This window comes from Solanum dulcamara, chromosome 6, assembly GCF_947179165.1.
Source record: "Solanum dulcamara chromosome 6, daSolDulc1.2, whole genome shotgun sequence".
Classification (NCBI taxonomy): Eukaryota; Viridiplantae; Streptophyta; class Magnoliopsida; order Solanales; family Solanaceae; genus Solanum; species Solanum dulcamara.
Window position 1 is genome coordinate 61,725,916 of NC_077242.1, and position 72,089 is coordinate 61,798,004.

The 72,089-nt window shown below is 36.4% G+C and overlaps 2 protein-coding genes across 3 annotated transcripts; one reads left to right on the forward strand and one right to left on the reverse strand.

Annotated features, from left to right (window-relative positions):
- Positions 1-15,133: 15,133 nt before the first annotated feature.
- Positions 15,134-50,669, forward strand: LOC129891242 (probable sodium/metabolite cotransporter BASS4, chloroplastic). 2 transcript variants are annotated; one of them, XM_055966534.1, is made up of 14 exons: positions 15,142-15,477; positions 25,480-25,579; positions 29,211-29,318; positions 29,386-29,453; positions 30,730-30,808; positions 34,273-34,331; positions 34,432-34,500; positions 35,401-35,514; positions 37,852-37,873; positions 41,951-42,018; positions 49,184-49,269; positions 49,802-49,931; positions 50,095-50,196; positions 50,273-50,669. In XM_055966534.1, the coding sequence occupies exons 1-14, from the start codon at positions 15,283-15,285 to the stop codon at positions 50,336-50,338; spliced, it is 1,266 nt and encodes a 421-aa protein (XP_055822509.1). In that variant the 5' UTR covers positions 15,142-15,282; the 3' UTR covers positions 50,339-50,669. The 2 variants fall into 2 exon arrangements, with proteins under 2 accessions (XP_055822510.1, XP_055822509.1); XM_055966535.1 differs by lacking the exons at positions 49,184-49,269; positions 49,802-49,931; positions 50,095-50,196; positions 50,273-50,669 and adding an exon at positions 48,279-49,177 and having other exon boundaries at positions 15,134-15,477.
- Positions 50,670-67,509: 16,840 nt separating this feature from the next.
- LOC129891243 (phospholipase A2-alpha) lies at positions 67,510-71,124 on the reverse strand. The gene is made up of 4 exons (XM_055966536.1): positions 70,811-71,124; positions 70,015-70,057; positions 69,793-69,918; positions 67,510-67,891 (listed from the first exon to the last, which is right to left on the reverse strand). The coding sequence occupies exons 1-4, from the start codon at positions 70,955-70,957 to the stop codon at positions 67,716-67,718; spliced, it is 492 nt and encodes a 163-aa protein (XP_055822511.1). The 5' UTR covers positions 70,958-71,124; the 3' UTR covers positions 67,510-67,715.
- Between the last annotated feature and the right edge of the window lie 965 nt (positions 71,125-72,089).

Sequence of the window (72,089 nt, forward strand, 5' to 3'; positions counted from 1 at the left end):
GGAGAAAAAATGATTCATTTCCCTTGCCTACATCTCAATTAGAGAGATTTTTCTCCTATCTTTCTTTATTCAAACCACCAAAATGAATAATAGGTTCCAATGTTTTCTTAAATTATATTCTTTAAGTTTGTTATCTCTTGTATCAATTTTAGCAAACCAAAACCAATAAAGATGAAAAGAAAAAAACTATTTGAGTCCACAGAACCTATTGTGTGTCCTTAAGGAATTTAATTCCATCAATGTATGCAAGGCTATGGATTATTTTATCCCAAGATAAAATAGATAAACTATTATAGAAATAGCGATACTTCAAACTTTTGTAACTTCAGCAAACTCAAACTTCAGCAATGAGATCACACACTAAGTCGATCAATTTGTTTGTAAGAAAAGTATGCAAGAGAAGGGAAAATTTTGATGCAGAAAAGGAGAGAAAGCCTCTCTATTTATAGCCATCTACAAGTGCAAAAATACCTGTTCATAAAGACTTGTCTTTTTAGAACAGCCATGCTGTCCTTTAGGAAGAGAAATGTTTGTTGGAAGGATCAGGTCCTTTTCGAATGAATTTCATATTTCGTTGCACGAATTAATTTTGTTAGTTCAATTCCAAAAAATTAATTAATTCAAATTAATTAATCAACAATTCCAAATAATGTTGAATTAATATTCAAAAAAGGAAATTAATTAATGAGCCTAATAAATAAATTTTGTCTAAAAAATTATCAATCAATCACTTGTCGAAGCCGAAGCCAAGTGAGAGACGACGATGCGAGAGGACACCCTCTACTTAACCTTTTAAGATCTAAAGGAAGTGTTTCCTTATATATGGACAAAACTTTTCCTTCTTCTACCAAGCGGGAGAAATGACTTTTCATTTTTTCTTCACTTGGTTCCTCCATATTTTCCAATTCTCATTTTCTCATTTCCCAATTCACACCTTGCTTAAACACAATAATCCCCCACACGAATGGAGAATGGCTATGTTAAAATATATGCATGAAAAACTGTGTGATTAATAAGTAAAGATTAATTGCATCTGGATAACTAGGTTTTTCTTTGAACTTTCCATAGTAAAATCTATCAGATATGCTTGGTCAATCAGTATATTTGATATCTTTGAACCATCGAGATTTGGTGTATACCTAGATAGCATAAGTCACACAATCAACCCTTTAACTATTTTTTATTCTCATTATTTTGTTCGTTTCAGCCATAAACACTTCTTAGTTAATAAGTGCGTAGAGAATCGGCCTTATCGGATTCTCCTTAAAGTAGATTACACATCACACTTACATAGGTTAATTCTAAATGTGTATCCCATAGATACATTATTTGATATACCATGTATCAAACATAGAAATCATTAAAAAGTCTTAATGTATTTATCCTTGTTACTGAACATTATCTCATAATGAGAATGGACCATTAGAAATTATTTTGACAGTATTGAACCATGATCAATGACTTTTTTTGATCTCCTTGAACCTAGATCTTGGGATCTCTAGTCTTCTAGGTAGAGTTATTGCCACAATAATTTTTCCTCAGCGATAGTCCCATTCCCATTAATGACCTCTCAACTCCCTCTGTAGTTAGGCCTTTTATAAGTGGATCCAACACATTATCTTTGACTTTACATAGTCAATTGTGATAATCTCACTAGAGAGTAGTTGTCTAATGGTATTATGTCTTTGTCGTATATGACGAGACTTACCATTATACATAATGCTCCATCTCTTCCTATTGGAGCTTGACTGTCACAATGTATGCATATAGGAACCACTGGTTTGGGAAAAATGCAATATATTTTAAGAAATTTCGGAGCTATTCAGCTTCTTCACCGACCTTATCTAAGTCTATGAACTCAGACTCCATCATAAAGAGAGATATACATATTTGTTTGGATGATTTCCAAGATATTACTTCTCCATCAATAGTGAAAACATATCCATTTGTAGACTTAGTCTTTGTTGACCAAGTGATCCACTTTGTATCACTATATCCTTCAACAACTAGTGGATACTTGCTGTGATGCAACGCAAAGTTTTAAGTGCATTCTAAATATCCCAAAACTCTTTTCATTTCCATCTAATGATTTTGATTGGGATTACTTGTGTATCGACTCAATTTACATATCGTACAAGTTATATCTGGTCTTGTACAATTCATGATATACATCAAATTTCCCAACACTCTGCATAATCCAATTGAGACTAACTTTCACGTTTATTCTTAGCAAGATCAAGGTTAACATCAATTAGTGTTTTTGCACTTTTGAAGTTTAAGTACTTATATTTTTCAAGTACCTTTTGGATATAGTGATATTGAGACAATGCTAGACCTTGAGGAGTTTTGTGAATTTTAATTCTCAATATCAAATCGGCAACTCATAGTTCTTTCATATCAATCTTACTAGCAAGCATACGTTTAGTAGGATTTATGTTTGTAGTATATCATCTACATATAAGCAAACAATGACAATTTGTTTGGAGTGTCTTTAATGTAAAAACATTTATCACACTCAATAATCTTAAATTCATTTGCCAACATGGTTTGATCAAACTTTGCATATAATTGTTTGGGTGGTTGTTTTAGTCCATAAAATGACTTAACAAGTTTGCACACTTTCTTTTCTTTCCCAAGAACCACAGAACCCTCGGTTTGTTCCATGTAAATTTCTTCCTCGAATTCTCCATTTAAGAAAGCTATTTTTACATCCATATGATAGATTTCAAGGCCATATACCACAGCTAGTGCAATGAACATCCAAATGGATGTAATCCTAGTTACAAGTGAGTATGTGTCAAAATAGTCAAGACCTTCTTTCTATCTAAAGTCTTTGACGATAAGTCTTGCTTTGTATTTGTCAATAGTTCCATCAGCTTTAATTTTCCTTTTAAATATCCACTTCGAACCCAAAGGTTTTTTTCTTGGAGGAAGATCAACTAATTCCCAAGTATGTTTGCTAAAGATTGAATCAATCTCACTATTGACAACCTCTTTCCAAAAGAATGTATCCGTAAAGGACATAGACTCTTTGAATGTTTGAGGATCATGTTTCAGAAGAAATGTTATGAAATCAGATCAAATGGAAGTAGATATCCTTTGATATAAACTACACCTTGGAATCTCTTTATTTGGTACATTCTCATTTGGTTCTTCTCGAGGTCGTTTAGACCTTTCGCTAGATAATTCAAGTTTAGTTTTATATTGATAAATATGTTCAAAGAACTCAGGTTATCTGATTCAAATACCGTATTATCATGAATTTCTGGATGTTCAACTATTCGTAGCATATCCAATGAAAAGATAGTACATGATCTTAGGTCCTATTGTGACCCTCTTAGGTTTAGGAACTTTTACTTTGGCTAGACACCCCCACACTTTGAAATATTTCAAGTTGGATTTTATTCCTTTTCTTTTCTCATACAAAATAGACTGTGTTTTGTTGTGGGGCACTCTATTGAGTATTCGATTTTCTATAAGAATGATTTTCCCCATAAGTTTTGTGGTAAACCTGAAATTATAATTAAGACATTTATCATTTCCTTTAAAGTTCGGTTCTTTCTTGCTACAATATTAGTAGATTGAGGTGAGTAAAGGACAGTAGTTTGATGGATGATTTCATTTTCCAAATATATTTCTGCAAAAGGAGATTCATACTCTCCACCTCTATTACTTCTTATCATTTTTATCTTTTTATCCAACTAATTTTCAACTTCAATTTTGTAATGCTTAAATGCTTCTATTGCTTCATCCTTACTATTCAACAAATAAACATAACATTATTAGGTGCAACCATCAATAAAAGTTATAAAATATTTTTCCACCATGAGTTGTTGTTGACTTCATATCACAAATGTCAGTATGAATTAATTCTAAAGGATTGAAATTTCTTTCAACAGATTAATAAGGATGCTTAGATACTTAGAGTCAACACACTTGACATTCTAATTTGTTGCACTCAAAGTTAGGCAGTACATTTAAGTTGATCATTTTTGGCAAGGTTTTACAATTGACATGTCCTAAGCTTGAATGACATAAATTATTTGACTTAAGTAAGTAAGAAGAAGCTTGAACTTTATTATTATCAACAATCATTACATTCAGTTTGAAAAGGTCCTCAGTGAAGCATATTTTCCTAAATACATTTTATTCTTACTAATTACAACTTTTTTAGAAACAAGAACACACTTAAATCATTTCTTGATTAGAAGACCAGCAGAAACAAAGTTTTTCCTCATTTTGGAACCCTACAAATATTGTTTAGAGTCACAACCTTGCCAGAGGTCATCTTTAGAAATACTTTTCGATAGCCTTTAACCTTTGTTGTTGCAGAATTTTTCATGTAAATAGTCTCATCGAATGCAACAGGGGCATAATTTGCAAAGGCTTCTCGAACAGCACAAACATGTGAGGTGGCTCCATAATTAAGCCACCACTCCTTGGAATCTCATACTAGGTTGCATTCAGTCAACATAGCACATAAGTTTTCAACGTTCCTATTTTTGTCAACCATGTTGGCTTGACCTTTCTTCTTCCCCTTTTGGAGCATGACAATTAATAGACATATGTCCAGCCTTGCAACAGTTGTAACAATTTCCCTTAAAATTCTTCTTAGTTGGGAGATTTTTTGGTGGGAAGCCTTCTTTCTCTTTTTAGAATTTGTTGGAGCAATTTCAACTATATTGGCTCCCATAATTACCGAATTACCATTTTCCTTCTTTTCAGTGGATCTATTGTCCTCTTTAATTTTGAGATGAACAATAATATGTTCTAGAGTCATCTCTTTCTGTTTGTGTTTCAAATAAATTTTGAAGTCCCTTCACTGTTGAGGCAATTTTTCAATGAAGACTGCTACTTGAAAAGTTTCAGTGATGACCATCCCTTCAATAATAATAAAATAATTTTTAATACCACAATCAATAATTTTAAGTAAAATATTGACATGGGTCATACCTTCGGCGAGGAGATCATGCACAATGATTTGCAACTCCTGCACTTGAGACATTACTGTCTTACTGTCTACCATTTTGAACTCTAGAAATTTGGGTACCACAAATTTCTTAAGTCCTGCATCCTCTGTCATATATTTCTTCTCGAATGCATCCCACAACTCTTTTGAAGTTTTACACACACGGTAGACATTATATAGACAGTCTTCTAGACCACTCAGAATATAATTCTTGCATAGGAAGTCAAAATACTTCCATGCTTCTGTTACAAGAACGCGTCTTTATCTGGTGTTTCATCTAATAAACTAGAACATCTTTTGTGATAAACCTCTGAAGGCTCAAAGTGGTTAGGTAGAAAATCAATTTTTGTTGCCACCTTTTAAAATCTACACCAAAGAATTTTCCTGGCTTTTCTACAGCAGTCAAAGTAGGCACATATGTTGGTCGACTAAATGAAGCCATTGTATTTGCTCCAGAACTAGACACATTGATATATTCCATTTTGTTTGATGAAATAAAAAAAATATTAAACAACAAAATGACCAAATAAGAATTCTTTTTCAACTCGATGAAGTTTTTATATTCTTCAAATTGAGAAAAACAAAACCTTAATTAACTTGATGAAGATTTTATTTCTTTGAACCAAATTAATAAATGAAGTAGAAAATCTTTCGATTTAGAGTCCAACCCTCAAATAGAATACAAGATGAAGCACAATATACAAATAAAAGTAGTTTGATCAATTAGTATTTCAGAAATACTAAAAATAATGATTTGATCTTTATACGACTTGTTTCTAGTTTAATGATAAAGCTTTTATAATCTTTCAATCATTAAACAAATAAACCTTGAATACTAATGAAGTTTTTATATTCTTTGAACTAGTATCAGATTTAGACAAAGTAGAAAACCAAAAAGGTTTTAATCTCCAGAAGTCTCAAATACAGGAAAACAATATCAAATTCTTTAAGTTTGTTATCTCTTGTATCAATGTTAGCAAACCAGAAACAATAATGATGAAAAGAAAAGAACTATCTGAGTCCACAGAACCTATTGTGTGTCCTTAAGGAATTTAATCCCATCAATGTATGCAAGGCTATAGATTATTTTCTCCCAAGATAAAATGGATAAACTATTATAGAAATAGCGATACCTCAAACTTCTGTAACTTCAAAAAACTCAAACTTCAGCAATAAGACCACACACTGACTCGATCAATTTGTTTGTAAGAAAAGTATGCAAGAGAAGGGAAATATTTGTGTCACGACCCAAGCCTAGATCCTAGACGTGACACGACGAATAAGAAACTCAGAGGTACCTCACCCAAGCTTCTTAGCATTTATTTAGCCTTTCATCAGTAATGACAATAAATATCAAGCGAAAGGAAAAGGAGAAAATGGGACTAAGGGAGAACATCATAAAATAAGATTCATCATCACCCTTTGATCATCATATATTTATGTCCAAACATACCTCTACTAATAGAGTTGGCGGGGGCTAAGACATGTCCCTAGCTCACCCTCAAATAAACTAACAGTGAACTACCAAAATAGGTGTCTTAATGCCTCAACATAACATATGCTAGAAAGGGGAGGAGTATTGTCCCTGAAATAATGGGAACTCACCAAAAGTGGCCTTCAAGCAATACAAACTAACCACGTGGAGGAGGAGAAACACCGGTCCCTACATGGTGATATCAGGTAGGCAAAAAGTATGCATTAGTACGTTGAATGTACTAAGTATGTGAGATATGCATAAACAAGTAAGAGAACATTATCAATATGTCATAATATGCATGACCAATCATAATGAGCATGAGTATAGCTTAAAATAAATGTTTAAACATAAGAAATTCTTGGTCGATGCATATCATAAAACTTCAAAGTCAAACTTACTTCATATAATATAACTTGTGAGATAGAACCTTTAACCTTAGAAGAGATCATGGACATATGAAAGATATTAATAGTCATAGTAAGAAATACCTTAAACATCGAGAGAATGACCTTGTAACTTAGTGAGAGCGATCGTTAACCGACATAAACCAAGTGAGCCATAACATGGAGTCCCAATGTTTACCCATACATCGGAGGAAAGGGGGAGACTACTTGCCAAGATAAAATCATATATGCCTAAGTGGATCCCCTAAGCTACATGAAGTATCGAGCCTCAACTACGAGTGATCCTTTAAGGAATCAAGTGTCTTCTACGGGTGATCCTCTAAGGAATCAAGCTTCTTCTACGGGTGATCCTTTAACCTACGGTGTCATATAGTTATGGGACAATAGGATCTTTCTACGGGTCTCTTGCCTTTTCTATGGGAGAGAATGCCTATCCCATGGTCCACTCAGTGCTAGATAAACTCTCAAAGGATGAGACAAACCATAAAACATAAACTCAATCATTGTGTGGGAGGGGTCATATCTACTACCCGTCCACTCTTCATGAGAACAAAATCATAGAATAGCTCCTTAACTTTGTCTCATGTGATATGAGTGTAGACCTTTCATCATCACATATCTTTATTCATAAAATATCTTTAGGGACTTAACTCACACTATTATTAACTTGCTTGAACATTATAGAATCATCATTCACAAAACTTATTTGCAAAGAGCACCTTTAAACTCATTTGTAGATATTGTCAAACATTCATTTGGAGTCAAACTTCATTTCAACTTTTCTTTATCATAAGAAACTAGGTGGGTTCATTTCATAAAAACCTTCAAATACATTTAAAGAATACTTGTATGCATGAGAGTGATATAAATGCATCAAATCAAACATCTTAGGAACAGCCCACCGTATGCACTTTAAAACTACCTTTCAAACCTTCATATAAGAACCTTGATAAATTATCCATTTCATGTAAATAAGAATCAACATAAGTCAATATAGACAAATAAACTTCTAATATTCAAGAATCTATACATTTGGAATCGTAGTATGAAAACCCATTAAAAAAACTCATCACTTGGAATTGAGAGTCAATATATATACACATAATCTATGCATTTGGAACCATAATGTAAAAGCCCATAAGATTTTATCATTTTGAATTGAAATGCTAGGTTGAGAAAAATATTTGGGCTCCATGGTTGGAAGATCCCATGGATGAAAAACCACTTACCTTAGAGAGGAACTTGAAGATGAAGTGGAGGAGTCTTGATGTTAGGTCTTCAATGGAAAGCTTGAATCATTTGAGTTTGAGAGGATTTTGTTGGAGATGATATGAGAGAGAAGAGGATAAAGTTTGCGGTTTTGAGGAGGCTAAAGACTACAAAAATGCCCTAAAAACACGTCTAAGAACGTATATATATAATAGAGAATGGTCCAAGTTGCCCAAATCTGGAAAAACCTAGCCAAGTCCGCACCAGGTCTGCATAGCAGACTTATCGAGCATCTCTCTGGTCACAACAAATCGAGAAACACTATCTAAGTCTGCGCCAGGTCCACATCGTGGACTTGTCACTGACCTCTCTGATCCACAGGGCATAACCTTTTACTCCAAACTCCAAAAATTACAATCTTTATGGAGTTGGAAAGAAGACTCAAAGACCTTTAATTTGATAGGTCATGGGATACTAATTTGTTATATACTAGGAGATATGGGCGTTTAAAGTTGACCCTATTTTGGACTCAAATGAAAACTTAGCTGATGGAAATTCTTTGGACTTGACTTGGTGTTAGAGATCCCTTATGACCCTAAAATACATCTAATACACTTCAAATACTTAGGAATTTATCCTAACTCATATATATAATAAGAAGACATCGAGTTCGATCCTATACACATATGAAGAATGGTTCGGGTCTTGGTGTTGAAATATTTGGGGTGTTACAATTTGATGAAGTAAAATGAGAGAAAGCCTCTTTATTTATAGCCATCTACAGGTGAGACAATACCTATTTAGAAAGACTTGTCTTTTCAGAATAGTCATGGTGTCTTTTAGGAAGAGAAATGTTTGTTTGAAAGGAACATCCTTTATCAACGAAATTAGTTCAAATTAATTCATTAATCAACAATTCCAAATTAATTTTGAATTAATATTAAAAAAATAAATTAATGAGATTAATAAATAAATTTTATTTAAAAAAGTATCAGTCAATCACACCATTTACCAAAGTCAAAGCCAAAGTCAAAGCCAAGCCAAGCCGAACGATGACGACAACAACGCAAGAGGGGATCCTTTACTTAACCCTTTAAGAGCTAAAAGAAGTATTTTCTTATATAAGGACAAAAACTTTTTATTTCTTCTACTAATGAGGGAGAAATGACTTTTCATTTTTCCTTCACTAGTTTTCCTATATTTCCCAATTCTCATTTTCTCATTTTTCAATTCACACCTTACTTAAACCCAACATGTTTACTATATTTGATAACTTAGAGTCAAAAACCAAAGTATCCAAGAGCAATTCCACGGGATCAAACTCTCTTCAAACATACTTAGCAAAATACTATGTGTCACAATAACAAAGGCCAACAGAAAGATACGACCAACAAAGTCCAGAACAACCACAATGAGAATCAAAGGTTGAAGTCTCAAGCTATGCAAATCCAGGAAAGCTCTGATTCTGAGACACCTGATTTAAATTCTTTTTTAAAATAACTCAGATCTCTAGAAAGAAGACTACTAGAACATCAGTTAATACCAATAAGTTGCTGACAAAGATAAACCCTCAAAGCCTTCTGATTAGTGCAGATGAAGAGGATGAAACCAACGACAGTGAAGAAGCATATGAAAGTTTGGAAAAAAGATCAAACCATTTAAGAACTGACCTAGACCTTTTTCTCCCTCAAATATCAGGAGTTCTTTGAGTTTACCTGGTTATTACAGACAATTTGTGAAAGGATTTTCCTTTATTGCTTCTCTTTTGTCTAGATTGACTCAGAACAAAGTCAAGTTTCAGTCCAATATTTGTAAGAAGAGTTTTTAGAAGTTGAAGACTCAACTTACTTCAGCCCCAATTTTGACTCAACCAAAGGTTAAGATGATCTCGTGGTGTATTGTGATGCTTTCAGAATTGGCCTTGGATGTGTGGATGAAATATGGTAGGGTCATAAACTATACTTCTAGGAAACTCAAAGTTCATGAGAAGAACTACCCAACTCATAATGTTGAGTTGGTGGAAGTAGTGTTTGCCTTGAAGATTTGGAGGCACTATCTCTATGGTGTTCATGTGGATCTTTGCCAAAGGAGATGGCTTGCGTTATTGAAAGTCTATGAGATAAGCATTTTGTACCATCCGGGTAAAGCTAATGTAGTGGAAAATTCTCTTAGTAGGATATCCATGGGAAGTGTTGCTCACATTGAGGATGAGAAAAAGGAATGAGTTCATGATGTTCATAGACTTGATCATTTGGGAGTTTGTTTGGTGGATTCAGAAGATAGTGGAGTTGTTATTCATAATGGTTCAGAATCTTCTCTTGTGATAGATTTTAAGGCAAAGTAGAACTATGATCCAACCTTGGTTTAGCTGAAGGAAGCAGCTCTTAAAAAGACTATAGAAGCTTTCTTCCAAGAGGGAGATGGTGTGCTTTGTTACTAGGTTAGTTGTGTATTCCAGATGTTGATGATTTGAGGCATCAGATATTAGCAGAAGCCCATAGTTCTTGGTATTTTATTTACCCGGGATCTACTAAGATGTACCATGATTTGTGTGAAGTCTATTGATGGAATGACATTAAGAAGGATATTGCAGAATTTGTGGCTAAGTGTCCAAATTTCCAACAAGTTAAGGTAGAGCATCAGAAACCAGACGATATAATTAGAATATTAGTAGTCCTACTTGGAAGTGGGAAGATTTTAATATGAACTTCATCACAGGTTTGCCTCGTAGGGGTTGATCGTATGATTCTATAAGGGTGGTTGTAGATGGAATTACTAAGGCAACATATTTCCTCCTAGTTAAGACTTTCTATTCAACCAAGAACTATGCTAGAGTATGCATTTGGGAGTTGGTTAGATTGTAGGGAGTTCCATTGTCCATTATCTTAGATAGGGGTACTCAGTTTACCTATAAATTTTAGAGACCATTTTTGAAAGATCTTAGTACTTAAGTTAAGCTTAGCATTTCATCCATAGATAGATAGCTAGGCCAAACGGACTATTCAGACCTTAGAAGACATATTAAGAGCTTGTGTGATTGACTTTAAAGGTAATTGAGATGATCATTTGCCTTTGATGGAGTTTGCATATAATAAAAGTTATTACTCTAGTATTCAGACAACTCCATTTGAGGTGCTCTATCGTAGGGGGTGTAGGTCTCCTATAGGGTGGTTTTAGATTGGTAAAGTGACTTTGATAGAGCTCGTGTCAATGCATGAAGCTATGGAGAAAATTCGACTAATTAGACAAAGGTTGAAAATAGCCTAGAGTAGGAAGGAAATCCTATGCCGATGTGAGGAGAAGAAAGCTTGAGTTAGATGTTGATGATTAGGTTAATCTGGAAATCTCACCTATGAAGGGGGTGATAAGATTTGGTAAGAAAGAAAAGCTTAGTCCTAGATATGTTGTCCCTTACAAAATTATGAGGCGTTTTGATAAGGTGACCTATGAATTGGATTTTCCCAAAGAATTAGAATTAGTGCACCAAGTGTTTCATGTATCCTTGTTGAAGAAGTCCACTGGTGACCCGACTTAAGTTATTCCTTTAGAGAGTGTTGGTGTAAGGGAAAGTCTTTCTTACAAAGAGGTCCTAGTTGAGATTCTTAACCATTAAGTTCTTAAGCTGTGAAATGAAGAATTCGCTTCAGTGAAAGTTTTTTGGAGGAATCAGTTAGTTGAGGGAGCTACTTGGAAAGCCGAAGCAGATATGACGACCAAGTACCCCCCCACCTCTTTCCTCCTAGTTCAGTCCTAGAGTGAGGTAATAGCACCTCCATAGTATTCAATTCAGATTCATGTTATTAAATTATTCTCATATTTCAGTATACAACATGTTCATGAAATCAGTTCAGTCTTCATGTTTTAGTTCGGAGTCAGTCACTCCATCAATTTTAGGTCTAGCTTTTCAATATTAAGTTGCAAATCTTTTCCTCTACTCTTTTCAGCCTAGTTAGACTCCCTTCAAAGACGAATGTTCCCAAGGAGAAAATATTGTAACACCCCAAAATTTCTAACTCAGATTAGACCAGACTAGACGAAGTACAAAAAACTCTATAGTCTGCAGATTTTTGGAAACTATAGGCCGTAATTATGGATCATAAATGGTAGTATGGCTGGTGGCATAGGTCTTATATGAGACTTCTGAAACAAAATTAAGTGTAACTTCTACGGGGAAGGTTTGTGGGTCGTAAATTCTTTTACGGGTCGTACATCAGGGTCATATATTCAACTTCAAAAACTTGGAATTTGACTTGAACAGGACGAGAAGGTTTTACGGATTGTGAATGATTCTATGGATCGTAGTTGGGACTCATAAATCAAACTTCAGAACTCAGAATTTCCTGATCCTTATGAGCACTTTCTACGATTCATAGCTTGAACTATTGTCCGTAGAAAGAGTCGCGTAGATCAATCTTTAGAGACTACATATTTCAGCATAATGTTTCTATGAACAGACAGGACAGGTCGTAAGTCGAACTACGGTCCGTAGGATGATCTCGTGGATTGGAAGTTCAGAAATTTAGAATTTCCCTCTGGCTTTTACGGGAAGGAGCCTATGGTCTGTAGATGGAACCACGAACCGTAGATGACATCCATAAATATCCTCCGACAGATTTTAATAAGAGGTCTTTTAGTTTTTTTATCATTCTTTTAATTGTTATACTACATCATTGTGTGCTATATTGAGTGGGATTAAGTTATTCTTATCAGCCTAAACCTTGCCATTCACTCATAACCTCTCAAATTAGATTTCTTCTCTCTCAAGTTTTCTCTCAAGTAAGAGTTAGGGTTCCAAGTTTCAAGTCATTCAAGCTAGTGATTCTACTCTAGGTATGTGGGATTTCATCAATGGGTATCCCTTCACCCATTGAGTCCCAAGAAAACCCCAATTCTCCACAAGAACAATCTTGACTTTCTTTATACTCTATAATATAAGGCCTTTTAAACGATCGTAAATGGACTGAAATGTAACGACCTCTCTTTCTTCATCCGTTCATACGTATTTCATACATTCCAGATATGGGATTGGCTAAATCGATTGTAACTTCAAGTTCTATGATTCTCTAAACCTAGGGTTTCTGTGATTTTTATGTGTTCTTATTGAAATTCATTTATTCTTCAAGTATGATCTTTAATTGTATGAGTTCAATTATAGTTCTATGTTATCAATGGTATTTTCATAAACTCTCATTATACATGTATTTTTCATGGCTTAGAATTATAATTTCTCAAGAGCATGTGTTCAAATTATCAGGTTTCATGATTTAGATAATTTCAAATAAAGTATCTTTCAATTATTATCAGTTTTAAATCTCGATTCATTAGCTACTCAGTATATTATCAGTTTATAAGAATTACAATATTATTAGATTATTACTATATTAGTTATATGCATGTTTTTCATGAGAGTAATACTTAACATCGAGTGAATTTAGGGATGAAGGATCCTGATCAGTGTTCGTGAACCTTTAGTAGCAATTCCCAAGTCCCAGAACTATGTGCCACTATAGGATTTGTCTCAGATAGACACTAGCTTAGTGGATCCAAATTTGCTCTAATTCAACCTTTATAGCTTGGCAAGTATATTGGGCCCTTTTGGTGGGGTAATACACCAGACACCATGTAGTAGCTCACATGGTTATATGTCGATTTTAATATTTTCCACATTCAGCTTTCAGTTATTGCATGACTATGTATTTATTTATTTCAATTTAGAAAATCTCACTTTCATGTTATGTTACTTGGTCAATACATCAACATGTTTTACATATTCATCATGTTCAGTCATCATGTTTATTATGCATATTCCATAGTCAATACATTCAAAGTATTGACGCATACTTTCCGCCTATATTATTTGATAATATAGGTTAAGATATTCAGCATTCAGTCTGCAGTTAGTACTACTTCCGATCAACATTGTAGCCAGCTTGGTGAGTCCTCATCTATTCGAGGACAACCCTTATGCTTTCTTTCGGTATTTCTATTTCAGTTTCAGATAATTGGAGTTAGCTAAGGGCTTGTCCTAGCGACTCGTATGTCGTAGAGGCTTTTCAGACAAACAATTAGATTCCGCTTATGTTGTTCAGATATTGTATTTCGATATGTTAGACTCTTACTAGACTATTCATATTGTCTTCCGCATTTCAGTTATCTTTTTTTGTTGATTTTGTGAATCTTAGTGTCGTGTCATGCCATTCCATAAGGTTAGATTGGAGCCACTTGAGGCTCTAAACACCATGTCGCGATTAGGGGATAGTGTCGGATCGTGACAGGTTCAAACCTTAGTATGAACATGGGAGGTGTTACATCATGCAAAAATAACAATGATCGTGAAATAATGAGACAATATTTTGTCTCATTGTATGTTTTAATATTAATATTTTTGTAACTTGGTTTTATAATACTTTTGACTTATAAATAATTTTGATATTTACTAAATGTATAACTAAAAAAATACTTATAAATCAATTTAACCAACTTGTAAGTAACACTTGGGATCCATTTGACTATAGATATCCCAAATAACTTCTGGGAAAATTATTGCCAAAATTTATTTGACCATAAAATTTGTCAATTTTTGCCAAAAAAATTCAAGATCCCAAAAACCAGCAAAAAAGTGATTTTAGACCAAAATCTAATTTTTGGATTCTTTTAAAAGTTTAAAACTTAACCCAAAAATTTGTATTTTATAAAAAAGAACTCACTACTCTTACTCCAACTGTAGTCTACTTATCCAACTAACTCCTCATTAAACCATTCCTATCCATAAAGAACATAACTTGGTGAAGTTTAACAGGCTGCATTCTTGTGATTTTGTTTATTCTCCAAAAAGAATTCACTATTGTAGTACTAGGGTTAGTGATGGTTGTTATTTTTTGATTGGTCATTGAGTAATGTCATTTTGTTATTGGTAGTTTTATTAAAATATCTATTATAATTTTTGAATAACGTATTAATTAGTTTATTATAAAATGAAAATTTTATATTAAATTTATAAATATTTTAAATAATTTTTGAAACTTTAAGATATGTTTTTCAAAAACAATAATACACACAACTTCACCCCAAAACTCATTTGCCACAAATATTTAAAAATCTATTTACAAACTTAACTTGGTGGATCAAAAATTCTGAGACATGGCTAGTTTATCATTCATAAACTTTACCTCAACCATACTCCCAATCACCAATTGAGTGTACCGTTTTTGTGTTCACTCACAATGGCGGGGACTCTCCAAATGCTATTCGTCAATCCTCCGGCCACCGGAAATTCACTGTACCTCTGCCGGCGTTTACATCTTCCGACGACCCACTTCCCATTTTCTGGCAACTTCCCTTCAAAAATTAGCTACAGGTCGCATCTTGGTTCGAAACTCGGTTCATCCGTTAGAGCCAATCTACAACATTCAAATAAGGTGAATTTTCTTTCCTTCATTGTCATATGTTTTCTTTTTCAATGTGGGCTATATTCAGCTTTCGCAACTATACTTGTTACTCCCCTGCTACAATTTATAGGACATACTTTCATGGAGTTTGGGAATGAGTCCGAAGGCTATATCTCGTTCTAGGAGTTTGGGAATGAGATGAAACTTCATGGAGTTTGGGAATGAGTCCGAAGGCTATATCTCGTTCTAGGAGTTTGGGAATGAGATGAAACTTCATGGAGGTGTGAAGGAAGTCAAGAGAAGTAACTACAACCAAGCGGCACCTCATTTGGAGGTCGGCAAAAGCCCATGGCTCAGCAGTAGGCATGTTTCTGCCAGAGAATCATAATGAGCCATAGAATGCTTTGCCGACCTCCAAATGAGGTGCCACTTGGTTGTAGTTACTTCTCTTGACTTCCTTCACACCTCCATGAAGTTTCATCTCTTTCTTTTAGTTAATCCAAAAAAGAATTTCAATATTTATTAACAATTTAACTTTAAAATATTCATTTTATTCTTAATGAAATGATTTATATTCCCACAAACATATATGACTTATTTTAGGCCATAAGTTTCAAAAGTATTTTTTTCAACTCCATGCTCAGTCAAACTACATCATTTAAATTGAAATGAAGAGAGTACGATGCGTTAGTTTGATTTTAGTTGTCGACTTTTAGTAGTTTGATTTACCAATTTTACAAGTAATAATTGACCGAAATTCTCAAACTTGAGAAAATGATAATGCACCAATTAAACTGGGATAAAAGTATTGTCCCCTAACTGCTATGCTGTATGGGAGTGAATGTTGGGCCACTAAAATGGAGGTGTTGTCATACAAGATTAGACAAATTTGTAAATGATTACATTTGCGAGAAGGTTCAAGTAGCACATATCGAGAAATAAGAGAGATGATTTGGTCATGTCTTGCATTGACCTCCATATGCACCGATTTATAGGTGTGAAACCATGGTGACTAATGATGTTAGTTGTATCGAAAGACCTTCAATCTGTGGGGATTTGTGAAGATTTAGCAAAAGACAGGACACAATGGAAGAAAAGTATCTTTATAGACGACACATATTACTTGAGAATATATGTTTGACATATTAGCTATTTTACTGTAAGTCCTATGCTTTTGAGGAGTGTGTTAGCCTTTTATAGATTTATAGGTTTGGGAGTGAAGGTGTTAGTTGTATCGAAAAACCTATTTGCTGGGATCCATGCAGATTTAGTGAAAATAGGACACAATGAAAGAAAAAGATCTGTATAGTCGATATCTATTAGTTGAGAATATATAGTTTAGACATATTAGCTATTTTACTATAAGGAGTCATTTGGTTGGGAACAAGTTATCCCGGGATAAGTTATCCTGGGATAAGTTATTCCACCATGTATATGGGATAACTTATCCCATACTAAAGTATAAATGGTGGGATAAATAATCCAAGACTGCCTAATACCTCCAACCAAACTCAGGATAAATAGTCCTGCATTTTATCCCTTGGATTATATACCTTATACTTCACACCAAACGACTCCTAAGTCCTATGCTTTTTAAGAGTGTTTTAGCCTTTTATAGATTTAGCGAACGATAGGACACAATGGAATGAAAAGATCTCTATAGTCGATATTGTTAGACAGTTGCCATTTTTTACTTCTAGATTATTGTTTTTACTGTTCTTTTTTACTTATTTCAGTTTATTGCTTCCCTAATTTCTAGGAAAAGACTTAAATTTAGTTGCTTAATTTTCTGAAGTTAGTAGCCTTTCATGGCTGTTAGTGGCACATTTTCTTATCAGTTTTCCATCCACTTTGTAAGTGGCTATTAATGACACATGTATGATGGAGCCAAGACTCGGGTTAGAACGATGCGAGGAGACTTTGAGCACTTCCTAGTTGAGATGGGGTTGCACTAGGGATCAGTTCTTAGCTCGTTCCTATTTGCCTTGGTCATGGATGAATTGACGCAGTGTATTCATGATGAGGTTCCATGATGTATGCTATTTGCAGATGACATAAAATTGATTGATGAGACATGCTTTGAAGTTAATGCTAGGTTGGAGGTGTGGAGACAAACTCTAGAGTCTAAAGGGTTCAGGTTGAGTAGGACCAAAACAAAATATTTGGAGTGCAAGTTCAGTGATACAATGCATGAGGCTGGTGTGAAAGTGAGGCTTGGCACTCAGGCAATCCCTAAGAGATAATTTCAAGTATCTTGGGTCAGTAACCCAATGAAGTGGGGACATCGATGATGATGTCACTCATCATATTGGTGTTGCGTGAATGAAGTGGAGGGTTGCCTCCAAAGTCTTCTTTGATAAGAAGGTACTACCTCAACTTAAATCTAAGTTCTACAAACTAGTGGTTGGACCGGAATTGTTGTATGGGGCGGAGTATGGCCAGTCAAGAACGCTCATGTATAGAAGATGCAAGTCACAAAAATAAGGATGTTGAGATGGATGTGTGGGCACACTAGGAGAGATAAAATTAGGAATGAGGATATTCAGAACAAGGTGAAAGTGACCTCTATGGTGGATAAGATGAGGGAAGCAAGATTAAGGTGATTTAGACACGTGAAGATGAGATGCACAGATGCCCCACTGAGGAGGTGTGAGAGACTGGATATAGTGGTTACGAGGAGAGATAGAGGTAGACCGAAAAAGTATTGGAGAAAAGTGATTAAACAAGACATGGTGCAACTCTAGTTTACCGAGGACATGACCTTAGATAGAAGGGTCTGGAGGTCGCGTATTAGTATAGAAGGTTAGTAGGTATGTAGTGTTGTCTTGATTTTCGAGGGGTTTAGCCATTTCTTGCTTTTGATTCCACCACACTTGTTGTTGATTGTGTTTAGGTTATCACATTATTTTCTTGTTACTGTTTCCTTGTTAGTTGCTTTGTTTCTCCACTGTCGTTTCCCCTTTTTCTTTATTTTGATATGTTTTACTCAAGCCGAGGGTCCTCCGAAAACAGTCTCCTTACCTCCACAAGATAGGGGCCTGGTCTGGGTACACTCTATTCTCTCCTGACCTCACTTGTGGGATTTCACTGGGTATGTTGTTGTTGTTGTATAAATCCAGATGTTCTCCATGTTAATTGTATGTTGAAGTCTTAATGAGTTCTTTGCACTCTTATACTTCAATTAAGTTTTAGGAAAGTTTATGTTTGAACAGTGGCATCAGAGCTCTAGTTGATCTTATAGGACCAAAATGTTTTAACCTACAACACCAATGACATCCAACAGCCTACCTTTAAATCCACCTTTCACTTTCACCGGTGAAAATTATCAAATTTGCTCTGTGAATATGCAAGCTTTTCTGGAAGTCTATGAACTCTGGTAAACTGTGCTGAAAGATAAACCAGTACCTGTTCTACCGACAAATCCTACTTTGGCTCAAATCAAATCCAACAGTGAAGAGAAGGCAAAGAAATCTAAAGCCAATTCGCTTATGCAGAATTTTGTGGCAGATAACGTGTTCTATAGCATCATTGCTTGTGAGACAACAAAAGAGGCTCGGGATATATATTGAAAAAAGAATATCAAGGCAGCGTTAGAACACGTCAAATACAAGTGTTGAACCTGAAAAGAGAGTTTGAGTCCTTGAATTTGCAGGAGGATGAAATAATCAGTAAGTATGCTGATTGAATCTCCTTAATTGTTAATACCATTAGACTTCTTGGTGAAGAATTTACAGAATATACAGACAAATTGATTGTGGAGAAAGTTCTTGTAACTCTTCCTATGAGGTTTGAATCTAAGATTTCCTCTCTTGAAGAATCCATGGACCTAAGCAAGCTCTCATTGGTGAACTAATGTGTGCTCTTCGAGCACAACAACAAAGAAGGACTATGAGACGGGACAAGTTCACTGAAGGAACTTTCTTTGTGCAAAAGCAATATTCTAGTAAAGGAAAGTATCAGTTCAACCAAAAGAACAAGGGCAATCATTATGGTGGAAACAACATTGGAGATGTAAAGCTGAAGTTTCCTCTGTGCAAACATTGTAAAAACAACATATCTAGAAAAGTACTGTTATCGCTGGTGGAGAGTCGATGCTATGTGCGACAACTGTAAGAAGACGGGGCACATATGCAAGGTTTGCAAATTAAAAATAAAGGCCTCTAGAGCTTTGCAAATACAACTAGCAGAAGTTGCTGGTGCACATGAGGAGTAACTCTATGCAGTTTCATACTTTTCAACAAATGAATCCTCCAATTCTTGGCTTCTGGATAGTGGTTGCACACATCACTTGTGCAATGATGCTGCAATGTTCAGGTTCCTTGATGATATTTACAAATCCTAAGTAAAAGTGGGAAATGGTGAGGTTGTAGAAGTCAAAGGTCTCTATGACTATCTCAACAATCTCAGATATCAAAATTATTCCTAATGTTTTGTACACAGCTAATATGAGTCAAAATTTGTTGAGTGTTGCACAAATGTTTGAAAAGAATTATTCACTGCATTTTAAGAATCGCGAATGTGTTGTTTTGACCCTTCTGGAGTAGAATTATTGTGTCAAGATGAGCAACAAAATGTTTTAGTTGATTGGGAGAAAATAGCTGAGCAAGCTTATACTAGTACTTCACAAACATGTACAAATCTATGGCACAAAAGGTTTGGTCACTTCAATCAGAGAAGCATCACGGAGATGAAAAAGGAGTTGGTGAAAACTATGAATGAATTTCTTTCTAATGATCAAGTTTGTGAAACTTGTCAGCAGGGAAAGCAAACAAAATTGTCATTTCAAGAAAATCAAGTATGGAGATCTAACCAGAAACTTCAGCTCATTCATACGAGCGTTTGTGGCCCAATGAAAACAGATACCATGAGTGGTAACAAATATTTTCTCCTCTTTATTGATGTCTGCACCTACATTTGTTGGATTTATTTCATTAAGCTGAAGAGTGAAGTCTTTAATGTTTTAAAACTGTTTAAAGCTTTAGTAGAAAATCAATGTAATCTCAATATTAAAGCTTTAAGATCTGACAATGGAGGAGCATATACTTCTGCTCAGTTTGTAGAGTTTTGTAATAGCACAAGTATAAAACGCCAATTGGCATTATCATGCACGCCACAACAAAATGACGTGCCTGAAAGGAAGAATAAGACTGTAATGGAGATGGCCAAGTGTTTTAGCTTGAAAAAAAGATCCCAAATCAATTTTGGGTAGAGGCAGTCAATACCTCAAAATATTTGCTGAACAGATTGCCCACTAAGGCCTCGCAGGAAATGACTCCATGTGAAGCTTGGTGTGGTAATAAACCACCAGTACACCATCTCAGAATCTTTGGGTGTATATGTTATTATCAAGTTCTAGAACCTAAGAGGAGTAAGCTAGACAACAAGGCTTAGAAGAGTAATGTTTATGGACTATGGTTCATCATCCAAAGGCTACAGGATTTTCTGTTTGAAAATAGAAAAACTAATTCCCATCAGAGAAGTGAAGTTTGATGAAGCAGCTACTTGCGATTGAAAAAATCAGGAGACTTTTATTCTGATTTATTTTCAAAAGAGAAGCCTCAACTTGCGGAAGATGAACTAGTGAACAACGTACCAGTGTGGGGCGCTAGATTCTTAAAAGATGTCTATCAACTATGTAATTTGGTTATCTCTGAACCAACAAGCTATGCTAAAGCATAAGATTCTCAGGCATGGAAAAGAGCTATGCAAGCTGAACTAGACATGATCGAGAAGAATGGAACCTGACAACTCGTTGACAGCCCTAGAAATCGCAAGGTGATTGGTGTAAAATGGATTTCTCAAGACAAAACTCAATCATGATGGTTCAATTTGCAAACATAAGGCTGGATTGGTGGCGAAGGGATACATACAACAATATAGTGTGGATTACTAGGAAACATTTGCTCCAGTATCAAGTTTTGACACAATCAAGCTTCTTCTTGCATTTGCATTTCATAATTCCTGGCAGATTCATCTGCTTGATGTCAAATTGGCTTTTTTGAATGGTTTTCTTGCTGAAGGGATCTATGTGAGCAACCTAATGGTTTTTCATTTCCTGGAAAAGAGGATCAGTTCTATCTCTTAACTAAGGCCTTGTATGGCCTAAAACAAGCCCCAAGGGCATGTTACGAAAGGATGGACAATCATATCATCCAACTTGGCTTCAATAGAACTTAGAAGTCAAAGTGAAGTTACTTTGTATGTGAAAATCACTGGTGGTTAGTCCTTATTGTTTCAATTTATGTGGATGACATGCTTGTGATAGGAAGCAAAATTGAACTAATCCAAAGGTTCAAGGATGAAATGGAGAAAGTCTTTGAAATGATTGATCTTGGAGTCATGAAGTACTTCCTGGGCATGTCAGTGATGAAATTTGTTATGCCAGCTGAAATACATTTCGGATATTCTAAACATATTCAAAATGCAAGACTGCAAACCTGTGAGTACTCCAATTACTACTGGTGTGAAGCTTGGCAAGGATGAATATTCTAAAAAAATAGATGACAATATATATAGAAGCTTAATTGGCAGCCTTCTATATCTAACCGCAAGCCGACCTGACATTCTTTTGTTGTAAGTTTGCTCTCTAGGTTCCTGCATTCACCTAGACACACACACATCACAACCACTAAAAGAGTGTTAAGGTATATTAAAGGAACCATCTAGTTTGGAATTTTTTTCCAGCATCTACAGAAGTGACTATGAATCTGGTTGGTTACTCTGCTAGTGATTGGGGTGGCTGCATTGATGATTCTAGAAGCACTTCTGGACATTTGTTTTGTTTGGGCACAAGTTGTTTTAGAGCCCGTTTGGATGGGCTTAAAAAAGTAACTTTTATATATGAAGTGCTTTTAGAACTTTAAAGTGCTGAAAGTTATTTTTATAAATAAGCAGTTGAGTGTTTGGATAAAAGTGTTTAAATGAGGAAAATTATGTGAATTTTAGGGTTAAAAGAATAAAAAGGGTAGTTTGGGAATTTGGTTAAAATATAAGGGATATAAAAGTAATTTCCATGGTCAAAGAAAATGACTTTAAGCACTTAGAAAAAAAAAGTTAGGAATCCTAACTTTTCATTTTTGACTGACTTTAAGAACTTTCTGACTTAAAGTTAGCATTAGACAAACACGTCCAAAAGCTGAAAAGTTGACCAACTTAAAGCCAATCCAAACGGGCTCTTAGTTTGAGCTCTAGGAAACAAGAAACTACAGCTCAATCAGTAGCAGAAGCTGAGTACATTGTTGTTGCATCTGCTGTGAACCTAACTATCTGGCTAAAGAAGATGTTGAAGGACTTGGGCCATGAACAAACAGAAGCTACCAGGATCATATGTGACAACAGGTCAGCAATTTTAATCTCAAAAAAATCCAGTGTTTCATAGTCTAACTAAGCACATCAAGATCAAATTTCATTTTATTGGAGAAGTCCAACAATCTAATGAAGTGTTGCTTGTTTATTGCTCATTGAGAACCAGCTAGTTGACATTTTCGCTAAGTTACTGCCAAAGGAAAGGTTTGAAGATCTGAGTCAAAGAATTGGTGTTTGTCATAAAAATGCCGAGGAGTGTTAGAGATTTGGCATTTTTACTTCCAGCTTATTAGTTAAATACTTTTTTTTACTTATTTCAGCTTACTGCTTTCTTATTTTCTAGGAAAAGACTTGGTCGAATTTAGTTGCTTAGTTTTCTGAAGTTAGTGGCCCATTTATGGCTGTTAGTGGCACATTTTCTTATTCAATTTTTTCATCCACTTTGTAAGTGGTTGCTGTGAGAAATATAGGAGAAAAATATTACTAAATTGTTTATCTACATTATTATACAGAGACCCTATTTATAGATACTACAATACAATCCTTTACCAAGTAGGATACTATTTACTAATTTTGTTCCTACTACTATTTCTATTCTTATTCCTATTCTAAGTAGGATTGTAAATTCCTATTCCTATTCTAACACTCCCCTTCAAGCTGGTGCATAAAAATCATATGTACCTAGCTTGTTACAAATGTAATTAATACGAGGACCGGTGAGGGACATGGTGAAGATATTTGCAAGCTGATCACTTTACTTCACAAAATTGATAGTCAATTTCAATGTGCTTGGTCTTCTCATGAAATACTGGATTTGATGTATGATGCAGTCAATCTCAATGTGTTTGGTCTTCTCATGAAATACTGGATTGGATGCCTAATATCGATAAAAATAGAGTGATAAATTCCTGAATTGCATTGTTCAACTTCCCAAATCAAGTTTGAGAAGATTGTTTCAGACCATAGAATGACTTACACAATCCACACGCAAGGCTACCAGACTCCCCTTGAGAAACAAAATTAGGTGGTTGCTCCATATAGATTTCTTCCTCGAGATACTCGTGGAGAAAAACATTCTTAATGTCCAACTGATTAAAAGGACAATGGAGAACGACAACCATAGATAGAAAAAGGTACATATGTTATTTTAGCCATGAGAGAGAAAACATCACTCTAATCCAGACCAAATATTATATCCTTCTTCTTTTTTGGCAAAAGTAATCTAAAACATAAAGAAAACACTGCAGAAAAACTCAGATATGTCAGAAACAATGCAATGCTCGCTGGAAAGTGCTCGAAATCTAGTATAAAATATATGGATCGTCTCGAAATCAAGAAACAACTAGATCTTAAACAAGAAAGTCACTGTAAAACTGGCCGGCTCATGTGCTGGATTATTAGATTTGATGGTGAAAGTGGTCACAATCTGAGAAATAAAATTATATGGATAGGTTCGGAATGATGGCATAACCCTACTTAGAAAGAGAATGATATGGATAAGGTCGGAATGATGGCACAACCTTACTGAAAAATAGAAATTATATAAGTAGGTTTCGGAATGATGGCACGAACCTACACAAATAAGAAAGTAGTCACCGGAAAGATGGCACAGTGCTACGCAAATTGGATAGGAAAAAGTAGTTACTGAAAAGATGGCATGGTGCTACACAAATTGAATATGAGAAAGTAGTCACCGGAAAGATGACACAATGCTACACAAATAAGATATGAGAAAGTAGTCACTAGAATGATGCATGGTGCTATACAAGCCAGAAATGAGAAAGTAGTCGGAAAAAATGTATGGTACTCCACAAATTAAATATGAAAAAGTAGTCACCGAAAAGATACATGGTGCTATGCAAATTAGATATGAGAAAATAGTCACCGGAAATATACACGATGACCTAACTCTTGCTAACATAATTATAGGCCAGACGGGCGGCATTTATGGGTAATGGCTGTCCGCCGGCAGCGGAAGCTCTTTGATTCTCTACCATGATTGTAGAGGCTCTGATACCATGTGAAAAATATAGGAGAAAAATATTACTGAATTGTTTATCTACATTATTACACAGAGACCCTATTTATAGACACTACAATACAATCCTTTACCAAGTAGGATACTATTTACTATTTCTATTCCTACTACCATTCTTATTCTTATTCCTATTCTAAGTAGGATTGTAAATTCCTATTTCTATTCTAACAGTTGCTAGACAGGAAATAGTTATCTTTTTGTTGTAAAAATTATGATGTTTTCCATGTAAATGATATGCTGGAATTTAATGAGTTCTTTGTGCTTTTGTACTTCAATTCAATTTATGAGAGTTTATGTTTTAACAGATACGTATTAATTGAGAATATGTTCTAGACATGTTAGCTATTTTATAGTAAGTCCTATGCTTTTTAGGAGTGTTTTAGCCTTTTAGAGATTTATAGGTCTACAAATTATAGAGAACTCCTATCACTTTTTATTTGTGTTTCTATAATATTGGCATGAGATGAGTTTAAATGTAGTAACATGGTCAGTGAAGATTCATATAGCTGACCCCAAGTTATTTGGAATTGAGCGTAGTTGTGTATGTTCTAGGTGATAAAGAGTTGTGCATTTAAAATTAATTTGGTGTTCAAAACTGCAGAAATCAACTTTAGATGGTTAATTTTGAATATAGGGAGTAGTTTACGTTTTCTTTGCTGTTTGCTGATAAGATTTATGGTATTTTTCAGGGAAATGGTTGTGGAGACAATCTTCCACGGGCTACTGCAAAAAACTCTGATTGGGTGAAACCACTTTCGGGTTTTGTATCCAACAATTTTTTGCCTTTAGGTCAGTTTATCCAATCTTCCTTGAGAGAATTTAGATATTGTGGACTGGAGTGCAGATTGATATATTGGTTTTCAAGCTAGACGATTATGTGTGGCTGGATTGAAGGAACTTTTGGAACATTATCTACCTTAATTGCTTAGTCTTGGCAGTGAATTTCGTAACTTTTGATCTGTCAATTTAAAGAACATATCGTGATGGTTGCTTAAGTGCACCAATTTTGCTCTTTGTTTTTTTGCTTCCAGTTTCTTACATAAACTTAGAAGGACATGTGTTGGAACTTTATGTACTTCTTTAGAATAGTTTCTGGCAATTTCTGAACAAGGTTTTATGAACTTGAAATATTGTGTGTGTATTATCCAGTTAGTGAATCATAGGTTGTGGTTCTTTAACCTTTTGTGATAATGATTCATAGTCTCTGCTTAAGAGGATATATTTCTGGGAATGAGGTACGTTTTAACAATTTGGGTCTCTTCTTAGACAGAGGATTAAGTTGGATGATGTATCAAAGGATTTTTCATTTGTATATATCTTTCAGTCTGAAAATTTTTCATTTTGAAATGTTTATGTTTTTGTCAACTTAACAAGTGCCTAGCCTTAGGTTAGGAATAATATTTCGGAAGTCAAGAAATTTGACCTTTTACAGTTCAGACTTCAGTGGCTCACAAGCTTTCAACGTGCTACATTCCAACTCAAGAGGAGGTTCACTTATTCAAACAAAAAAAAATAATCAAGAGGAGGTTTTATCAGGAGATCCACTAGACTTCATCATTTAGTGTGTGTGCATGATGTGCCTTAGCTTCTGGTGTCTTCTAGTAGTTGTCTCCATATCTACCTAGTGTAATTCTACAAGTGGGGTCTGGGGAGGGTGAATGTACGCAGAGTTCACCTTACCTTTGTTGGGTAGAGAGATTGTTTTCGTCTTTCCTGTAGACCCTTGGCTCAAAAAAAGTTTTCGAAGTAGGGTTGCAAGAAAATATGACATCAAAATAACTAGATACAAAGCACATGAAGTAACGAATTGTAATACACATTGAAGAACAGAAACAACGCGATTACTAAATAATACTACTAATAAGGAGAAGAGGAGTTTGCCTCTCCTACATAAAGTGAGACAACACTCAGTTACCTACTAGTCTTCTACCCTAATCCTCAACCTCCATTCCTTCCTATCTAGGGTTATGTCTTCAGTAAGTTGAAGCAGTGCCATGTCCTGTCTAATCAGCTCGCTAACCCTCTCTCGTTCTTCTTTGGCCTACCTTTACATCTCCTAACTCCTGCTACAATCAACCTCTTAAACCTCCTTAATGGAGCATCCGCGCACGTCCTATTCACATGCCTGAACCATCTCAGCCTTGCTTCTTCATCTTGTCCTCCACGAAGGCCACTCCCACCTTGCCCCGTATAACTTCGTTCCGAATCACATTTCTTCTAGTATGGCCGCACATCCATCTGAGCATCCTCATCTCCGTTGCATTCATCTTTTGAACATGGGCATTCTTGATCGGCTAACATTCTGCCCATACACCAATGTTGGTCTAACCACCACTCTATAAAACTTACCTTAAGCCTTGGCGACACATTCTTATCGCACAATACCCCGGATACGAGCCTTCATTTCACCCAACCCGCTCCAATACGATGTGTTTTTGAACCATGAGTGTTGCCGGATTATAACATGTTTTTTTGGTTTGCCAAAAAGAGAAAAGAAAAAGAAAAGAAAGAAACCTCTATTGTCAAGTTTGCCTTATTGTAGTTTTAGTCTATGGAGACACATTAATATCGTTCAATCAACTATTCTTCAATCCCTATTTAGTTAGGATCGACTGTATGAATCTTTTGTATCCAATTCGCTGTATTCAGGTCTCTTACTATATTCTAAAGGATTTGTTATAGTTTGACTATCTTTGCTTTCAACCTAACACGATCATCCTTTTGTTTGGGTCTGGGACTGGTTATGCTTGGCAAAGCTCACATAAAGGAAGTCGCAAGACAGATTAGTAATCAAATAAAATGCCGAAGGCGGTTAGTAGTAGTGTAGTGCATATGTGAACATTAACATAAACTTGTTTATAGGTACATATCCTACTCGAATTTGTACAAGTATTCAGTACAAATAAATCAGACTGTTTGTGGTAGGTCTAATTATGGATATATATACAAGTGTTACCTTATCAAAAAAATTGTCCAAATGACATACGGTTTGAACTGCTGGAAACTAGACTCAAAGGACTACAGTTTTTGTTCATAAATCATCTCCAAATTCGTTATATATTAGGAGATAAGCTCTTGTGACGTCCTGTCATGCGTTATTTCAACATTTCTTTCCCCCTAACTCTTTCAAAACCAAATCCAAGATACTTCTCCCCGCACCTAAACATCCTTATAACCCTCCAAGCCACATTACAATATTATTCTCATTTGTAGCAATTGTTGACATGCAAATAATGTACTTAACATTCGTTAACGTACTTTAAGGAGTTAAAAGCTTACAAAATTTTTCCAGGTTGTTACACATACGGACCTGGAGCTTTATCGTTTTCACAACTCATAATGATATTAGAGACCTCTTGTTCTTCGAATGTTCTCTGTAACCAGCTTCTTTCCTCCTCTATTTTGGGTTGATCTCCCAAAAAGTAGCCAGGTCTCCAATCAATTGTTTCTGAATGATGGTTCTGGTAGAAGCTGAGAATTTCTCCTTTTATAATCTTCTATCACCTCATCCTCCACTATCAACTTGCCGATATGGTTGTACCTTCTGTGTGCATTTGCCATTTTTTTTTATTTCGTACTCCTGTCACCCTGTTTCAGCCAATTAATCCTGGAGTTTTGTCTCTAATGTATTTACCCATACTTGGAAATATCCTGATTTCTTCTTATCAAGGTTTTCGTAAGTGGCAGCATTCCACTCCTTAAGCTTGGCCTTTAAGAACCTCAGTTTCTTGGCAAGAATGAAATTTGGTCTGCCCTCAACGGCGAAAGAAGTCCACCAGTCTCTCGCAAGGTCCAGGAATCCATCCATTTCTAGCCATCAATTTTCAAAAGTGGCAGTAGGATGGTGTTTTCTCCCAACCCCCACAGAGAAGCATAATAGGAGAATGATCTGATGATATCCTAGTAACTGAATGGGTATTGGGTAGTTGGAATAGAAGAAGAATCTGTGTTTCTTCTTTCTTTGCTCTTTTTTGTTCCTGTAAGAATAAAGTAGGTGATGTTTCAATCAAAGTAAAATCTAATAGGGGTTTAATGTTCTTGTAGTTCTTAACTATATCAATTGTGTTTTTATTTTGGTGACAATGTCTACGTAGCTCTTGAATGCATTTACCATTTTGAAAAAGAATGACAATTGAAATGGCTGTCAAAGACATAAATTTATGCCAGCCAAAATGACCATGAATCCTCAAGTGTGGACAACCGTAGAGTATATGGTCACGGGGATTGTTGATTACCATGAGTGATACCTGATTACACATAAGTGTGTTGTTATCATGAAGGTCTTCTTGAAATATTCTGGAACGTTATTTCGGATGTGGATATTATTACATGTATCCTCTAAAAGTTCTGAATTACTTTATGCTTACTGATTGAAAGGATTGTAGTACCAAGGCTCATGTGTTCTCAATCATTTTTGCAGCTTTAATTGGTGGAGTAGCATTAGGGCTTGCTAATCCTACCCTTGGTTGTCTGGCTGATAGATATTATCTGTCCAAAATTAGCACCTTTGGCATATTTATAATCTCAGGTAGAGTTCTGGATTTTCTCTTTGTCAATTTTGGTGCCCAGTAATTATTTACCTTCTTATGATACAGGGATCACATTGCGTGGTGATGAAGTAGGTGCCGCTGCTGATGCTTGGCCTGTTGGGCTGTTTGGTCTTGTATGAATTCAAACTCTTCTCTGTGCCATTGTAAATTTTGTAGGTTCTCCTCGTCATCTGTGTGTCTTCTTTTTGAGTTCTTATGTCTGAACATAATGATAATGGAACTTGAACTGCTTTCACAAGCTATTTTGGATATTGATTTGTACTTCGAAATTCTTCACTACGTGTATGATGTAAGAAACACCAGATTGAAACTGTCATGACCCAAATCCGAAGGGGTCGCGTCGACACCTGTTTTAGTCCCTTTTCGTGAGTGGACTTGCGATGGACAAGTGATCATTGTAAATGGCCTTTGCCTTACTGATGCTCCCTCACAATGAAGCTGGCGACTCAAGCTCCTGACTTTGCTCCAAGGCCCGAGCTCGCAACGGAGAACCCGAGGGACTAGGGAATTCTATTAGGGGTCATTTGGCAGTTGATTAGAGTTAAGTAGGTATTAGTAATACATGAATTAGTTATAAGGTAATTTATGTATTATTCTATGCAGGGTTTAGTTAATCATTTGTTAGCTATATCATCTTCTATCCAATATAAAATAATATCATAACACCATATTAATTTTATACATTGTAAAAGAATTCCATCTAACATGTTATGCAGAATTCAATACATGAATTACTTACCAGCTACCAAACGACCCCTTAGTGGTTTTGACCACTCTCCTTTCCCACATCATCCTCCCTCAACACGAGGGAGGACTGGGAGTTGACCTTGGTTTCCTACGTGGGTTTTGCTTCTTTTGGCTTCTTGCCACTTCGAATCACTTTCAATTTGTACCATAGTCATGTTATCATAACCCAATTCCTTCGGTACCCTCATGTGTGTCCATACACATTTTGTGGACACTTTAGAGCCCATTTGGATTGGCTTAAAAAATGACTTTTAAGTCAAAAAGGAAAAAGTAGAGGGGACCAACTTTTAAATTTTGACTTCTTTTGTAAATTTTAACTTTTTTGAGCACTTTTTTGATTTGCCAAACACTTCCAAAAGTTAAAAGATAACTTTAAAGTTGGTTTGTTTTAAGACAATCCAAACAAGTTCCTAATCACGTCATGAGGCACTTAATCAATCCAAATTAATTTTATAAATCTATGGGGCCTTGCATTTGCAGTGAATGACTATCATCTGGATGGATAAATCTATTGATGCCTTACATTTGCTTTGGCTCTTTTGATATTATACTCAAGGATGCTATATCTTAATTTTGTTTTTGGATCATTTTATGTTGACACTTTTGTATTTAACTATTTCTAGCATATTCTTGTTGATGCAGGTTTCTATTTTGTTCTTCACTCCTCTTTTGTCGAAGATTATTTTGCTGCTAAAGCTTCAACCTCAAGAATTTGTCACAGGTTAGGCAGCTAAATATACTCAACCTCTCCATGTTGTAGGCACATGCAATGCCATTCTAAACACGCGGAAGGTGGGATGAAGTGAGGAAGACGATATGATAAGTGATTATTATTCATTGATGTTGTTAGAATTAGAATAAGAATAGAAATAATATATCGAATCCTATTTGGTTAAGGATTGTAAAGTAGTGTCTATAAATAGGGATCAATGTTATAATGTAGATACATAGTTCAATGATATTTTTCTCTCATATTTCTCATATAGTATCAAAGCTTCTACGATCTTGGTATAACAACAACATACCCAGTGAAATCCCACAAGTGGGGTCTGGGGAGGATAGAGTGTACACGAACTTACCACTACTTCGTGGAGGTAGAGAGACTATTTTCGAATTCTTCGATCTTGGTAGATAATAACAAAAGCTTCCTCTTATGGCAGGCGACTCTAGACAATATGTGATGTCTGTCTAGATAATGAATCTGTTAGCAGAAGTTGGATCGATGAAATATGCATGAAAAAAAACAATCATGTGGAGTGAAAGGACTGGCAAATATATTGTAGATCTAAAGAAGCGCAAATTCTGCAGACTTTCTAGGGTGATTTGCATCAACTCCGTATCCGTCAGTTTTGTGCAAAAACCAACACCACCATGGGGTGCCCCAGCCTCTCGCGATCTTAACCCACAAAATTCTACCGGTTAGAAAACCTTCCACGCATTGTCAAAATCAGCCTTCCTGGCGAGATCTACTAGGCGCGTGAGCCTCTTTCCGTCCACCTTTTCAAAATGTATCCTTGTGCATCATTCCAGTGAAATCAGTATTCACTGTGCAAATTCCATGGACTACTCGCAGCTATCTCTGTTTCCGTTGGTGTTGTGCAAAATTCAACACCACCACAACGTCCAGCAACCTTCGACGATCAAATTCCAACCAGCATCGCCGGTCGTAGATCCCTCACACACCCTCACGTGCGACTAGATCTAGGGTTTCAACGACCGCATTAGTACCACATATCAGTGCGTGAGCATTTTCCGGCGACTTTCATGTTCAATATCAACTCATCTTTTGATTCGAGATGATCCATGTATTTTATACCATATTTCAAGCGCTTTTTAATGACTGCTGCACTGTTTCCGGTATATTCGAGTTTCGCAATAGTATTTTTTCTCTGTTTTAGATTCACTTTTGCCAAAGGGTATACTCAGAAATTTGGGCTGGATTGTAGTGATACTTTTTCTCCCATGGCTAAAGTAGCATTTGTCCGCCTTTTTCTATCTATGGTTGTCGGTCGCCATTGGCTTCTTTATCAGTCGGACATTAAGAATGTTTTTCTCCATAATGATCTTAAGGAAGAAGTTTAGCCGGAGGAAACACCTAGTTTTGTTGCTTAGGTGGAGTCCAGTAACCTTGTATGTTAGTTGCGTAGGTCACTCTATAGTCTGAAACAATCTTCTCGAGCTTGGTTAGTGAAGTTCAGCATATTAATGCAAGAGTTTGGCATGACTTGTAGTTGAGCTGATCACTATGTGTTTTATTGATATTCTGCCCCGAATCTTTGTATTTATTTGGTGGTTTATATTGATGATATTCTTATCACCGGCAATGATCAAGATGGTATCACTAATTTGAAGCAACATCTGTTTTAGCATTTCAGACTAATAGACCTTAGCAATCTGAAGTATTTTCTAGGTATTGAGGTAGCTCAGTCTAGATCAGGTATTGTTATTTCGCAACGTGAGTTTGCCTTAGACATTCTTGAGGAGATAAGAATGATGGGATGTAGACCCATCGAGACTCAGATGGATGCGAATGCTAAACTCCTGCCAAGACAGACAGGGGGAACCACTTAGCGGTCTTGGAAAGTATAGACGGCTAGTTGAAAAGTTGAATTATCTCACAGTGACTAGACCCGACGTCTCTTTTCCTGTAAGTGTTTTAAGTCAGTTTGACTTCCCCCCTGTGATAGTCATTGGGATACATGAGCAGACTCAGCTTTGGGTAAAGAACTACTCTTTGAGGATCAAGGCATGAGCATATCATTGGATATATAGACGCTGATTGGGCAGGATCACCATGCAATAGACATTCTACATTTGGATGTTGTGTTTTAGTAGGAGGTAATTTGGTGTCCTGGAAGAGTAAGAAATAGAATGTGGTAGCTTGATCTAGTGCAGTTGTAGCTTGATCTAGTGCAGGAGCAGAATATCAAGCAAAGGTTGTAGGCTTGTAGCAACTTGTGACCTAGTTTGGATTAAATAGCTGCTGAGAGAACTAAAATTTGGAGAAATCAATCCGATAGAACTTATGTGATAACCAAGCAATCCTTCATATCGCATCAAATCCGTTATTTCATGAGATGACTAAATACATTGAGATTGACTTATCACTTATTAGTGAAAAGATAACCTCAGGAGATATTATTACAAAATTTGTGAAGTCGAATGATCATCTTGTAGATATCTTCACTAAGGGGGTGTTTGGATTGGCTTTTTAAAAGTAATTTATAAGCCAAAAGCTAAAAGTCATAAGTTGGTCATACCGAACTTTTGGCTTTTAGCATATTTTTGTCCTTTTTGGCCTAAAAGTAAGTGCTTAGAAGCACTTTTTGTTTAAGAACTTTTTGTCTTTCCCAAACACCTCCAAAATAAAAAAGAGCTTAAAAGCTAAATCTACTTAAAATAAGCCAATGCAAACACCCTCCAAGTCCCTCACCGGTCCTCGTATTAGTTACATTTGCAACAAGCTTAGTACATATGACTTGTGCCCAGCTTGAGGAGGAGTGTTAGAATAGGAATATGAATAATATATAGAATCCTACTTGGATAAAGATTGTAATGTAGTGTCTATAAATAGGGCTCAATGTAATAATATAGATACACAATTCAATAATATTTTTCTCCCATATTTCTCACAGATGCTCCTTAAGAGAAAAAACCATGATTTTTATTAAAATACAATAAGATTTGGTTGGTGTAGAGACTTCATTGTTCACTTTAAAGTCTCTGTATATAGGCATACTGATGTTTCTCATGGAATAAGAGTTGTATTCCAAGCCATTGGACACACACGTAGACAGGGGAAGAGGGAGGGAGGGAGGGAGGGGAAGAGAGAGAGAGAGGGGCTAATGTTTGTCAGCGCGGTTGAAGGAGGGAGATGATGTTCTCGAGATTAGGTTCTTTTTCGTGTTTATTACAAAGTTTGAAGGCCTTTGGTATAACTGTGTTAAGGCTTTTAAAATTTCCCTTTTTATCTTTAATCTGTAATTTCCACACATCACGAACTCAGAAGGAGTTACATTGATCTTTATTCTAATTGTAAATGCATGTCTTTTAATTTACAGTTCTTATGAATAACCCCTTCTATCTGGTCATGAAGAAAAATGAGTTCAGCATAAATTTCACTGCATTTAATCCTCATTTCTCTAGGAATCTGTTGATTATGATTATGATATTTTGGTTCCTCAGGGTTGGCTATATTTAGCTGTATGCCTACAACACTATCTAGCGGAGTGGCACTAACTCGTGTAAGTTGAATGTCCTATGTTATGCATGGTACTGCCTATGCAGAGCCAAACATGGAAACAAGTTGGCTGTTGAGTTTGACTGCAGATTTCACTGACACAGTTAGCAGGAGGAAACTCCGCTCTTGCGCTTGCAATGACTTTACTATCAAACCTTCTAGGAATTCTGATTGTAAGTTTTCTGAGCTATGTATCTGAATGCTGCAAATCCCTTCCATGCTATTAAGTTTCATATCAATTATCATTATCTCCATTTTATCCGTACATAATACTAGCAAAGTTGGGTGTCTTATTTTATTGCATTTTTTTCCTGTCCAATTGTATTCATGCAACTTTGATGGAAGTTTTGGATTATTGTTCCATAAAATGCTTGAATTTATGTGAAAGAAGATGTTTCTTTGTTAAAGCTTCAAGAATTTATCTTTCGTGGTATATATACTGAGTTGCTTAAACTAATACCAAGTTCCCTGCTAGTCACGTCTTCGTTTTGCATTTTGTAATTAGAGATTCTATCGTAAGGAAATCTGTAGTATTTAGGTGCATTCTAATTGTTGAACCAGTTATCTTCTTGTTTCTTACCACTCGTTGAACATTTTGCCTAGAAACACAAAATTGGAATAAGTATATCCGAGAACGTTCAGATGTCAGCTGGTATTAAGTGTTCCGTGTTCATAGAATCTTTCTTGTTATATGTATCTGTTTCGGTATTAGGCGTTCTTCCCTTTCATAGAATCTTTTTTCTTATGTGTATCTGTTTCATGAAAGTAGTCAATGCCACCTTCGTGTGCAAGTCAATTAACTTCTTGTTTTATTACCATATTGAAACATCCTTGACCTTTTGAAATGAAGCAACTGATTTGAAACCAACATGGCAATCAAGATTTATTTATTTAATTTATTTACATTAGAGCAATTGATGGTGACAGTTGAAACAAAAGAATTGATATACTAATCGGTTCCATTTGATAGGCATAAGATAAATTCTACTTCAATGCATATTTATGCTTGGACAATTTTTGCCTCACTACTTTCTGCACTTTTAACTATTCTTTTTATCCTCAATTCGTTCTAGGTACCTTTTTCGATCTCCAAGCTCATAGCTGCTGGGGTTGGTGTGTCTGTTCCAGCTGAGCAGTTGTTCAGAAGCCTTGTTCTCACACTTCTAGTTCCTCTTATCATAGGGAAGGTATTTACAGAAATCACACCATTCATACCCTGTTGAAAAATTCAAAGTTCATTTTATGACTCCACAAGTTCTTGATAGACAATATTTATTGCATTGTTTCAATGTTTTCTTCACTGTTACATTTACTGTGGACAATCCAATATGATGAGATAATGGACGTTTGGTTAATCAAGTTGGTTTGTGATCTGCTCAAATTACACCTTATAATTAGTACAAAGCAATCGTGGTCCAATATAGTTAACCAACAAGTTGGGGTCGAATCCCATGGGGGAGCATGGCGAGAAAAGACTTAAGGTGGATGATTTACTCTACTTTCTGTCAAATCCTATTCCTCAACGATTTGCAGGAGGTTGTTTTTCTAGAGTTTTAATGTAAAGATGAACTGTTTTTAACAATGCATATAAAGACCAGGGTTGTTTCCCCTCCTGATGGTTATTTTCTGTTGGATACTCGCATCATATATGTCTTAGCAGGTTGTTTTAGGTGTGCAATGATCTCTACCCTATCGTTCAGTATTTTCCAACAAATTTTCCAAATATATTGAGGTGATGAATATTGCTGATCATATTTAGCCAAGTAAATTCATCATATTCCTATGTGAACTTATTAAGAAAGGGTTAAACCTTGAGTTGATAATTATTCTTCCAACCCTAATTCAATTTTCCAAGTAAAACTAGAATTTGTGCCCTGACTAACATTTGCAACCGTTAATGTTCGTCAAAAGAACGAGAATTAAATATCCACCAACTCCCCACTATTAGTATATTGAAGTTTCACGTATCCATAAGAACTTCCCATCATTCGGTTCAACTACCCTGGAAAGGAGTTTAGTTACTCATAATAATGATTATGCAAAACAAGAATATTGAGTGCATAATACTTGCGTAGAATTAAAAATCAAAGGAATTGAGTTCTTGAATCCAAAGATTGTAGCCAAGTAGCAAAGTAATGAGACAAAAGCTAAACAGTGCATTCTCTTCTAATATCTGACGACTTCTCCATAGAAAACCTAAGGAAACTATTTATAGACACTTTAAAAATGAGTCTTAATCGAACTAGGAAAGGTCCCCTGTGTCACTTCTTATTGACATAACAACAGTCTTATGGTTAGTGAAATCTTCACGTCGATCGTAATCTTCAAGTTAAACCATTTGCACAGATCCCACGGTTGCCCTTACGGTCCGTCTTTCTTGCCATATACAGAGCCTACCTCCTTTGCACCTATTCTGTTTAAGAGTTATGCTAGCTTCTACTGTCCGTGTCAGCGTTTTACTGTCCGTCAAAACCACCGTGGAACAAGCTTGAACCTTCACATCAATCTGTTTTACTTGTATTGTCCCACTTACGATCCGTACCACTCTTTTACGGCCTGTAATTCCTAGAGTGTTGCTAATCTTCCATACTTTCTCAATTCAGCTTGTTCATCCTGAAACACAACAAAAACACATCATAGCACACAAAAACATGCTTAAGACTTGCAAGAATTCTCCATTAAAAAGCATCAAATGTGCCTTGATTTTCCGGCACATCAGTTTGTTCGGGAAAGGTAGGGAGAGACTATAACTGATTAAGCTTTAGAAAGATGAGAAATATTTCCAAGATTACTAAACATTTCTCAAAATATTTATGCAATTTATCTCCAAATACTGGAGACCTGCTGCAGGAATCCAATGTGTAGGTCACAAAGGGACCAATTCAATCTGCTTTCAACTTCCTGTTAGCAGTTTTAGCCAAACATTTTCTTATTGTGGAGAGAGTATAGTTCTCTCTGAGAAGGAATATAGATAGTGTACTATTTTTTCCTTGGTTTGGTGTTTTGTGCTTGTTTAAAGGGAGATCAAGAGGACCAACATGTGCTTACCTCTTATGATTGTGATATTTGATTTTCTTCATACCATCTTTCTTTTGTAAAGCAGAAGATCCATAAGGACTGCTAAGAGTCATCTTGTTATCTTCAAGCTTCTTTTCCTGTTACTAAAAACATTAATCAGTCTTGAAAAGTACATATAACTTGCTTGAATTGAAGCCATCCTCCATATTTGGTGTAATTCATTGCTCAAAAGGCCCAAGTCTAAACAAAAGGGAAGTGATAAATGAAAAAGGTTCTATTTCATTCATTTTATTGAAGGTTTTTCTTTTTGGGTTGTGATAAGAAAACGTTTTCTTGGAACAATTTTACGCCAAGATATATCTGGAGTATCCAACGTAAAACATTTCATTTGGACGGACTTCCTTTAATAGATAGCATCAAGATGTTTCTTTTTCTTCTTGTACCTTTGAAGTTTTTACGACTGATTAATGCCTTTTCTTTTCTCCCTTTTTTTCCTCCCTTTACAGGCTTTACGAGAATGTTTCAAGGGTAAGTGATCTGCACTCATCGAAAGAGTTGACGTCTTATCTTCACTATCTCATAGCTTAAATAGTTTCAAACCTGCCTTTTCCCATGAATGAGTTAATACCCAATCTGGAGCACCATCCTAAGTGCTCTCAACTATTGGTTATAATGGTTTAGCTGTTTATACTAGGGAATTTGACTTTCCTCTTCCTTACAAGAGCTTGTGGAGGGTATGTAAAAAGATCCTTAATGTAATTACACGAAGCGGCCGAATTAGGAGAGGGAAGGACCTGTTTTCCCTGTCTAAGGTTCTGAGCCCATCTGACCTGCACAGGTTAAGGTTTTTGACACACTTTTTCTCTGGTTGTTGGTCAAACTCAGTCTATAGGGCCTGAAATCACAGTTACCATTCTACTTTGTTTCTTTATTCTGAAAATCACTTCGATTGAAGTATTGCCTTACCAATGATGATAGGAAGTTATGTTAAACAATAAATACATCACATCTTAATTGATTTCAAAATGCACAATTTGATCTTTTAACATCTAGTATTTGGATGGATGAAGTGTCTCATTTCTAGAACTAGACTTCCCATTGAGAAACTCCATACCATTGAATAATGTACTGGATATTGATATGATGTAGTCAACAACAACAACAACAAACCCAGTGTGATCCCACCATGTGGGGTATGGGGAGGGTAGAGTGTACGCAGACCTAACCCCCACCTTAAAAAGTAGGACGGCTGTTTCCGAAAGACCCTCGGCTTAAGAGAGAAGAACAAGGGAGGAGAAACAAGGAAAACAAGACATAGGTCAGTAAAGCCAGGCATATAGCAGACAATATAAAGATATGAATAATGAGAGCGATAAAGCGATAAAGTCAGGGTAGGAAAGATCGGGGATAAAGGAGCATTAACTACTATAGATAAAATAGGATACCCAAAGTAGACTGGGCCAACTAATATAAGCAGTAATCCCATGCAAAATCATATGTTAAGACAAATGAGCGCGACTACGACTACTATGGAGAACCGATCGGCCACCTAGCCCACTATCTTAGTCTGAGTCCTCCATAGCCTCCTATCTAAGGTCATGTCCTCGGAGAGCTGCAACTGTGCCATATCATGTCTAATAACCTCTTCCCAATATTTCTTCGGCCTCCCTTTGCCCCTCCTGAAACCGTCCATAGCCAATCTCTCGCACCTCCGCACTGGAGCATCTGTGTCTCTCCTCTTCACATGCCCAAACCATCTCAGTCTCGCTTCCCGCATCTTGTCCTCCACCGATGCCACTCCCACCTTGTCTCGGATATCTTCATTCCTAATTCTATCCATCCTAGTGTGCCCACACATCCACCGCAGCATTCGCATTTCCGCGACTCTCATCTTCTGGACATGAAGTTTCTTGATTGGCCAACACTCCACCCCGTACAATAGGGTCGGTCTAACCACCACTTTGTAGAACTTGCCTTTGAGTTTTGGTGGAACTTTCTTGTCACACAGCACTCCGGAGGCGAGCCTCCATTTCATCCACCCTGCACCGATGCGGTGTGAAACATCGTCGTCGATAGCCCCATCTTCCTGTATAATAGACCCAAGGTATTTGAAGCTTCTTTTCTTTTGAATGGCCTGGGTACCAAGCCTCACTTCCCCGTCAGCCTCACGCGGCAGGCCACTGAAACTGCACTCCAAGTATTCTGTCTTGGTTGTAGTCAAGAACCAAAATCTGTAGAATCGGTGACTGACACCCAACTTCCCCCTCGCTGTGCAAACTGAAATCAGTTATATTTAAATCATTCAACCTCAATAGCATTAAGGCTAACATAAGCAAATCTCCCAACAAAGCATAAACTTCAAACCAAATATGTATCCAAAATACTTAACTGCAACACAGGTCTAAGCCCCAACCACAGAATCATAAGAGCATCTAATAGCTCTGGTGGGATGCAGCTTAAAAACTAGAATAAAAAACAATGAAGATAAAGTCTACTAGCCACCTCAGAATTAGAGTATTGGCTCACCGCGGAAGCAGTCATCCAACTGGAACAAATTAGCCAGTTGTCCTAAATTTGCAAGTTATATAAAAAAACAAAGGAAGAAAAGAGTGAATACATATGTATTCATTAAGTCTCCTAGATCGTCCCCCTAAGTTGCTCAAACTCGGGTGTAGATATAGAGGTTGTATTATTCATGATCTAAATGTTAAGATTTGTGGATACGGATCCAGGTGTGGATACGAGTGCAGGGATTCGGCTAAAAATAATTCAAAATCTAAAAATAGAGTATAATACCTAAATTATAAGATATTATGTGGAAAACTTGAGGAAAATATTCATCAAGAGTGATATAGAAATTTCTATATTCAAAGTATTCCATTTTCTTCAATTCCACCTTAGCTTTTGTTTTGATTACAGAAATCATTGAATCTGTCCGAAATCTAATCGGTTCACCAGATCGGGTACAGATCCCACACCCATGTCGTATGGACAAGGATGCGGCACCGAAACTGAAGGGTCTAAGCAACTTAGCCGTCCCCTAAAGGTTGTGGTGAGATTTAACTCGATATAGAAAATAATGCCACATTTCAACACACTGCATATAAATCGTATTAACAATATGCACTGAAATCTATACATCGTATCATCAATTGTATACAACATTATGCACAGATATAAGCATATAATATATGTGTTGTGTTAAAACATGTGAATGCCCTGATGTATGTTCTTTATGCTAGCATGTACACTTACCACGGGATCCCCCGTGGTTAATGACTCATGAGAGAGGATCCTCTCTATACACAATGGAGCCGTATATCACAACATGCTCATAACTTTGCTGGAGATTTGTATCAAACTCGCTTAATGACTGCACTGGAGCCATGTACCAGATACGCTCAATAACTGCATTGGCATATGCAATATGCATGAATATCTGAACTGCACAAGTATCACAATATTCATATCATTCATATCACAGTTCTAGCATATACAATATGCAAAAACATCCAAATTATGTAACACATCATGCACAAAATCGTAGCATTGATACTATCAACCAAGTATAATATCCTAGTTCTTATGTATATTCTTGTCACTTCATGTACACATACATAACGTGTAGCTCAAGCTAAATAGCACGCTTATTCTTCGGGAAAAACTCTTTGAGGTCAAAATCTGTACTTACCTCGATTCGAGATAAGCTAAGTGCTCCAAAATTGTTTTACCCCATCCAATCTCCTCGACTCCGATCTATACAATGTTTTCAATGTGGTTGGACAAACCATTGGACTCAATTCTTGAAAATAAACCTTGGTAAAGGTAACCCAAAAAGTCAACCATTGGTCAACGAGTTCAAATCTTCAGACCTTATCTGTTTTCAGAATACCCGTAATCCAGTGAATCCAAATATGTGATAAGTTCCCAATCGATAGTCCTAAAAATACATCAATTTCTTAGTTTTCTAATTTTGGTGGTGGTGATGGTGGTGGTGGGGTGGGGTGGGAGGGGGGGCATAAATTCCCACATCTAATCTCATAATTTGGATTAACAAAATAATTTATAATCATGAATAAAACTCAAATACTAGTTTCGAACCCATAAATTAGACCAAAAGTACCTTAACCTAAAACCCCTTAATCTCGTGAGATAGACCTCTCAAAGTATCAAAACTGATTTTGAAGTTCTTCTCTGTCATTAATAATTACAGGGATTTCACCGATCGCAGAACTCCCACTGCAATCATGAAATTTAACCTGAGGCAGATATGTAGCTATCTCGCTGAAACTCCGCAATCGTGACCCCCAGGTCAACATGCCTGCCGATCAGCCTTCTTCCTCAACTGCAGATCCTCTTCTGCAATTTTGGTATTGCACCAGATACATCAGAAACAGTTCTACACCACTTTTAAGTTTTCTACTTGTCTGAACCCCTCGGGACTCGTCCTAAACCATCCAATCAAGTTATAAATAACAATAACAACCTATATGTATGCTCAAAACATAGTCTGGAACATAAATACAGAATGCTCAATACAAGGGGTCAGGTTGTTGCGTCAAACTGCCTAATGTATTACTAATTTTTTAATAATTTATATTGCAGGTGTGGCTGAGTTTTCTGATCGAAATCGTAAGCTTTTATCAATGATGAGTTCTCTCCTCCTCAGTTTGGTAAGGATCCAAATTCCAAATTACTACATTGTAGTCTGTTATTGAGGCGTTTGTCGGGAAACAATATTCCAGTCGAAAAAACATCCCTGAGTGGATTAGGACTCTAGTTATTTCAGTTTTATAGGACTTTTGCGATTTCTTATTTGTTAGGACTCTTGCTACCGTAAAGCTCTATTTAATAGAGTTGACGTTATTACTAAAATAAGTTAGGATTTTATCAAGTCATAGAAATTCCGAACTTTTCTCAAACAAGTTTCCAGGTCTGCAATTCCCCGAATGATTAGCAAAACTTAGCAATCATAGGCAGATCAAAGAAGAAGAATAAGGGCTTAGACCTGAGTGTTGGGCCTGACTTTCCAGTTAAATGTCCAGCGACTCGATCCAAAATTAGGGACCTTTACAATTTGGTATCAGAGCTTGTCATCATGGATGAGAATACCGTAGAAGCAAAGTTGTGAAGTCTTTTATAGGAAGCCCAAACTCAAACCGAAGAAAATAGAAGCTGCAGAAGCAAGGGTGGACGCCAAATTCCAGCAACTATTGCAACGAATTGAAATTTTAATCCGCACCACGCCCGTGCAAAGGGAGTTGAAGTTAGAGACAGCCAGTAATGCAGGTGAAGAACTACATATGCATGTAGGAGGAACAACAATAACTTTGGTATTGATGACACTAACAGGAAGAGGTATAGTTCCTAGATACACTAAAGTAGACTTTCCTACTTATGATGGAAGTGAAGATCCTCTAATTTAGCTTCACCGTTGTGATAAATTCTTTGCTAACCAACGCACAACCAACCAAGAAAAAGTAGGTTTAGGTGCTTTTCACATGGTAGGGGAGGCACAATTATGGGTTTATCAACTGGAACAGGAGGAACCCAATTTAACATGGTGTGTCTTCAAATAATATTGTACTCTTTGTTTTGGCCCACTTACGAAAAGTAATCCATTACGAACAAATTAGTTCTGTTGAATCCGAGGAACTTCCAAAATATGTTGGCTTGTGCACCAGCTGTACGTACAAACCAACAAGTAGATATGTTTACAGCAGGGTTAGTTGATTTGATTTGTCTCGATGTTGAATTGCATAACCAATCTAACCTAGTCGAAGCAATGAGTGTGGCGAGAGAATTTGAGAAGAAGATATAAAATTTCTTCTAGCACACAGATGGGCTATAGTTCAACCTCATGCCTTAGTGCAAGGGCTGCCGCTACTACAATAATTCCGAGTGCTAAGGTAATTGCTCCTAATCCTTTTGTGAAACAATTGACTCGCACCGAGATGGCTGCCCGACATTGCAAAGAGGTTGTGCTACAACTGTGATGGTTCTTATGTTCAAGGCCATCAGTGAAAAAAGTTATTTTGGCAGGAAGTAAAGGATAGGGAATCTGAAGAACGTAACAACGGATAGTGGAGAGCCTGCCATCTCACTCCATGCTATCACCGGCAAACGGCATGCGAGTACTTTGCAGTTGCAAGTTGTAATTGATAAGAAGTTGTTACTTAGCTTGGTGGACTCGACAGTACACACAAATTTATTAGCTCAACGGCGGCCCAACGTTTAGACTTTCCTATCCAACATCAAGGAAATCTCTACGTATCAGTGGCAAATGGCGAGAAGATTTCCAATTTGGGCATTTGCACAACAGTGCAATTTTTTGTAGCTAACCATTCCTTCAGTGTTGGTTTATATATTATTCCTTTGGATGCTTTTGATATTGTCCTAGGTATCAAGTGGCTGCAAACACCAGGGCCTATTCTGTGGGATTTTGCCTAATTGACAATGAGCTTTCATGTAAATGGGAAGCAGATTATTTTACAAGGACAACAACTATTTCAGCCTCACCTACAGCTTTTGTGGGATTCTAAGCAAGGTGAGCTCGAGAAGGTGTTAGCCTGATTCAGTGACCTATTCCAAGAACCTGTAGGTCTTCCTCCTATGCCTTCTTGCGACCATCGGATATGTTTACTACCAGGAACTGGTCCATGGTAGTTTGGTCCTATCTCTACTTTCACTATCATAAAGATGAGATTGAGAAACAGTGTGATCAAATGTTTCAGCATGGCATTATTCGACCCAGTCATTCTCCATTCATATCACTTGTACTGATAATCTGGAAAGGTGATGAAACATGGCACTTCTGCGTGGATTATAGGGAGCTGAATGCCAAAACAGTAAGAGACAAATTCCCTATTCCAGTAGTGGAGGAATTACTTGAAGAATTGCATGGAACACCATTTTTCACCAAGTTTGATCTTCGCTCTGGTTATCATCAAGTCCGCATGGATTCTATGGATACTGAGAAGACGACTTCCAGAACACATAATGGTCATTTTGAGTTCCTTGTCATGCCATTCAGATTGACTAATGCTCCTTCTACCTTTCAAGCAATGATGAATGAGGTATCCCAGAAGTACTTACGTCAATTTGTACTTGTATTTTTTATGAAATTCTTGTGTCTAGCAAGACATAGAAGAATCATTGTCACATATGTGAATCATCTTTGAGTTTGCTGCAAGCTCAATCCAAATATTCCTTTGGCGAAAATCAAATAGCTTATCTGGGCCACAGTCTCAAACATAGGTGTGTCATCTGATGTTAGCAAAATTGAGGCCATGGTGGACTGGCCTCAACCGCAATCAACAACAGCGTTGCGTGGGTTCTTAGGATTGGCAGGATATTACTGTAAATTCATCCAGAAGTACAGTCTGATTGTTGCCCCCTTAACAACTATGCTTAAGCGACATTCTTTTAAGTGGAATGATGACATACTTGCTTCTTTTGAAGCTCTTAAAAAGGCATTAGATGCTGCCCCGGTGTTACAGTTGCCAAACTTTTGAAGAAGAATTTGTTGTTAAGAGTGATGCTTGGGGTGTTGGAATAGGAGCAATCTTTCAACAAGAAGGACATCCAATTGCTTATTTAGTTGTTAGCTAGCTGACCGACAATTGAAACTTCCAGCTTATGAACATGAATTGATAGGCTTGACAAAGGCAGATCAACATTGGAGGCCATATCTCTTGGGTCGAGCCTGCCTTATTCTAACGGATCACTACAACCTTAAATACTTGTTAGATCAACGTCTTACCACTTCTCAACAGCGCTGTCTTAGCAAGCTGATGGGGCTTGATTTTCGTGGAACACAAGTCTGGGCGATTGAATACTGTTGCAGATGCATTATCTCGGTGAGACAAGACTGAAGATATGTTATTTACTATTTCTCAGCCGGAAATTTTGATATTTGGAGAAGCCTGGGTAGAAGTCAAGCAGTCGCCAATTCTTCAGGAACTTCAAGCATTGAACAAGGAGAGATGGATGGTGATTGGGTGTTTCGATATGGGTTGTTGTTCTTCAAAGACAGGGTCTATCTACTGCCAAACTCACCATTGGTAAGTTTTGTCTTGTACAGGATTCATAATAGCACACATTAAGGTGTTGAGAAGACCATGCAACGCATTCAGAAGGATTTCTACTGGCCAGCTATGGAGACAACTATCAAGGATTACGTTTCTGCCTGTTCAATTTTCCAGTGTAATAAGTAGGGGTGGGCATGGTACGGTATTGAAAAGTTCGGTTCGGTAATTTTGGTTTATGGTTTTTAAAAATACTATACCATTACCATACCAAATTAATTTGGTATGGTTCGGTATTTTAAAGTTCGGTTTCGGTATTTTATGGTACGGTAAATCGGTTACCATAGTTTGGTCAACTTTAAGCCTTCAACTAACATATATTTGTATAATAAATAATTATGATTTTGGCTTTTCAAGAAACATCTCAATTATATCATAGTAATATCTTATACATGTAAAAAATATTCAAAATAAAGTACAAACAATTCTCTTTGTTAAACAAACACCCAAAAAGAACATTTAAATAAAGATAGAGTAATCAAAATTTCAACATCTAAATAATAGTTACTATTTTATATATTTGCTAGTATTATATAGTTACATATATATGAATTTTATGTAATTATATACTTCGGTATGGTATTCGGTATTTCGGTATTTTTTTTATAAATACCGAATACCAAACTTTTTTAAAATGCATACCAAATACCATAAAATCCAAACCACAGTATTAAAATTTCGGTTTCGGTATGGTATTCGGTATCTACCATACCATGCCCACCCCTAGTAATAAGGCTGTTAATTTGAGTCCAACAGGACTGTTACAGCCTTGACAACTGCCTAATTAAATCTGATCAGGTATCTCAATGGATTTTATAGAGGGCCTGCCAAAATCAGAAGGTAAAATAGTGTTATTGGTGGATGTGGACAGGTTCTCTAGATATGCACATCTCTTACTCATCAATATAATGCATCTTCTGTAGCAAGGATTTTCTTTGTGAATATTGTTTGTTTGCATGGTATACCAAAATCAATAGTCAGTGATCGAGATGCCCTCTTCACTAGCACGTTCTTGAAAGAATGGTTTCGTTTATGTGGGACTAAATTAAACTTTTCATCTGCTTTTCATCCATAATCGGACAGTCAAACTGAGGATGTTAATCACACGATCGAGATGTATTTGTGATGCTTGGTGAGTGATCGTCCTGCGAAATGGGTAGAATGGATTTCCTGGGCTGAATTTTGCTACAACACTTTTACCATTCAGCACTTCACACATCCCCATTTCAAGTTGTTTATGGCCGTGAGCCTCCCTGGTTGCAATCCTACATGGCTGGTTCATCTCGAGTTGATGCAGTAGGCCGAGCATTAATAGACCGAGATGTTGCCTTACAGCATATTCAAGCTAAACTCCGACAGACATAACACAAGATGAGAACAGTTTATGATAAGGTACATCACGATTTGGAATTCTCTCTAGGATCTTATGTCTGGTTACATCTACATCCATATCGCCAAAAAACTGTCTAGTCGTGTCTATCATAAGCTTGCACCAAAATATTATGGTCCTTATGAAGCACATTGGATCTGTTGTGCTTCAGCTTGGTCTTCCTACAGGTTGCAAACTTCATGATGTGTTTCATGTGTCACTTCTTAAGCCATTCAAGGGTGAGGTACCTGCAACTCCACCTACTCTTCCACCAGTTCAAGGACGTGTTGTTCCCACCCCTTTGTCTTGCTCTGATTGCATCTGAATCGTGGTAATTCGGAAATTCTAGTTCAGTGGTGCGATCAATCTGTTGAGAACTCCACTTGGGAGACAGTGCATCATTTCAAATTTGTCTTTCCGGACTTCAAGCTTGAGGACAAGCTTTTTTTTCCAGGAAGGGAGTAATGTTATTGATGCATTTGTCTGGAAACATATTCCAGACGCGAGAATTAATAGGACAGATAATGGTTAATATTTTCGCAGTTATTTTTGTTGGTCAAATAAAACTCCCCTGAGTGGATTAGGACTCTTGTTATTTCAGTTCTATAGGTTTTTTGCTATTTCTAATTTGTTAGGACTCTTGCTACTGTAAACCTGTATTTTAATAGGGTTGGTGTTATTTATAAAACAAGTTGGATTTTGTCAAGTCACAGAGATTCGGAACTCTCTCAAACAAGTTCCCAGGTCTGGAATTCCCTGAATGTATTGCAAAATTCAGCAATCATTGGCAGGTCAAGGAACAAAAACAAGGGTTTAGACCTGACTGTTGGGCCTGACTTTCCAGTTAATCGACCAGCAACTTGATCCAAAATTAGGAACCTTAACATAGTCTGAATTTGGATTATCGTATTATTTGTTGTTGCTACTTGTTCTCTTTTTAATTGGTTTCAACATTGTTTCTTCGCTACCATATTTGCTTTACATGCTTGATTTTTGATATGTTTTACTTGATATCGAAAACAACCTCTCTACCTTCACAAGGCAAGGGTAAGGCTGCATACACACCACCCTCTCAGACCACACTTGTGGATTGCAATAGGTATGTTGTTATTGTTGTAGTCTGAATATGAAAACAACTGCCTCACTGTCCATCCCTCTCCCACCCCCAAAAGGACCATATGATGCGCCAAGAAATGGAGATTTGAAAGTTATATTATCATTGCAGCGCTTTTTTTGATTGTTCACTCTACATCAGACTAGATAAGCAGAAAGTTCGTGCATTAAAATTGAATGGATTTAAAATAATGTTACGACATGGATAGGGATTAATTTTTTTTCAATTTTCATCCATTAAATAATATTTAAATTTTATCACTTGAAAAGTCTATTTTAAATTGTCCAGTTGCAAATAGTTGGTTACTAAGATCTGATTTTGAGTTATTAAATGGTAAGAGGAATAAAAATTCTCAATTGGCAGGCACGTTGCAATTTAGGAGGAATCAAAGAGAGGACATCAATTCAAATCATGGATTTTCGAATTGACAATGATCAAGATCCTCCGACATCTATATATAAATGCTGGTTTATCAAGAATACACAAGAAAAACACTTTGAATTGTTGATTAATCGTCTGAGGTCGCTTTATTGAGTAACATGCTAGTGAACCCCATAATACAATTAAGTAATCCAGTCAAAGTTTGTTATCACAGAGCTTTTGCTAAGTTTGGGGAATTTTTCCGGCGTGATGTTTAAATCCTAATTACTGATCCTATCTCATTTTGGGAGCATCAGAGAGCTCCTTTCTATTATAGTAGAGATATAAAGTGTGTTAAACTGAATATTTTTTTTATTAACAAGTCAGATCAAGGGGGCAGTAATATAAAGGAATTATTTTTTATAATCTAATTGTTGGAGCTGAGAAGTTTCCAGTTACAGGTAACTGCCAACATACACTGGTCTTAAAGGAAAATGGGTTAAGTAAGTTAGGAAGGAGGGAGTAGACTTTGTACCATGAATCCCCGCCTCGCATGCTTTAAAGATGCACTCAAGATCTTCTGCCGTTCTTTGGCATTAAGCAACTTCAGTCTTCAAATGTTTTCTGAAATGACAATGGTGATTCTCATATCTTTGTTTATTTTTTGTTATGGAATAGGAAAGCAGGTTTGTAGTTGATTTTTGGTATGAGCTGTTTATGCTCCCCCCCCTCCCCCAATGCATTTAATTCATGATAGCTGCTGACGTCGAGGAAGTGTCTTTATTGAACTGACTGCCAGAATGTTTATTTTGACAAAATTTTGTGTTCCCATCATACTTTAGCTTCAGTTGTTTTGTTTTGTTAAAAAATTTAAAAAGCACGGCCTGATATCTAGTTTTTTGATTCAGGCCCCTTTTATACAAGTGAGCAGATCGAGGTCGCTGCTTTTATTGGTTAAGCCAGTGGTATTTCTTCTAGCTGTTGTGTTAGGAGTGTATGCTTCCACCTCTCCTTTCTCTTTATCTTCGTTAACTTTTGATGTTTAATTTGATTCATTTTTATGGCATTGTGGATTGATGTAATCAATGCATAATGAATTTTGGCTTACATAGGCATATGTTAGGGAAACTTTTTGTGTCCTAACAAGTTGGCACTGTAACATGACTTTTAATATCTGCGATTTGTTTCTTTGCTCAATTTCGTTGCATATATACATTGTAGCACCTTTTGAAGAACCAAAGAAATCCTTTTTGTATTTGGCAATGATCTCTCTATAGCTTTATTAGTGTGTGTGCTAATACAATTAGTTGATGCAGAAATATTACTCTTAATTTAAGTAACCTGTCTGTTTTATTCTTTGACCTCCAACTGTCACAATATTTTGTGTCTCTTTCATACGCTTTGTCTAATCATCTTATTAAACAAAAATAGACGGAGTAACACGTCTACCCCTGATTGACCCAGGGTATGAGCGGATAGCTTGTTTCAGCTTCAGAGAATCACTGACTGATAAGATTTTCTTGCAGGCTTCTACATCTCATCCTCTTTGCTTTTAATGCTCTGGCAATATCCTTACTCTCCACCATTTCAGGGGGTAGTGAATCATCTTTTTCAAAGAAGCAAAATATTAGTGCTGTTTTACTTGTTGCAAGCCAGGTAAACTACATGTTATCTTCTGCTCATAACTTACTATTTCAAAGTGCGTCAGTCTAGAAAGCTTGATACAGAGATGAGAGAAACCCACAATTCCATATTTTTCTTTTTACCTTTTCATGACATAATCGAAGTGCCCTAATTTCCTTCATTTTATTATTATAAGAAAACTCTGCCTGTAATGGTAGCAGTAGTAGAACAGCTTGGTGGTGCTCTTGGTGAATCTGGTTTACTGGTTCTTCCATGCATAGCGGCACATTTGAACCAGGTTATTCTTGATTTTTTTCTTCAAATTTTTGAGTTTGCAGCTCCAGTTTGCTGACATGAAATATCATTTGCTTCAGATCATCTTTGACTCTTTTTTGGTGAGTGTTTGGTTTCAAAAAGAGCATGATTTGAAGACTGCTTAAAATCATCTGGAGTTCCTATATGGTGGTGCTGCACATTGAAATGTTCTGCTGCTTTCAGAAAGTGTGTTTGGTTTCTACTTTCACTTAGTCATTTGTCCTTAGTTTGTCAAATTTACTGTAAATATTGACACTGGTTTTTCTTCGTCAAAACGTTTGATTGATATACTTTACTCTCAAAGTATATATTGTTAGCAGTACATTTTATGTGGGTGCTTTGGGCTGTTCGGTAATCTTCTGCGCATAGAAATGTCAATTAATAAAGGGAAATTTACATAAATGTACAACATTAAGAAAATATTTTATCATTTATAGTAATAATATTTTTTTTTCACTGAACAATTATAATACAATTTTAATACATATTAGTGAGAATAATTTATAAAACTCATATAATACAAGTTTTATTCATGAATAATATATTTATCAAATAATTTAATACACTTATAATACATTGTGTTAATTTCTTACCAAACAAGTATAATATATTTTAAAACACTTATAATACATTTATATTGCATGCATAATTCACTTTTAATACATAGTAAATATATCATAATATTGCTATATATTGCTATAAATAATAATAAATAAATAATATCGTTAAATCAGTAATTATTTATTAAAAAATATTTTTTCTAGTAATTTTTCCATTAATAAATGTCTTTTGGTATATTTTCGTCAAATGAAACAATTATTAGTAGATATGATCATTTCGCACGTTTTTGTTCCAATTAGGGGTGACAAATTTAGTACAAATCCATTTGACCCGTCCAAGTTGCACCCAAGGGTGTGGCTTAGTGGTCAATGAAGTGGTTGAGAACCCTGAGGTATCAGGTTCAAAACATAGCAGAGACAAAAAAATATTAGGTGATTCTTCCCATCTGTCCTAGCCTTGGTGGACTGAGTTATCTGGTACTTGTTGCTGGTGGGAGGTGATAGGTATTTCATGAATTTAGTCAAGTTACGCGAAAGTTGGCTCCGACACCACAATCATAAAAAAAGAGTTTTAATAAATTTAGAGTCTTAATTTATCACTTAAATTTCAATAATATGTTTGAACTACCTTTTCCTCGGTTCCTTTATGTGCATATGTTGTTGTATCAACATGAATACCAATATTTGAGGAAAACGTTTTCATTATTCTTTTAGTATTATTTTTCCTTCCTTTATATAATAAAGTGAAATTATTATAATTTACAAGCAGTAGATTTAGATGTGAGTATTCACAGTTTGTACACTAAATAAATAGTTTTGGAGTCATCTAATAATAATTATGTGTTTGTTAAGTTCCTTATATCTCTAGATCAACTAAACTTTGTACAGCTTAATGATCACATTCAAAGAGCTTAATGATCACATTCAAAGAGGCCACTGTTAATTTTTTTTCCCCAAATTACAGTATTATGATGAATGAACCGACTAACTTGCTTCCTTATGGTAAAACTGAAAGTCAAAACTTATATCAACACATCAAGAGGTATATTAGCTCACCTTTTGTCACTTCTTGAAGGAATGATTTAAACTTATTTGTCTTTGTAGATAATGATTCATTTTCGTACCACTCTTCGATCTTGCAGTGTGCGATTCGAATTTAGTCGGACTTCAATGCAGATTTCGGACACCAAATGAGAAATTAAAAAAAGAAGATCTTAATAATAAGGTATTGTATATTGTACGGTAAACCTCAAATATTCGTGTGACTTTGAAGTCTATGAAACGTAAGTATATACACTTATATTGTTATATCTTTTCTAGCTAAATAACCTTTTTATGTTATTAAATATCTTTCTCTCTGTTTGTTACCGATGATGGCTAAATTATTAAAATCTAATGTTGATAAAGGATGTTCCTGATTGCAAAGTTGTTCATTTTTCATTTGAGGAGGGTTACACAAATTTTATAATGTTAAAGAGTTAATTATATCATATTCCTATTTCTTTTCAAATTACAAAATTCCTTAAATTTGGTGGAATCCGGATACATCCCAAAACATCCTGATACATGACGTAAAGTGATATATCCGATTGATACATCGCGTAAAGTGATGTATCCGATTGATACATCGCGTAAAGTGATGTATCCGATTGATACATCGCGTAAAGTGATGTATCCGACGTCCCAATACATCACATAAAGTGATGTATCCGACTAATACATTGCATAAAGTGATATGCCCGACGTCTAGATACATCACATAAAGTGATGTATCCGAGAATAGGAGAGAGTATGGATTTTTGTAATCTTTTCAAATGAAATTTTCCTTTAATTCTTTCTTATTTGTTGAGCTGGTTTTTGTAGATCTCATATTGCAGGCTTCTCTTTCTTTCCTTTGGGAATATGAAGTTGACTAGACTTCTATTTCAATGAAACTAGCGAGATTATTAATCTTGTGTTTCTACTTCTACTTGCTTTTAACTTGTGTGTGCCTGTATGGTTTTCTCTAAATTAACATAAAGATATGACATTTGGATTTAACTCAATTCAAAAAATTATAGTTCAAGTAAGGAAGATTGTCAAGTCCATCTAAGCAAACCGTTAATTCATTTTCTCAATCAATGTGAGACCTTAACTCACTCTAACTGTTGAATAAATTATTTTTAAAAAGACTTATTGACGCTTTCTTTTAGTATTTTACTGCGCTTTGACTAAGTCTAGGATAGTTGTTATTGGTTCGTTAAATTTCTCATTTCAATTGAAATTACTATTGAGTTAGTGCCCTTTTAATTTTGTCTTGTAGTTGAGTTGTAAGCCTATTTAAAAAACATTGGTGATGAATGAGATCAACAACAAAAAAAACAACCTATAATTCCAGAAATATTTCTGCCTCTCAAATGTTTGTTATATTTCCTCTTCAACTTGTCTGTTTGTTATTTCTTTCCTTTTCAATATTTTGTTCTTGAGTGAGTTTGAGATCTTTGTTCTCCAATATTTGTGGTATAAGAGCATGCTTAAATTCTTGATTGAGCAAGTGATCATTTCACATAAAATCTAGCATGTTCCCTATTTATTTACACATATGCATACCATGAAACAATTTAACAAGTACATGAAACACATACGGGAAACAAAATCATCACCTACCTCAAATTCGAGCTTCAGCAACTCTAAAGTGCAAGAGCTTTTCCTTTTCGAGTTCGTTCCGCTTGTTCTAAGTCTAAAAACAAGTCACATATATACAAATGATCAATATAATGGCCTAATTGATATGAATTATAACATAATTCCCTTCCTAGACCAAAATTCATGATCATAACCCCACCCTAAGGCTATTTTCCACCCTTACCCACATGTCAAAACCCTCTCACAATGACCACCCATCCTAGTTTATGATTATTAGGAATCGAATGATGAATTTAGGGAGTAAAATCCTTACCTTAAGCATGAAAATCCATGGAAAAATGATGAAAATCGCCCTGGGTTGCCTCCTATCCCTTTAGGAATAGTATTTGCAGAATAAAACCATTTCTGAGGTTTTTCCCGTCTTATGTCGCGATTGTCCCGCTCTGGCGGGACCATCCCGCTCTGGTGGGTTGAACGAAAACAAAGAGTTCATAACTTGAGTTCCAAAGCCCCATTTCACAACAAAACCCCTCCCCAAGACGTATTGAATTGTACCCTTCACGCCAAGTCCAGTTTCAGGAGTTTTACTCGCCCAAATACAATTTCGCGAAGCCGTAAATTCTTTGTATCATCTTGGATATCAACTTACCCAACCAAATCAGATATTTGATCCCCCACAATTCACAAGGTCGCCCTAGACTTCACCTAACTCAGAATTCGTCCAAGTCTGGCCTAGGCTAAATTTTTCTAAAGTTACTACCCGAAGTTTTCTGATCCAAAATACATCCACATTGGCTTATCCATAATAACGGGGATCGGTCATTATATAAGCCAGCGTTCTTAAATGGTAAACTAAAAAAGGAGGTTTATATTTCGGTAATACCCCCTAAAAACGTTGTATATGGTGTTCCAATTCTCGACAAAAATGATACAACTTTTGTATGTTGGGCATAACTTTTCATAGGCTGGTCTAAATTAGGTGATTTAAATTTTTGAATAACCCCAATATCATTACCTACAACTTTTGTGATTCCATATTTTATATTTCGGAGGTTAAATAGGTCAAATAAATTAATTATTGCAAGACATGGTGTTCTGATGAAATAAACTATTTATAGAAGAAAACTCATATCTCACTATAGGATTCTCCAAATCAGTTGATTCTTGAACTATATGAAAGTAGATGTCTAGAGCAACAATTCATATGAAAGACACCAAATCCTAATGAGAAAGTTATCTTATTTAAAAGCAGCTCCGAAAAAGGGTATTCCGTGAAAAAGGTTCATCTCACCAACTATGGAAAGATCTAGATCCATTTGATATCACCCATGACATCAATAGTCCTCCATTTGACATCACCCATGACATCACAATCTTCCATTAAATTTTTAGATTTTTCTTTATAATTATTTTTAAATATTGTTAGGTCCCTCTTTCACACCTATAAATACCCATCTTATTTCATCATTTTCTTCATCGATCTTTCTCAAGCAACTCTTCTCTTTATACACTTCCTTACTCATTTTTAAAATATAGTTTTAGTTCTTAGTAGTGTAGAAATACTATTTCGGTGATTCATATACTCCGGATAGTACAGAAAACGCTCCGGCGATGAGAAAAGGCTAGAATTCAAGAGTGTTCATTAAATCCTTCAATTCTGAGTAAAACTTCGAATTCCAGATATATAAGGCTTCAATGAGAGTATTCCTTCCACTCTCGTGCCTAAAGTATTTTGATTATATGATAAATTATATTTATTTTCTTTAAGTTTTACTCTACGGTATGTGGGTGTTCATCCATGGGTTCTTCCACCCATGTAGTAGTCCAAAACTCGAGCAACTAAATCTCTTGATTTCAAATAAGAATTTTCTTATGGATAATTCTTATTTCTATTTAATAGCATGAATCATGGTTAAACTAATGATTATGTGTTTATTTTGATGCAAAATAATTTCATATGTATGAATTGATGGTTTGCAAGTATTTTCTCTATTTATCTCTTTAAAGGTTCTTGAAATTCATGGTGGGTTGTTTACAACATGATTTTTAATTAATGGATTTCTAAATATTTATGCATAATTTTATTTACATACATGTTTAAAAGTTGAAGTGATTTAAACCCACCTAATTTTACTATATTTTTAATGAAGTTTGACTTGAAAGTTTTGACTCTAAATAAATATTTATGAAAGCAATGTCTATGATCAAAAAGGAGTCTTATAAATAAAAGAATGATGAAATGCTATGAATGATGGATTTTTTATGCTATAAGGACAATTCTTGCATATTTGAATCATTAAAGATTTTAATGCACTATTCCACCGAATGTGATGTTTTGAATTCTCAAGCTATATGCTATGACTATTTTGAAGTACAAAACTATTTCATGGGATTCGGTAAGGAAATCCTAGTAGCAATCCCTTGTGTCATTAACTATGTGCCAAGATAGAAGCCCTTGTAGGCTTAGGCTAATGTATCCATGAAAGTCTTTAAAGTTAAAGTTAAAGAATGAATGTAAAGTTGATGGAGTTCTACCCTAGGAAAGTTGTAACACCCTTCAAAACTTTTTCCTAAGATTTGGACCCTTCTTGTGGATGGGTAGGGTCAAACGTGAGTATTGTAAAGTATATGCATGAGTTAAGATGAGTCTCTGAGGAATTGAGCAGTGTTAGAGGTGATGTGGGGTCACCAAGGACCCCTAGGACCGAGCTAAGTCCAAAAGATTCGTCGTGGCTAAGTTTTAGGATGAGTTCGTATAAGGGGTCGACTCTAATGACCCTACCTTTTGAAAGACGACAATCTGGATCGTCCAAAACCTATTAAATTAAAGGTCGTCGAGTTTTCTTTCCAACGCCGCCAAGAATGTAATTTTTGGAGTTCAGAGTCAAAAGATATGACCATCCTAAGACGAACTAGCTCGACAGGAATTTTAGGCCTGGGTTGCAACTGCTGGGAATATGGCCTTGGCGCTGTAAGGGTGCGACGCGCCACTATCGCGCCAGGAACAAGCGTCAGTAGTTTGTCCCCTGGTGCGGCGCGCCACTAAGAGGTGTGCAGGGTTTTCAAGCCTATTTTCCAAAACCCAAAAAATATGGGCTTGGCGCTGTAAGGGCGCGACGCACCGCAATCGTGCCACAAAATAGCCTCAATAGTTTGGTCCTTGGCGCGGCGCGCCACTATTGGGCTGCAGGGTTTATGCACCTAATCGACTTGGCGCTACAGTGGCGCGACGCGCCACTATCGCGCCAAGAGCGTTTTTGGCCTATTTTTCAGAATTTTGGAGGAAGGAGAATTTGGGAATTGTCCCAAATTATATATACACAAGGCTTGAACATTTTTGGACCATATTTTCATCCCCCTCTCTCTCTCTAAAAGCCCTAGAAACTTTCCCTCTCTTCTTCTTCTTCTCCAAATCCTTCTCCAATAAGAAGTGCCTCCAAGAGCTTTAAGATTCAAGTTGCCATTGAAGACCCAACAACAAGGTTTTCTTTAAGTCTTCACTAAGGTATGTAAGGCTATCTAAAACATGGGTTGAGTCCACCCATGTGCCCTATACCTTCTTTGAGAATAAATGTCCATATGAATGGAGTTCTTACTAGGGTTATGTCCAAATGAGTCTTGTCATCTATTAATTTGATTCTTGTTGTGTTGATGTTGTTGAGCTAAGAAATTCCTAAAATTTTCTTGTTAGCGTGAGTTGATGGAGATGGGTTGTTAAACATGCTTTATTGATGTTATTAACTATGTGGATTATGACAAAAATGCTAATTTCCTTAAATATGTTGTTTATCTTGAATTGTTGATTTAAAACCTTGGAGTTATGGCGAGTCCCAAAAGATTTGTTAAATGAATAGAGGAACGATTGGATAGATTTGTATGTTGTTACAAATGCATATTTAATCTACTCTTGAAAAATATGATTGGGATCGATCGAATTATATAATTGGGAGAGGTTTGATTGTGATAGAGTTGATGAGTTGACAAGGTTGTAATGAGACTTGTCAATATGATTTGATTGAGTTGATTGGATGGAGTTTTATGAGCATTGAGTCTTGGGAGGAGTATCGAGCACCGAATTGGGCAAGAGTACAGTCCATACTTGAACCCAATAACTACGTCGCCAAACATAGGAGGGGATTGAACCGTTAAAGTCGGATGATTCTCCAAAATTATTGTCCTGACATTATAGGACTTGGTTGGATTGGATCCATGATTGATTGATTCGTTCATACCCTGGCAAAGTATGAACGGACGTGGCAACAACGTCGGTTTGTTGTACTTTCACTGGCTCATAAGTGATGGTTGTCGGATAAGAGAAACTCCCACATAGGTCTTAGTAGTACTCTGAGTCTGATTGAGTTGATTGTATATGATTTGGTCCCGTCTAAGCTATATTCTTGTTTAGACTTAGGACACTTGTTGAGTCGTATTTATTTCTGAGTTAAAGTTCCCGAGTTGATATGGTCCCTCCTGATATTATTTTATTCGGCCATTTTACATACTCGTACATTCCATGTACTGATGCCATTTGGCCTGCATCATTTCATGATGCAGCGACAGGTACTAGAGATCATCAACCGGTACTCCATTGAAGATCCACATACACTCCCAGCTAGTTGGTGAGTCCTCTTAGTTTTCGGAGGATATTGAGCTTTCTTGTATAGTTTTGTTGTCGTTTCCTTTATTTTGATTGTTGGTAGCCATAGGCTTGTCATTGGAACCTCCCAGATTGTTGATAGAGTCTTCATAGACCGGAGTGTAGAAATGTTGGATTGTCCTTATGAGTAGTTTTTCCCTAACTTCTTGTTGATTTGATAGTTATTTGGCCTTTGGCCCTAAATTATGAATAGCACTTCATTGAATGAGTCTTTCGCTGAGAGAATGTGATTGAATGATAGTGTGACTGAATCAGGTGGTTCGCTTGAAGGCCAGAAATGGCTTTCGAGTGCCGGTCACGTCTAGGATACCCTCCCGGGACATGACAAATATGGTATCAAAGCCCAGAGTTCAAGAGTCCTAGGGAGTCTATAAAGCCGTGTCTAGTAGAGTCTTGCTTATGGGTGTGCTGTGCACCACACTTATAATCAAGAGACTATAAGACATTAGGAATTGTTTTACTTCTTTCATACTCTAAATTCGTGTGATAGAGTTAAACTCTATAAAACTCATTTCTAATTCGTGTGTTTATACGTTATAGATAATACCTCCTAAATGTACAGCTAGCCAGAGGAATATTGATAACCTCGAGATGCCCCAGTCAGAGGTACGCCCATCGAGGGCTAGAGGCCGACCCGCAAGATATGCGGAGGCACCCCAAGTGCCTGTTACTCCACCTGCACCCACTTCAGAGGCAGAATTTTGAGGGGCGATTGCTATGCTCACTCAATTAGTGGCTACCCGAAATGGTAACCAGAGTTCGCCAACTCTTAGCTCTAGTTCCCAAGAGCCATCTGCTGCCACTAGAATTAGAGACTTTCTGAGAATGAATCCATCGGCATTCACGGGTTCTAAGGTTGATGAAGATCCCCACAATTTTATTGATGAGATGTGGAAAATTCTGAAAGCTATGCATGCTTCGGAAATTAAAGGGGCTGAGTTGGTGTCTTATCAACTCAAGGATGTGGCAAACATCTGGTATAACCAATAGAAACAAGGTAGAGGTGAGGATGCCAAACCTGCTATGTGGGATGAATTTGAGGGAGACTTTCTTGACCACTTCTTTCCTCAAGAATTGAGGGAAGCGAAAGTGGAGGAGTTTGTAAATCTGAAACAAGAAGGTATGATTGTTAAGGAGTATAACCTGAAGTTCATCCAGTTGTCCAGGTATTCTCCAGAGATGATCCCAGATGTGAGTTCGAAGATGAGGAAATTTGTCTCCGGTTTAGGAATAAATGTGAAGAAGGAGTGCAAAGCGGCATTGTTCATCTCCGATATGGATGTTTCAAGATTAATGGTGTACGCTCAACAGGTGGAGGATGAGAAGAGAAAAGACAGAGAGAAGCATCTGAGCAAGAGGGCAAGATCAGCTGGGCAGGAGAATGAATAGAAGCAAAACAAGGGCAACATGTCCTTCTTCCAGAAGAGGCCTTCCAACTATGCCTCATCTACCGCCAGTGCACCTATGCCGCAGAATAGGTATGATCGGCAGGGGCAGAGTCGCTAGAATTTCAGACCCTATGGTTCTCAATCCTAAGCTAGCGTGGGTCAAGGTTCGCAAGGGAAGCCACCATGCGTCAAGTGTGGTAAGCTCTATTTGGGAGAGTACAGAGCGGGAAGGGCTCGTTGTTATAAGTGTGGCCAAAGAGACCATTTTCAAAGAGAGTGTCCAACATGGGAAGACAGAGCTCAGTTCTCTACCACCACACCGCCAGCTAGAGGTAATCATAGGGGCACTACTTTAGGTACGAGTGAAGGTACAAACCGCTTATATGCAATGGGTAGTCGCCAAGATCAAGAGAACTCTCCAAATGTCGTGACGGGTATGATTCGAGTCTCTTCTCTTAACTGTTATATTTTGATGGATCCGGGTGCCACCTTATCTTTTGTGACTCCTTACGTGGCTAGTAAGTTCAATAAAATTCTTGAATGTCTTCTTGAGCCTTTCAGTATAGCTACTCCTGTCGGTGATTCTATCTTAGCTGAGAGAGTCTATAGGGATTGCACTGTGTCAATTCATCATAGAGATACCTTGGCTAACTTAATTGAGTTGGATATAGTCGATTTCGATGTGATCCTTGGCATGGACTGGCTTTATGTCTGTTATGCCTCTATTGATTGTAGGACTCAAATTGTTAAGTTCAACTTCCCGAATGAAGCTGTCATAGAATGGAAGGGTGGTCATGTTATGCCTAGGAGTAAGTTTATTTCTTACCTTAGGGCCAGGAAGCTAATCTCAAAAGGGTGTATCTATCACATTGTCCAAGTGAAAGACAACAATGTTGAGTCTCCATCCCTCGAGTCGGTCCCGATTGTCAATGAGTTTCCCAACATTTTTCCCGAAGATATGCCTGGAGTCCCTCCAAATAGAGAGATCGACTTTGGGATTGACGTTCTTCCTTATACCCAGCCTATCTCAATCCCTCCCTATAGAATGGCTCCGACTGAGTTGAAGGAGTTGAAGGAGCAGTTGAAGGACTTGTTAGATAAGGGGTTTATTAGGCCGAGTGTCTCACCATGGTGTGCTCCCGTCCTATTTGTGCGAAAGAAAGATGGGTCCCTTAGAATGTGTATTGATTACAGGCAGCTGAACAAGGTCACTATAAAGAACAAATACTCTCTCCCCAAAGTAGATGACTTATTTGATCAACTTCAGGGTGCCACTTATTTCTCAAAGATAGACCTAAGATCCGGCTACCATCAGTTGAAGGTGAGGGAGTGTGATATTCTAAAGACCGCTTTTCAGATTCGTTATGGCCACTTTGAATTCTTGGTCATGTCCTTTGGATTGACTAATGCCCCCGCAGCTTTTATGGATCTCATGAATCGAGTGTTTAAACCATATCTTGATATGTTTGTAATTATATTCATAGATGATATCTTGGTCTACTCCAAGAATGAGGAAGAGCACGCCATTATATTAGATTCATCCTACAAACTTTGAGAGACCAGGTATTGTATGTAAAGTTCTCCAAATATGAATTTTGGCTTGCATCAGTGGCCTTCCTAGGCCACATTGTATCTAGAGATGGTATTTAGGTTGACACTCAGAAGATTGAAGCTGTGAAAAATTGGCCCAGACCCACATTCCCGACGGAGATAAGAAGCTTCTTGGGTTTGGCCGGCTATTATCGAAGGTTTGTAGAGGGATTCTCATCCATATCATCACCATTGACTAAGCTGACCCAAAAGAAGGCTAAGTTCCAATGGTCCTATGCTTGTGAGGAGAGTTTCTAGAAATTGAAGATCAAGCTAACCACTGCTCCTGTCTTGACTTTGCCCGAGGGAACAGAGGGTTTTGTGATCTATTGTGATGCATCTAGAATTGGTTTGGGCTGTGTACTAATTCAGAGGGAGAAGGTTATAGCCTATGTGTCAAGACAGCTTAAGGTTCATGAGAGGAATTACCCAACTCATGACCTTGAGCTGGCAGCTGTGGTGTTTGCGCTCAAAATTTGGCGCCACTACTTGTATGGAGTGCATGTTGATGTATTCACTGATCACAAGAGCTTACAATACGTCTTTAGCCAGAAGGAACTCAACCTGAGGCAAAGAAGATGGCTCGAGCTACTCAAGGACTATGATATAAGCATCCTCTACCATCTAGGTAAAGCTAATGTTGTTACTGATGTTCTTAGCAGGTTGTCTATGGGTAGCACTACCCATGTACAGGAGGGAAAGAGGGAATTGTCAAAGGAGGTACATAGATTAGCCCGATTGGGAGTTCATCTGAAAGAGAACAATGAAGGCGGAGTTACTGTTCAGGATGGGTCTACATCCTCACTTGTGGCAGAGGTAAAGGAGAAACAGGACCAATATCTCGTCCTTCTCTAATTGAAGGGAATTGTTCACAAACAAGAGGTAATGGTTTTTACCAAAGGGGGAGATGGTGTGTTGAGGTATCAAAATAGATTGTGTGTACCTGATGTCGATAATGTTCGATAGAGGATTATGGCCGAAGCGCATAGTTCTAGATACTCTATTCATCCGGGCTCCATAAAAATGTATCATGATTTGAGGGAAATCTATTGGTGGAGTGGGATGAAGAGAGACATTGCAGAATTTATTTCTAAGTGCCCAAATTTTCAACAGGTGAAAGTCGAGCATCAAAGGCCATGTGGTTTAGCTCAAAACATAGAAATTCCGGAATGGAAGTGGGAGATGATCAACATGGATTTTATTATGGGTTTGCCGAGGTCCCGAAAACAACATGACTCGATTTGGGTAATTATGGATAGAATAACAAAATCAGCTCACTTCTTAGCAGTTAAGACTACTGACACTGCAGAGGATTATGCAAAATTATATATACAGGAGATCATCAGATTGCATGGAGTCCTCTTGTCTATTATCTCAGATAGAGGAGCTCAATTCACTTCCCAATTTTGGAAATCTTTTTAGAAGGGGTTAGGTTCGAAGGTGAACTTGAGTACGGACTTTCATCCCAGACGGATAGCCAAGAAGAGTGCACCATTCAGACATTGGAAGATATATTGAGGGCATGTGTGCTTGACTTCAAAGGAAATTGGGATGATCACTTGCCTCTCATAGAATTTGCATTTAATAATAGCTATCATATAAGCATTCAAATGGCTCCTTACGAAGCCTTGTATAGGAGGTGTAGGTCACTGATTGGATGGTTCGAAGTTGGTGAAGTTGAGTTGATTGGGCCCGATTTTGTTCACCAAGCCATGGTGAAGGTAATAGTCATTCAAGATAGGCTAAAGACAGCCCAAAGCCGACAAAAATCTTACACTGACGTGAGGAGGAGAGACTTAGAGTTTGAAGTGGGTGATTGGGTATACTTGAAAGTGTCACCCATGAAGGGCGTCATGAGGTTTGGAAGGAAGGGGAAGCTTAGTCCTCGATATATTGGTCCTTACCAGATTTTGAGGCGGATTGGGAGTGTTGTCTATGAGTTGGAGTTACTTTCAGAGCTAGCCTCTATTCATCCGATATTCCACATTTCGATGTTGAAAAAGTACTTAGGCGATCCCTCATTGGTAGTACCCATTAATAGTATTGGAGTTAAGGATAGCTTATCCTATGAAGAGGTCCCGGTCCAAATTCTTGATTGCTAGATCCGCAAATTGAGGAACAAAGAGATCGCCTTAGTTAAAATCCTGTGGAGAAATCAATTTGTTGAAGAAGCCACATGGGAAGCGGAGTAAGACATGAAATCTAAATATCCACATCTATTCGTACCTACCGACGAGAATGTTGAAGGTAATGTCCATTTCCTTGACTTGAATTTGATTGTGTATTTTGAGTTTGATTGGTAATTTGTTTGAGAATTTGATTAGTTGAATGACTGAATTTTGATTGTGATTTATATCCCGAGTCCATTCCTGGTTACTCGTCATTTGAGGATGAATGATCCCAAGAAAGAGTATTGTGAAGTATATACATGAGTTAAGATGAGTCTCTGAGGAATTGAGTAGTGTTAGAGGTGATGTGGGGTCACCAAGGACCCCTAGGACCGAGCTAAGTCCAAAAGATTCATCGTGGCTAAGTTTTAGGATGAGTTCGTATAAGGGGTCGACTTCTAACGACCCTACCTTTTGAAAGATGACAATCTGGATGGCCCACGACCTATTAAATTAAAGGTCGTCGAGTTTTCTTTCCAACGCCGCCAAGAATGTAATTTTTGGAGTTCGGGGTCAAAAGATATGATGATCCTAAGACGAACTAGCTCGACAGGAATTTTAGGCCTGGGTTGCAACTGTTGGGAATATGGCCTTGGCGCTGTAAGGGCGGGACGCACCACTATTGCTCCAGGAACAAGCCTCAGTAGTTTGGCCCCTGCCGCGGCGTGCCACTAAGAGGTATGCAGGGTTTTCAAGCCTATTTTCCAAAACCCAAAAAATATGGGCTTGGCGCTGTAAGGGCGCGACGCGCCACTATCGCGCCACAAAACATCCTCAGTAGTTTAGTCCCTAGCGCGGCGTGCCACTATTGGGCTGCAGGGTTTATACGCCTAATCGACTTGGCGCTGCAGCGGCGCGACGCGCCACTATCACAGCAAGAGCATTTTTGGCCTATTTTTTTAGAATTTTAGAGGAAGGATAATTTGGGAATTGTCCCAAATTATATATACACAAGCCTTGAACATTTTTGGACCATATCTTCAGCCCTCTCTCTCTCTCTAAAAGCCCTAGAAACTTTCCCTCTCTTCTTCTTCTTCTCCAAATCCTTCTCCAACAAGAACTGCCTCCAAGAGCTTCAAGATTCAAGTTGTCATTGAAGACCCAACAACAAGGTTTTCTTCAAGTCTTCACTAAGGTATGTAAGGCTATCTAAAACATGGGTTGAGTCCACCCATGTGCCCTATACCTTCTTTGAGAATAAATGTTCATAGGAATGGAGTTCTTGCTAGGGTTATGTCCAAATGAGTCTTGTCATCTATTAATTTGATTCTTGTTGTGTTGATGTTGTTGAGCTAAGAAATTCCTAAAATCTTCTTGTTGGCATGAGTCGATGGAGATGGGTTGTTAAACATGCTTTATTGATGTTATTAACTATGTGGATTATGACAAAAATGCTAATTTCCTTAAATATGTTGTTTATCTTGAATTGTTGATTTAAAACCTTGGAGTTATGGCGAGTCCCAAAAGATTTGTTAAATGAATAGAGGAACGATTGGATAGATTTGTATGTTGTTACAAATGCATATTTAATCTACTCTTGAAAAATATGATTGGGATCGATCGGATTGTATGATTGGGAGAGGTTTGATTGTGATAGAGTTGATGAGTTGACAAGGTTATAATGAGACTTGTCGATATGATTTGATTGAGTTGATTGGATGGAGTTTTATGAGCATTGAGTCTTGAGAGGAGTATCGAGCATCGAATTGGGCAAGAGTACAGTCCATACTCGAACCCAATAACTACGTCACCAAATGTAGGAGTGGATTGAACCGTTAAAGTCGGATGCTTCCCCAAAATTATTGTCCTAACATTATAGGACTTGGTTGGATTGGATCCATGATTGGTTGATTTGTTCATACCCTGGCAAAGTATGAACGGACGCGGCAATAACGTCGGTTTGTTGTACTTTCACTGGCTCATAAGTGATGGTTGTCGGATAAGAGAAACTCCCACATAGGTCTTTGTAGTACTCTGAGTCTGATTGAGTTGATTGTATATGATTTGGTCCCGTCTAAGCTATATTCTTGTTTAGACTTAGGACGCTTGTTGAGTCGTATTTCTTTTCGAGTTAAAGTTCCCGAGTTGATTTGTTCCCTCCTGATATTATTTCATTCTGCCATTTTACATACTCTTACATTTTATGTAGTGATGCCATTTGTCCTGCATCATTTCATGATGTAGCGATAGGTACTAGAGATCATCAACCGACACTCCGTTGAAGATCCACATACACTTCCATCCAGTTGGTGAGTCCTCCTAGTTTCCGGAGGATGTTGAGCTTTCTTGTATAGTTGTGTTGTTGTTTCCTTTATTTTGATTATTGGTAGCCATGGGCTTGTCATTGGCACCTCCCAGATTGTTGATAGAGGCTTCATAGACCGGAGTGTAGAAATGTTGGATTGTCCTTTTGAGTAGTTTTTCCCTAACTTCTTGTTGATTTGATAGTTATTTGGCCTTTGGCCCTAAATTATGAATAGCACTTCATTGAATGAGTCTTCTGCTGAGAGAATGTGATTGAATGATAATGTGACTGAATCAGGTGGTTCGCTTGAAGGCCAGAAATGGCTTTCGAGTGCCGATCACGTCTAGGGTACCCTCCCGGAGCGTGACAAATGCACTCATCTATGTACTTTACCTTATAAATGTCCTAAATGTTTTACTTTGTCATGCATGCCTCTAAGTACATTCAAAGTACTAGCGCATACTCTTTTGCCTACATGATATCATCGTGTAGGGACCGGTGATCCTCCTCGTTCTCCTCCACGTGGCTAGTTGAGATTTCGTTTGAAGGCTACTTTTGGTGAGTTTCCATGTTTCGAGAACAATACTCATTTATCTTTCTAACTTATGATATGTTGAGATCTTTAGACACTTACTATGGCATTTCTTTCTATTATGATTGAGGGTGAGCTAGAGACTTGTCTTAGTCCCATTAAATCTAAAAGTTAGAGGTATTGTTGGACATATGTAAGTTGAAGATTTACTATTATGATTTTCGCTTATTTATTTATTGTCATTACCTATGAAAGGATAAAAGAATGCTAAGAGGCTTGTTTGAGGTACTTTCAGATTCCTCATTCGCTATGTTACGTTTAGGCCCTAGGATTGGGTCGTGACAAACTTGGTATCAGAGCCTGAGGTTTTGAATAGTCCTCGGAGTCCAACATACCGCATCAAATAGGATTTTGTTCATGGTTGTGAAGCGCGCCATAACTATGAATAGGAGACTATGGGACGTTTAGGAAAGTTTTCACTTCTTTCAAATTCATGTCGTGCCTTAGAGTATCCTAAGATTTTCTCTAACTAACGACCCATTTCGTGTTCTCTAGATAATGACTTATGGAAGAGCACCTCCAAGAGCAAGGGTTGACGATGAGGATCAAACTCCTACAGTTCCCAATGCCCCACATCATAAGGAAGGGGTAACCCATGCCAAGTTTCACAATATCATTACGTTTTTGGCTCAAGTCGTAGCCAACCAAAGGCATCAAGGTGGTCCTCCTCCCCAAATGCAAAATTCGGCCTCTAGAATTCGGAATTTTCAAAGAATGAATCCACCCGAGTTCGATGGTTCTAAACTAGATGAGGACCCTATAGAGTTCATTGATGAGGTATACTAGATTGTGGCTATCATGGGTGTGCCACCAAATGAGAAGGCCGAGCTAGTGGCCTATCAACTCAAAGGTGTTGCTCGAGTGTGGTACGAACAATGGGTTGTTGAAAGGGATGAAGAAATGGGGCTGATAGGATGGGAAGAGTTCAAAGGTATCTTCCTAGACCGTTTCTTCCCATTGGAGCTAAGGGAGACCAAAATGCAGGAGTTCATCAACCTCCGTCAAGGGAGTATGACCGTGAGGGAGTATGCTCTCAAATTTACTAAGTTGTTAAAGTATGCTCCCTTCATGGTCTCCGACCCAAAAGCTAGGATGAGCAAGTTTATTTTCGATGTCTCATATGTCATAACTCTATTAGCTTGAACTTTAAAATTTCCAAACAAGCCACCCTAGGTTACGTTGCATATCTTATGTACCAAGAACCAATTCATTAAAATCACTTCTCATATGCCCTTCTTAGAGTTGTTTAACTAGCAAGCTTCAAGGTATAATAAATTACATTATATGTATAAGGTATTTGAAAAAAAATTATATATAGAGAGAGATTTTGAACACTCTAAATATAAGATTAAAGATTGACTCAGTGTTTAAGATGGTTCAAAATTCACCTTGAGGTTCCAAATTTAAATCTCAAACATTATATTTTTATTTTTCGAACTCTTTTAATGAAAATCCTGAATTCGTTACTGACAGATAAAACATTATATACGATACATCTAAACATTTGGTTCCAAGAGAAATTACAAGCACAAGGTCAGCCAGATTGACAATGATGACAACAATGTTCTTCAAAATGTTTTAAAAAAAATTAACAAACTAAAATGAATCAGAAAAGAACAAACAATATATTACTAACTGTCCTTTTTTTGTTGCTTCCTTCTTTTTCCCCATTTTATACTATGGTTTCTTGAAAATTTTTCCAGCAGCCACAGCAGCATCAATAACATCAGTGATAACCCTAACAACAGTATTAATTGGACATGAATTATCTTTGAATGTTGGAGCTCCTGATTTTGTGAACTTAGCCACACAGCTCAAGAAGTTCTCATTGCACTCTAGATTTAGATAATTATCTGTCACGTCAAAATTAACAAAATTAGCTAAGAAGAATACATTCACGATTTAAAATTAATGAGTTCATAATGAATACATAAATACTTGTTATTTTTTATTATTATTATTATTATTATTATTATTATTATTATTATTATTATATTCGTTTCAATTTATGTGATGTAGTTTGACTTGATATGGAGTTTAAGAAAGAAAGAAAGACTTTTGAAACTTGTGGTCTAAAATAAGGCATAGATATTTGTGTGTTGCTATAAATCATTTCATTAAGCGAAAAATTGACATTTTAAAATTAAGGTGTTACTAAATATTGAAATGTATTGTATATTAAATATAAATATACATATAATATATGTATTGTATACCTAAATATACATAAGCATACATGTTTTATATCTTAATGTAAACCCTTTATATATATGTGCATAATTCGAGCCAAAAATAATTAAAGTAGGATTCGGTTCTGCCAACAAACCGTCACTGAAAATTATTTTTAAAGCCTTGTTGTGGAAATGAAACAAGTTATAATGATTAAAGTAAACTAGCATTCTAAATAATTTCATTGAATTTTGGCCAAATCAGAGCTTGTCCATAATTTCTGTATGATAAATGCAGCACACCAACTTTGATGTGTCAACATATTAGTGACTACAACCATCTCTCATAATTCAAATATATTATTTTCTTTAGCTAGGTGTCTTGACAAGCAACTTCCTTCAATAAAACTTTGTTTCTTATGACTCGTGACTCATTAATTTATTTTTTCTTACCAATTGAACAAGTGAAGTGGAATATATCTTAGATAATACGAAAGATAGACTAGAATTTAACTTCTATTAATTGACGGCTGTAAGAAAATATTTACACAATTAAGTCAATTAAAATTAAATGCAGCTAATTTATATGATAAAATATATTAAATTAATAAATTAAAAATGAAAAATAATATTTGTAATTATAACAATACATTAATAATAATATAAAAAATCCTTTATAATGTCATTGCATGTGACTTCAATTTTTTAGTGTTACTCATGAAAGGTATGAATTAGAGACTATGAGTGTGTTCGGTACAGAGGAAAGTGTTTTCTATTTAATTTTTTTCATTATCAGTTAGTCCAAAAATTTAGAAAATATATATTCTTCTAAAAAAATTATTAAAAATAAAAAAAATAATTTTTTTGTCGGAGATAGGAAAAACAAATTTCACCAGTAGTATTCTATACATTGATTATGTTCACCTGTCGGGGCAGAGCCACCTTACTGTCAGGGCTTCATCCGAACCTCATTCGGCTAAAAATTATACTATTTATACATTATTAAAATATTTTTTTATGTATATATAGTAGATGTCGAACCTTCATGTGTCTACTTTTTTAGATTTTGAACCCCCTTACTAAAAATTCTGACTCTACCACTGTTTCCTATACCCTTAGACACACCTCATCTTCGCCCCTTCCCCTACAACTCTCATTCCCACCACCCCACAGTCCTACCCCCAATTCCATCTCACATAATCTTTGTCTTAGATTATATACAAATATTTTTTAATTAAAAATGCAAAAAAATATAAATAAAAATCACTTATTTTTCTAATAAAATATTTTTGGAGAAAACATTTTCCTACTCGCATGCGGAACATGAAAACATTTTCCTACTCGCATGCGGAACATACCCTATATATCAATCTTTAACGCCATATCGTTAAAATTGAACTCCATATATTTATAAGGAAAACGTGAACAATGCTTGTGCAGCTTCCTTTGCGTTTATACCGTCAATAATATTCTAACTGATAGAAAAAATGGTGCCACATATTCGACTAAACTATAGTATAAAAAATAAAAAATAAAAAACTTACTCTCTGAATGTGAACAATTTAAATGTAAAGTAAATAACTTACTGCCTTTATGTTGTATACAGAGATCATGCTTCATACAACAAGCATCAAGTCCATCACATGGTTGTTCTCCTGGGCATCCACTATACATAATTCCACAGTATTTGCCATATCTTAGGAATGGAGGAACTGCATGACCCAACAAAATCATTTTTTAATTTTCTTAAATATAGAATTTATACAACTAATTATTTATGGACAAAAGTAGAAGTAAAAAGAGTGTACCTGCGCAGAACTTTGATTCACATGTTCTACTGCATTCTTTATCCTAAACAAAAAATTGAATTAGAAAAGAAAAACCAAAAGAGAGTTGATTATTAGGGTAAGGTTTGTGAATAATTAACATGACTTTGGTATAGTGGTGTAAATCAGAAGTCTCAAGTTCGAGCCCTAATTTAAAAATATCTATTAGGTTGGGTTCACTCATAAGGAATACCAATTAGCCCATTACTTTGTAATCCTCCGATCCCAAACCATAGCCTACTATGTATAAATAACCATTATTGGTGTTTGAATTAGAACCAGGATTTTCCACATTAGTTAACAGCTAGGATTTACAATAGAGAAAAACGATATGCATTCCTTTCCTAAAGAATGTCTAGGCTACATGGACAAAGGGAATCCATCAGGTTTGTAAGGATTTTCGACAATCAGTGACATAATTGGTCGTAGTTGTTGTAGATCGCTTCCACTATGAAGCACATAAGTCTCCCAAGTAGTATTTTACGATTGAAGTACTACACTTGAGAATGGAAACATATGTAGCGTTTCTACTCTAATGAGCAGTACATGATGCGAATTTGAATTAGCTGAATCACTGAATTTAGAATATTATGTTCAGTGGCGAAATCAGTATCTACTCAATACACATAAACATAATTTTAACTATATATAAATAATATAATATCTACTGAAAAGGATTCAAATAAACCCCCCTTGACCCTACCTAGCACTGCCCCTGACCATGATTAATATAGAAAAGCATGAGATGATATATATATATATATAAAGAAAGATTTACCAAGGAGATGCCAGCATTAGTTTCAATACCAATATTAAGTGCATGAATTGAAATTGGAGAATTAATTATATTGGTGATCAAGGCTGCTATGATGCAAAATGCAACAAGGTGTAGAGATAACTTCAATGACTGCAGAGAAGAAGCCATTGAACTAAGCAGAAAGAAAGAAAGAAAGCACTGAATTATGAGACAAGTTTTTTATTTAATTTAATTTAATTGAAAGGCTCTGACTTATAGAGAGATGGTTGGTGACAAAACAAAAATATATGTGTATAGAAACTGAAGCCTTTCTGGCTGAGTAGATGAGATGAGATTTGTCTTGTAACGTCTCGTGACATGTTTTTGGCTCTATTTGGTCATGCTATAAACACTATATATGTATATGTTTTTGGTACGGAGGAAAATGTTTTCATGAAAATATTTTTTTTGAAAAATAAGTGGATTTTAAATTTATTTTTTTATGTTTGATTAGTGAGTAGAAAATATTTAAAATGAAGCTAATTTATAGCTCTGTTCATATATCTATAATTGCTTTTAATAACTATGAATATATAGTGAATTTTTTTGAAAAATATTTTTTAGTATTTGATTCGTGAATGAAAAATATTTTTCAGAAAATATCTTTTATTTTTTGCTAGAGAGTAGAAAAAATTAGAAAAATAATTTTTGACCAAGAAACCAACCCAGATAATCGATCCAAGATTCGACGTCGACATCTAAATTAGGACACGATTCTGATGACTAATCCAAAATGTGATCCTGAAATTTGACCCAGGACCTAATCCTAACTTCTGACCTGAGATCTGACATTCGAACTGGGACTCAATCCCAACCCCAACATTCGAATCTGGACAAGACTCTGACAATCAATTCAAAATCCAATACATTCGACACAGGACCTGACCCCCAGACCCCAAAGCCGACACATGACCCTGATGAGTAATTCAAGGTCCAGACACTGACTTGAGATTTGACTCCAATTCGAGATCCGACACCCAAATTAAGACCCGACTTACGAATCAAGACACGACCTCGGAATCAAACCCCGACTCCGCACCTAGGATCAGATCACGATTTCCGATCTAGGATCTGATTCTGACTCCAAACCCAAGATCCGACCCGACTCCTGATTCGGGATCTAGCTCTACTCGACTTCTGATCAAAGATTCGACTTTTAAATCAGGATTCAATTTCGAATTTTGAACCAAAAATCGATCACACTCGACTTGAAACCTGACTTTCAAACTCGAACTTGAACTTTTTTAAAAAAACAATTTTA

What these genes read in the sequence shown, in the direction of transcription:
- LOC129891242 (XM_055966534.1), top strand. Translation starts at nt 15,283, where the DNA reads ATGGCGGGGACTCTCCAAATGCTATTCGTCAATCCTCCGGCCACCGGA. An exon ending in TGGCATATTTATAATCTCAG is followed by an intron (nt 29,319 to 29,385) that starts GTAGAGTTCTGG and finishes CTTATGATACAG; the next exon opens with GGATCACATTGCGTGGTGAT. An exon ending in TTCCTCTTATCATAGGGAAG is followed by an intron (nt 35,515 to 37,851) that starts GTATTTACAGAA and finishes CTCCCTTTACAG; the next exon opens with GCTTTACGAGAATGTTTCAA.
- LOC129891243 (XM_055966536.1), bottom strand. Translation starts at nt 70,957, where the DNA reads ATGGCTTCTTCTCTGCAGTCATTGAAGTTATCTCTACACCTTGTTGCA. An exon ending in CTAATGCTGGCATCTCCTTG is followed by an intron (nt 70,058 to 70,810) that starts GTAAATCTTTCT and finishes TTTTTTGTTTAG; the next exon opens with GATAAAGAATGCAGTAGAAC. An exon ending in CTGTATACAACATAAAGGCA is followed by an intron (nt 67,892 to 69,792) that starts GTAAGTTATTTA and finishes TTGACGTGACAG; the next exon opens with ATAATTATCTAAATCTAGAG.